Genomic DNA, 66,836 nt, shown 5'->3' on the forward strand with positions numbered 1-66,836 from the left:
GGGCAAACAGCTTTAACACCACTCCTGCCTTGCAGCACAGAGTGCTCCTCCTGCCCACCATTCTACTGCTGCTGTTGATGCTCAACACCATGTGGATTTTGAAAACAAAGCAATTTCCTACAAAGATGTCTTCTACAATCAAATCGGATCACCTTTCGGTGTTGGGATCTCTCCTGCAGTCTACCACATCAATCTTCTGTCAGAGCCCAGATTTTATGTTGCCTTTCATATCCTGTGTTCATTGTGCATATCAAGTTTGGTTGAGCCAATGAGACCCCCTCCTTCCCGTTGTTGTTGTTTAGATCACATTTAAAACCAAACCACTACCTGTATAGTCTAGCCCCTGCCCTCTCTCTCTAGGCCTACTCAGTGTAGCTGGGGGCTCTGTCTCCTAGCACTACCGCTGTGTTCCCTGTTAGATGGATGGGTGAGTGGTAAGCTCCTCGCCCGTGTTTTATTGGTGCTGTAATACATATTGAAAAGGATAGACATTTGTTGCTATAGGAACTGTTTGATACACCATCACTGCTCACTTACAGAATAATCTGCCTGGTAAGGTTTCTGTCCGTCTTTCCTTGTCAATCACAAACAATCGCAAAACTAAACTTTCCCTCTGATTCTATGCATTGGACGGATGACCTCTCTTGTAGTTTAACCTTGTTTGGTTTAGTTGCATCCTACAGTACATGCATTTTTTTAAAGGTTTAAAAGTATTCCAAAAAACAGCCGGAACGCTTCATTGCGAGTTTACACTTCAACGAGTTATTGGTTCAATTTAAATTCTCCCAACGCGTCTTGTTTGGGTTGTTTTCTCCTTTAGGGCCAGCTATTTATTATAACTTGGACTAATCAAGACAACATAAAGCAGACTACTTTGCTTTTGTTGCTGGACGTGTTCCTTTCATCATCTTCCTCATGTCCGAGTCCTTCTCTATCTGCCTCTCCATTTTGTCAATGGACTTATCTGACTTATCTGCCTCTGTCTCTTTGTAAATCCCTCTAGGGTGAATCACTCTGCCAGTGTTCCTCAGTGAAAGGTCATTAATAAAAAAGACGTTGAATTTAGTTATGTTTTATTCATTTTGTAATGTTTGGTGTATGTTGTGTTTTTTTTCTAGAACACCAGGGAATATATTTCTGTTGAAACTGTTCAGGGATGTTCGATGCTATTTCTGTACAGTGTGTGATGACAGTTTGAACTCCTAAATGAATCTAGTGTCATGCTCTTATGGAGCTATGTGCTAGAGGTATTTGTGCTGCGTTTTTCATGGTTTGTAAGCAGGACAAATGGCTTAAAAAGCATGGCATACATTTCTCTTGAAATGTTCTCATGAGTCCGCACTTTATAGGAACTCATGGTTAGTTCCATTGTGCAAAGTGGGGGTTATATCCGTTTGTGTAGGTGCATTAAGCCTCCTTAAGCTTTTTACACATTAGCCTAGTATTGCAATTCCACCGTAAACCTGTGGACGCTGGGGGCCACAGACCACTGGGGACTTCATCAGACCACCGGGGGCTACAGACCACCGGGGGCCATAGACCACAGACCACCGGGGGCCAGAGACCACAGACCACCGGGGGCCTGGTGTGAACAATGAACCTGCTCTTGTTTCCTATTTAGTCTTTTTTTCCTCTGTGTGTGTGTGTGTGTGTGTGTGTGTGCGTGCGCGCGTGTGTGCGCACAGGGCAGACGGACTGCAGGTGTAAGGGGGACAGGCTTTGGGGGGGGCCCAAGGCGGAAAGGGGGGACCATGGGAAATTTGAAAAAAAAGAAAAGAAAATTAAGTATTTTTTGATTGTTGTTCAAATAGTTTAATAACATAACAAAATGTCATGCCGCAATATGTCACAGCCACAGTTAAATAAATTGTCTGGCTCTCAGAAGAGAAAGGTGAAGAAAGACAGGGAGAGAAGACTTCTAAGCTGTTATTAGGCTACATGATAAATAATAACCTATGGCATATAGGCTAGTTAGCTGCAGATGTCATTGCATTACAAAATGGCTATATCATCCTAGCTGCCTGCTAGTAGAACTTAATATATATTTTTTTTTTTTGGGGGGGGGGCGGGCATCAGGAATTCTTGTATATAGGGCCCAGAATTTGGTGCTATGCCCCTGTGTGTGTGCGCGTGTGTGTGGCTTTTCGTTGTACACCTCTTAATATTTGATGGCTAATACCTGCTGGCAAAATGTCAGACTCACCAACAAAGTGGTCATAGGACACCAAGGGTATGGGCTACTGACTTGTTACAATGAGGTGAGTGGGGGGGGGGGGGGGGGTGGCAAACATAAACACTGAACTCCTGTTGGGGCTTTGATGGATATTTGTCATCTGCGCATGCCTCACTGAGTAAGTCAAGACAGAGCTGCTTTATATATAGACTGGAAGGGTCAGTGGAATGAAAGCTGACACTGTGTGTGTGTGTGTGTGTGGGGGGGGGTTAATGAAGTACATTTGTGCAACTCTGACAGCCACAATATCAAGTCATGAGGGAAACTTCTATGTAGCACAGAACGTTTAAACATGCATCATTGTGTGTGTGTGTGTGTGTGTGTGTGTGTGTGTGTGTGTGTGTGTGTGTGTGTGTGTGTGTGTGTGTGTGTGTGTGTGTGGTAGAGAGATAAGGATGAAAGGGAAGAGATGAAGGGAGAGAGAGAGAGAGAGAGAGAGAGAGAGAGAGAGAGAGAGAGAGAGAGAGAGAGAGAGAGAGAGCCCATGTCATATTTACACAGAAATTGTTTGTTCACCTGTGAAAATGATTGTCACCTCAAGCACCTAATGACCAACCCCCTAAATGAACAAGTCTGTATTATTATGATATGCTGAATTGTATAATACTTTGATACTTGATAATGATTGGCGTGACGAGGAAACTTTTAATTGGACGTGTATGGTGCGGGCGTGTCTCTTCTGGACGTCAAGCCGCGGAGGAACGTAGAACCGGTGTCAACTTCTGTTACACCGTGGCCGGGAAGGGATGGAAAGAAAACTGAACTACGGCGGCATGCTATATGATGGACAAGAAGGAAGCGTTGACGTCACAGTTTGAGACCTAAGAGGCTGTTTACAGTGAGCCGAGCAACGATATGAACTTGAATCGCTGCGCGTTCTGGTCGCACCTCAACGCATTTAAGGATTTATTGGATTTATTTTAGGTTGCACTGATCTTTTTTTTGGTGACCTTTCGTATGGATTTAACGCTGGGCAGGAATGACTATAATCTGGAAATGGACTACCCGCCCCCGAGCCATTTTACGCACAGCTCTTCAGGGAGTCGTCTGACCACAACACCTCGACAGTTGTGCCCAGGCCAGACATAAGTATTATATACACGAGTTACCAAATCGTCTTCGAATGTCGTCGGCTGCCCGTTTTTCTTAAGAAGACTTGGTAAAACACCAAAATAATCTCGTCGCTGGTTATCTAAAGTTTATCATTGGTAACCTATCGAGTGTCCGTTTTGGAGATGCTGTTAATAGCAACACAGATCGCTTAACGCTTGCGGGCACAGACGCTACGTGCTACATTTTGTGTCACTGCTGCACATTTGTTGGTTTGGCTTTTATTCCCAGGGCTTTCTCGGCCTGTATTCTCTGCGATGTTGCTACTTTCCCCGCTGCTCTTCTTTTTTCTGCGCTCTGCGCTCTTGATCGCCACGCGTGGGGTGGACGTCGGCGGCGCGCACAATGAAGACCACCGCGGGTTCGTCTTCCCCGGGGGGAGCGGGGGCGCGGGTTACGAGCCCATAGGTAGGCCCGATGACTGATGTGCTCCCTGACAGGTGAAAGGGTTGCACGAGGACACACTTGAGTCTGAGAAGGTGTTTCTCGTGTTTGTCATTAACTGTCTTGACTAGATTAGCATCCATCTCACTTGATTATAGTATAGATCTGGAAAATGCATTTTTATTTAGGACAACAAATTTAAATTAACTTAAAACGCTACTATTAACGTTTTCCCATTGGCAAGCTCTGGTGGCTTGAGTTGAAGTGGCTTGAGTCGTCCCATGATAGTGAGATTGTCCCATGATGGGATGGGAAAAGGTCGACCCGAATAAAACCATTCATAGAGAAATAGTCGCTGGCTGGAGTGACTCCTGAATGGTTTTGTTTTTGAGAAACTTGCTTCTGAGGGTATTTCAAACGGGGCACACAAACCAACCGTCTCAGTGTTTGAACGTTGATCTTATACTGAATGCAGCAATGAAACCAATTATACATCAATTAGACTAACATCTGCAGTCATCCAAAAAAAATATATAGGGCCTAAAGTTATAGGGCCCAATTATTGTATTTATTCCATTTATCTTCTCCCAACCATCTTAAAGTGCTCAATCATCATACATGAAAAGTGTGTGCCTACGGTTAATCTATGTAATACTATGTAGGGATACTAAATGTAATCCATATTATGACATAGATTGACCATGCAGGATCCTTACTAGTGAGCTTTGGTAAAGAAACTAAACTGCTGACCCCTGACCCCGGACTGCGTGCTTCTTCTAGTTTACCAATAGTCAGACATGACGCATCTCATGATTGCATGATGCATGACACACCCGGGGAATGTGCCACGTCATTTCCTCCTTGTTGTTTGTTATTTCTAGACCTCTTCCTGTCCTGTAGGAACTAGGGTTACCCTTTTTGCATCTATCCATAGTCCTGGACTGAAGCCTCAAATCCCTGTCAATGTGTTCAATGCATTATACCCACAAACATTTTCAAATAGTTCAAGTAAACATATTTTTCAACGCTGGCTATGTGTGTGTCCTGTTTGAACTGTCAGATGAATGTGAATCAGCAGTTTTAGGACAAGGCTAGGTGGGGCTTAGGATGGCAGAGTGATGAATATATCCATTACTTAATCATACATTCATTACAGTTAGTTGAAATTAATGAAGTTAAATTATAATTGTAACTTTTTTTTGTAGAGAGTTGGACAGATTTATTTATTGATTGAGTGAATCATTGACATTCTCTTTAGTTGCATAGCTATGCAATCTTGAATTTGTAAATGGCTGGATATATACATATCAAACATTGTATATATGCTGGGCAATAAAGATAGAAAGAACAGAAACAGAAAGAAATTATATGCTTTACCACGTTAACTCTAACCTCGTCCTTTTGTTGATTTCATTATTGTTTAGTGTGTAGTGATTCCTTTCTGAGGACATTTCTGTCGCTTGTTGAAGGAACCACCACAACTTTGACATCTATAGAGCTGCTTGAGGGACTGAATGTTTGCTTGAGGGACTGAATTGTTCCTGGTCTTTGCAGACCTGTGCATGATGGTCTCCCCGCCCTGCGTGAGTGAGGCAGACCGCTACAGCCTGGAGGCCCTGCGCAACATCCACCAGATGATGGATGACGACCACGATGGAGGCATCGAAGTCGAGGAGAGTGTGGAGGTAAAAAGTCAATCTCAGTGCTGCATATTTGTGGGTTCAGGAAAAAAAACAGGTGCTTCTTTTAAAATGCTTATTGGGCATTAGTTGGACAATGGAAGGTGGTTTAAAGATATCTCCTCATCATTAGCACATGGTGCGGAGGTGAATTCTGATTCTCTGACTGAGGAGACACATGTAATAGGGTCTTTCTTGACTGATATCAGAGTAGGAAAATTAATATTTCAAGTATAATTCTCACAGCTATTGTTACATATATTGTCATATATTTAAAGCACATTTATTTTTGTAGTTCTTGCAAAGATTGTAAAATATTAAACCTGCGCTATTGGTCATTTGTATTGCAGCTTTTTACTCCATTAAAAAATATCTGAACTAGAAAGGTTAGAACTGAACACAGCCATCCACGAGTCAATCCATCCAAGGAGTCGTTCTCTTTAAACTGTTTTATTCTGGTCAGAATTATAAAGCTATAACTGTTGCAAGAACTGAAGCCTATATGGGAATAATTGCAAGTTTAAATACAGCAATGCCTAGTGTGCTCATACTTGGTTCCTATTGGTGTGTTCCTTCATTTGCAGTTTATTTTGAAATGCGTCATTGACTAGCAAGCTAACTGTTTAATTAATTTGAGTCGTTTGTTATCATGACAAACCAAGCAGAGCAGATCAGCATCAAGGCCTAGCATTACAAGACCATGTTAAAGTCAAGTTAGCTTTTTAATACTGCAAACTGACAAGGAGCCAAAACTAAACATAAACCCATGGCATAGATGAACGCCTCCACATTTAGTCCAACAGACCTTCAGCTGTTTTGAAGCTACAGCATAAACATCAGAGTGTACATACATTGTATACCAGTGCATATCTATTAAACTCTTCAGTCCTGGTTATAATAAAGTGTAATGGAATATCTCCCAGTGGCCCATGAAGGGGTTTCTTGCTGAGATAATGCTTGGCATGTAGGGACATGTAGGATTGGCAGTAAAGCCAGAATTCCAGTTTGGTGCAAAGTTTTAGAATGTAGTCCCTGGACACAGTATCCCAGGGCTCGGGTTGCGGTTGCTATGGCGATGGCAGCGGGAGGGGCCAGGCCTCTTCAAAAGATCCACCTAGTCATCACACGAAGCCTCAATTTACAGCCAAGGACACATTCCAAGACAGCAGCAACACCAAAAACATAGACACACACAACTGTGCACACACACAGTCATAATTACACACACAATCACAAGGAAATACACACGTGCATATACACACACACACACACACACACACACACACACGTGCACACACACACACACACACACACACACACACACACACACACACACACACACACACACACACACACACACACACACACATTTAGATTTGGAATACAAACTGACCCTCAAGTCCATTCTAAATAAATACGTTCCATTATCATACTCCAGGCCCTATTCCCCGACTGAAACCTAAGTTGCTAACACATTGCAGCCCGCTCTTGCAACACAACCATTTTAGAGCGCTTGATTGAGCTCGTGCCCGACCACTGCCCTTTGCCCCCTAGCCCTTATAGTTGCACGTTAAGATCCTTCTGAGAAGCTTATTTTTAGCATTTGCTGCCTTTCTTTTTCCCCCCAAAGTTCATCATCGAGGACATGAAAGAGCAGCCGACCAACAAGCACAGCCACCTGCACCGCGAGGACCAGCACATCACCGTGGAGGAGCTCTGGAGGGGCTGGAAGTCCTCCGAGGGTGTGTGTGTCTGTGTGTGTGTGTGTGTGCGTGTGTGAGTTTGTTTGTGTGTGTGTGTGTGTGTGTGTGTGTGTGTGCACGTGTGCATGTGTGTGCGTGTGGGTGAGTCTGTGTTTGTTTGTGTGTGTGTTTGTTTGTGTGTGTGTGTGTGGGTGGGTGAAGAGGGGTGTGTCTGTGTGCGTGAGTGAGTGGGTAAGGTGGGCTTTGTTTGTGTGTGTGTGTGTGTGTGTTAGTGTGTCTGTCTGACAATATACACGCATGACTTGTGTGAACATCTTGGTCTTCTGCATGCTATTGTGATATATATGTAGTTGTTTATGTATCACCCGTTGTGTCTGCCAGTTCACAACTGGACTCAGGACGCTGTACTGCGCTGGCTCAAGGGCTTCGTCGAGCTGCCGCAGTACGAGAGGAACTTCATGGACTTCAAAGTGAACGGCAACACACTCCCCCGGTGAGATCCACTGCTGGAACCCATCTCGATGTCACGGTTACCGGTCACGGCATCCCCTCCCCTTAATGTTAATTAAGCTCATGACCCCATTAACCTGTAACCACAGGAAACGGTGCCTTGTGCTGAACAGATTCTAACTGAATCGAGACAGGGTTTGCGCTGTTGCAACTTTCAATCTAGGCGTCATTCACACTTTTTATTGGTAATATCAAGTCTGGTAGCAAACATCCTCAGTTCTGGGTGATACCTCAGCCCTAGTAAACCTTTCCTGGTAGAACAGCTCAAACATCCTGTCTGCACACCGACAAGTCTCTATAATCTTTCCAATCAACGTCTTGTAATCACTTTCTGACAGCTTCATCCACTCGCATGAAGGAGTTTCTCTCTGTTACAATATCTCTTCGGTGCAATCAAACCGGAAACCAGGCTTGACCCCTTGTTGTTTCTGGTTTCCGAACCAGGCTCTGTGCCGTCCTCCCATATAAGTTATTTTATAACGTAGTCTGAATGCTGGACCAGGGATTAACATCACGTCAATAATGGTCTTATGTTCAGTTGTGAATCCTACCATATCCAATGAACATGTTATGAGATTAACAGATTTTGCCGTATGATTATACAGTATGACACTAAATTCAATGAATACCATTTTATTTATTTACAAAGACAGACTTTTGTTTTGTATCTGCTACCATACCAGCACAGTATTATAGACTTCCTTCCAGTTACTGATTGGCTTCTTCTGTAATAGGATCGCAGCCAATGAACCAGCCTTCCTCAGCGGCCACCTCAGAATCCAGGACCAAAGAGACAAGCAGAAACTTAACATCAAGGCTCTGGATGTAGTGCTGTTTGGACCACCCACACGTAAGCTTACCCCTACATTCACCACCAACATTTCTTTGCTCTTTGGTTTTGTTGATTTGGTCTGGGTTCTGGTCCGGCAGCCTGCTCCTACACCCTAGGCTCTGGGTACATATCCAGCACACTTCGACCCATGACTATCCGCAAAGCCAAACACTTTGGTTTTCGGATGCAGACAAACTTTTGAGTGCCTTTCGGTGGCCACAACCAAACCCTGTCCTATCAGACACTTGACTCTACGCTGTGCTTCTCAAGTGGTGTGAGGCCCAATTGAACCCGATGCACATAGAGTAGAAAGAACCATACCCTCCCTATGGAAACCCTAACCCTCTCCCTGAAACACACACACACACACACACACACACACACACACGCGATTGATGTGCTATTGTGCTTGGAGGTGACACAGCACAGCCACACCAGCACACATTCAAGTCTGTCCCTGTAGTGGGTGAGAGAGATGATTGAATTGCCTTTCTCGATGGGCAGGACACACACTGATGACTATCATGCCATCTAGGTCCTCCTCACAATTACATGAAGGACCTGCTGCTGATTGTTTCCGTGGTGATGGGGATCGGGGGCTGCTGGTTCGCACAGACCCAGAACAAAGTGAGCAAGATCCACATCTCCAAGATGATGAAGGACCTGGACAGTCTGCAGCGCGCGGAGCTCAGCCTCCAGGAGCTGCAGGAGCAGTGAGTAGAGCGTCTGTGTGTGTGTGTGTGTGTGTGTGTGTGCGCGTGTGTGTGCGTCTGTGTGTGTGTGTGCGTGTGCGTGTGCGTGTGTGTGTGTGTGTGTGTGTGTGTGTGTGTAATGTGCATTTTGTAATGGATGTGTCGTTAGTGTGCAATGTATGAAGAGTATTGTATATCTATATATATAGATAGATATATATTGATATATTACTTACATATTACATTTTAATTAAAATATATATTCATATATAACATAATAAGAAGTGAAGTGTGTATGAGTGTGTAATGTGTGCATGTGTGTCTCTGCGTGTGTGCGCGCGCGTGTGTGTGTGTGTGTGTGTGTGTGTGTGTGTGTGTGTGTGTGTGTGTGTGTGTGTGTGTGTGTGTGTGTGTGTGTGTGTGTGTGTGTGTGTGTGTGTGTGTGTGTGTGTGTGCACATGCTCACGTCTGTGTGTGTGTATCAAGTCAAGTCAAGTCACTTTTATTTATATAGCACATTTAAATACAACAGGAGTTGACCCAAAGCGCTTTACGTTGACAGAAGTCAGGGTTTGGGCAGGGCAGTTGATAAAAGGGGCCCAGGGATACACAGGTCTTGACTAAAAAAGAAATGCATAAAAAAATAAGTTAAAAATAAGTAGAAAGAAAGCAATATATATAGAAAGAACAACATAGGATAAAACAGGTTAAAATAGAGTAAAATCACAGAAAGAAAAGGTAGTAAAAGAAAAGTAAGAACAAGGTTAAGGGTTGTTAAAAGCAAGAGTGAAAAGGTATGTCTTTAAATTAGACTTAAAACTGGCAAGGGTGGTAGAGGACTTTATATGGGGTGGAAGGGGATTCCATAGGTTTGGGCCAGCAGCGGAGAAGGCCCGGTCACCTTTCGCTTTAAGACGTGTACGGGGGACAGATAGGAGCTGTTTTGTGGATGACCGGGTCGACCTGGAGGTGGAGTGTGGGGAAAGCATTTCAGCAATATAAGGGGGGGCTAAGCCATTTAGGGCTTTAAAAACAAAGAGTAAAATCTTATAATCAATTCTGAATTTGACCGGGAGCCAATGCCGCTGAGCCAGGACTGGTGTGATGTGGTCTCTCTTTTTTGTGCCAGTGAGCATTCTGGCTGCTGCATTCTGGACCATCTGTAGTTTATGGATGTTGGATTGTGTAAGACCTGTGTATAAAACATTGCAGTAATCAAGTCTTGAGGAAATAAAAGCATGTGTATCCCTCAGGCTGGAGCGAGCGCAGGAGGAGAAGCGCAACGTAGCGGAGGAGAAGCACCACCTGGAGGAGAAGATGAGGGACGAGATCATGGGCGCTCAGCAGGAGGCCCACCGGCTCCACCGGCTGAGGCAGGGCGCCGTCACCGAGCTCAGCCGCCTGCGCTACGCCGAGGAGGAGCTGGAGCAGGTAGCCTGCACGCACCACCACCACCCCCCAGGAGCCGCTCATCTACCAGGGCCCTACCCCATCTGCGCCCCCTGTCCCTCCGGTTCTCTGCGCATCCGTTGATCCGTTCGTTCGTCCGCCAGCCGTCTCCACGGCCATGTCTTCACTCATCCCTCCATGCTCTATACCAGGGAGAACAATAAGCTCTTTAAAAACACACAAAGCTTTTGGTGGGGGGGGGGGGGGGGGGGCGCAGCTGTTTATTTGTTCTGAGGGGGGGGCTCACTCTCTCACACTTTGAAAACCCCTTCTCTATACCACTCTTCAAATCCTACATCAAGACTTTTCCAGAGATTCCTCTGACTTTTAATGTATGTATGTTTGGTGTATGTTGACCGGAAAGACCCTCGATGGGGTATATAATGCATCATTTGATTTGATTCGATTTGATTTACGTGACAAAACATGTGACAAAACATAACCAGCCAGGAGGTTGAACATGTGGACCTCATCGTTAAGGTTTAGCAGGTTTAGGACAAGGTATCTGTCCTCACCCGTTTCTAGTGGAATTTGTTTGTTGGGCCGGGTATGTTCTGAAAGCGTTATAGCACATATCTACAATGAGGTAACCTAATGAGCTGACTCCCTCTCCGGGACGGTGACGGCAGGTGCGCGGGGCGCTGAAGCAGGCAGAGAAGGACATGCAGGTCAGCTGCTCGGCCTCAGAGGGCCTGCAGCTCTGGCTGCAGCTGACCCATGAGGTGGAGGTCCAATACTACACTGTCAAGAGGCAGGGTGCTGAGCTACAGCTGGTCTCCGCCAAGGAAGAGGTAATGACCAACACATGTCTGTCTGTGTCTGTCCGTCGGTCCTTCTGTCTGCTAAACGCCCTTCTCCCTGAAGGCGGAGAAGATCAAGAAGAAGAGGAGCTCTCTGCTGGGGACTCTTCATGTGGCACACAGCTCCTCCCTGGACCAGGTGGACCACAAGATACTGGAGGCCAAGTGAGTCCCCTTCACTAAGCATAACTTTCATGTGTGTATACATATACACATGTATATATATATATATATATATACACATGTATATATGTTGTGGCAACCCGCCTCGGGGAGTGAACCACCTCGCTTGAATCAGCACGCAAATCGGTTGGGTGTTACGCCACAAAGGCTTGTTTAATCAAACATAAAGTCTCTTTTATAAAAGAACTAAAGATGATCGCATGGCGCAGCCACAACGGCTGGACTCTCCGTCCACCCCAGCCACGAGAGAGCCCCGAATGGATGTGGAAGCCTGCCTTTTAAGCAGGCTTCCTCCCGGCTCCTCAGGTGCTCTGCATCACGTTGATTGTGACGAGGTGCGGTGATCCTGCACGTCGCGTGGCGTAGCTGTTTCTGCTGCCGGCCTGCCTCGTCTCCGCAGCCTCGTCTCCCGCTGCCTCGTCTCCAGCCGCGTCTCTCGCGGCGTCGTCTCCGGCGGCTTCTTCTCCTGCTGCCTCGTCTCCTGCTGCCTCGTCTCCTGCTGCCTCGTCTCCCGCGGCCTCGTCTCCTGCTGCCTCGTCTCCCGCGGCCTCGTCTCCTGCTGCCTCGTCTCCTGCTGCCTCGTCTCCTGCTGCCTCGTCTCCCGCTGCCTCGTCTCCCGCGGCCTCGTCTCCTGCTGCCTCGTCTCTCGCGGCCTCGTCTCCCGCGGCCTCGTCTCCTGCTGCCTCGTCTCCTGCTGCCTCGTCTCTCGCGGCCTCGTCTCCCGCGGCCTCGTCTCCTGCTGCCTCGTCTCCCGCGGCCTCGTCTCCTGCTGCCTCGTCTCTCGCGGCCTCGTCTCCTGCTGCCTCGTCTCCCGCGGCCTCGTCTCCTGCTGCCTCGTCTCTCGCGGCCTCGTCTCTCGCGGCCTCGTCTCCCGCGGCCTCGTCTCCTGCTGCCTCGTCTCCCGCGGCCTCGTCTCCCGCGGCCTCGTCTCCTGCTGCCTCGTCTCCTGCTGCCTCGTCTCCTGCTGCCTCGTCTCCCGCTGCCTCGTCTCTCGCGGCCTCGTCTCCCGCGGCCTCGTCTCCTGCTGCCTCGTCTCCCGCGGCCTCGTCTCCGCGGCCTCGTCTCCTGCTGCCTCGTCTCCCGCGGCCTCGTCTCCTGCTGCCTCGTCTCCTGCTGCCTCGTCTCCCGCGGCCTCGTCTCCGCGGCCTCGTCTCCTGCTGCCTCGTCTCCCGCGGCCTCGTCTCCTGCTGCCTCGTCTCTCGCGGCCTCGTCTCCGCGGCCTCGTCTCCTGCTGCCTCGTCTCCCGCGGCCTCGTCTCCTGCTGCCTCGTCTCTCGCGGCCTCGTCTCCTGCTGCCTCGTCTCCCGCGGCCTCGTCTCCGCGGCCTCGTCTCCTGCTGCCTCGTCTCTCGCGGCCTCGTCTCCTGCTGCCTCGTCTCCCGCGGCCTCGTCTCCGCGGCCTCGTCTCCTGCTGCCTCGTCTCTCGCGGCCTCGTCTCCTGCTGCCTCGTCTCCCGCGGCCTCGTCTCCTGCTGCCTCGTCTCTCGCGGCCTCGTCTCCTGCTGCCTCGTCTCCTGCTGCCTCGTCTCCTGCTGCCTCGTCTCTCGCGGCCTCGTCTCCTGCTGCCTCGTCTCCCGCGGCCTCGTCTCCTGCTGCCTCGTCTCTCGCGGCCTCGTCTCTCGCGGCCTCGTCTCCCGCGGCCTCGTCTCCTGCTGCCTCGTCTCCCGCGGCCTCGTCTCCTGCTGCCTCGTCTCTCGCGGCCTCGTCTCCTGCTGCCTCGTCTCCTGCTGCCTCGTCTCCCGCTGCCTCGTCTCTCGCGGCCTCGTCTCCTGCTGCCTCGTCTCCCGCGGCCTCGTCTCCGCGGCCTCGTCTCCTGCTGCCTCGTCTCCCGCGGCCTCGTCTCCTGCTGCCTCGTCTCTCGCGGCCTCGTCTCCTGCTGCCTCGTCTCCCGCGGCCTCGTCTCCGCGGCCTCGTCTCCTGCTGCCTCGTCTCTCGCGGCCTCGTCTCCTGCTGCCTCGTCTCTCGCGGCCTCGTCTCCGGCGGCTTCTTCTCCCGCGGCCTCGTCTCCTGCTGCCTCGTCTCCCGCGGCTTCGTCTCCAGCCGCGTCTCCCGCGGCCTCGTCTCCTGCTGCCTCGTCTCCTGCTGCCTCGTCTCCCGCGGCCTCGTCTCCTGCTGCCTCGTCTCCTGCTGCCTCGTCTCCCGCGGCCTCGTCTCTGGCGGCTTCGTCTCCTGCTGCCTCGTCTCCTGCTGCCTCGTCTCCTGCTGCCTCGTCTCTCGCGGCCTCGTCTCCCGCGGCCTCGTCTCTCGCGGCCTCGTCTCCTGCTGCCTCGTCTCCCGCGGCTTCGTCTCCTGCGGCCTCGTCTCCTGCTGCCTCGTCTCCCACAGCCTCGTCTCCCGCGGCCTCGTCTCCTGCGGCCTCGTCTCCTGCTGCCTCGTCTCCCACAGCCTCGTCTCCTGCTGCCTCGTCTCCCGCGGCCTCGTCTCCTGCTGCCTCGTCTCCCGCGGCCTCGTCTCCTGCTGCCTCGTCTCCCGCGGCCTCGTCTCCTGCTGCCTCGTCTCTCGCGGCCTCGTCTCCCGCGGCCTCGTCTCCTGCTGCCTCGTCTCCTGCTGCCTCGTCTCCTGCTGCCTCGTCTCCTGCTGCCTCGTCTCTCGCGGCTTCTTCTCCGGCGGCGTCGTCTCCGGCGGCGGCGTCTCTAGCGGCGTTGGCGTTCACTCCCGAAAGTGTCCGTAGCTAGGTCGAGTTGCCCGCATTCTCCACCATATGTGGCAACCCGCCTCGGGGAGTGAACCACCTCGCTTGAATCAGCACGCAAAATCAGTTGGGTGTTACGCCCTTCCCCTAAAATTTCCAAAATTAAATGGTCAAATATATAATGTTGTGTTAACATTTCATTGACTAAAAATGTGTTAGAACACGTCCATCTCGAAGATGAGTTCGTTCAGAATCAGCTGCTTATCGCAGGTCGACTGACTCGATGTCCTTCTCATACATTCCCGTAGTGTCACATTGCATTTGCCTGTTGAAGCTCAGCGTCCATCGACTTCAATGGGGCTGCATAGAACAGCTTTTGTTAGTGCGTCGAAAGTTGACGGTCATTGGATAATGCTGCGATTATGTCCCTCCCACGGACACTCAGCGTCTCTGGGGGTGAATGAAGGAGTGGGCTGGCCTGGACGCTGGGCTTCTGCGTGATGATTGGAGGGTTTGCGAAAGACTGCGTTGCCGTTTGAGTGACAGCGATTTTGAACTATAAAGTCTCTCTTCAGTCCTCAGTACTATCGCGGATTTTGCAAGCGAGTCGAAAGACAAACTGCAACCAATTTCTTGATATTTGCTTGCCGAAATTGCTACACAATTTTCATCTTACATTTCGTACACATTCCCACAATTCCCACATTCTTGTTCAAGTTTAATATTGTTTTGGTAGTTGGCCATCACTTTGATTCAGGGAGCCTGAGGTCTGAACTTCAAGTCCTGTATTCAGATCAGTACTTGCAGGGTGACAGGGGAAAGCTGTGTGATTTATTGGTGTTCCTTAAAGACATGGAGTTGGACAGTGCAATGCTTCAGCTTTACAAACTGTTTTCATTAGTAGCAACAATTGGAGCTACATCTGCAGGAGAAGGAGCTTCTCCTGTTTAAAGCAGCTCAAGTCCTACACCTAACTGTGAAGCTCTGACCCATCATTGTGAATTGTATTCTCGAGTGGGATGGCCTTCTTTGTCCACCAGGAGGCTGGGACACTGGTGCACTTTTATATACAAGGCCATGCTTGGACTACGGCCCTCCTACATCTGTAATCTAATCACACGGAGAAGTGTTGATTCTTATGGTTTGCGTTCAAATGATCAGTTGTTGCTGTCTGTTCCATTTGCCCGCACAGAATTGGGAAAAAGGGCTTTCATGTACTCTGCTCCTTCTACATGGAACATGTAGAAGGACCATTCTACATGGAACATGTAGAAGGAGATGAAAATAACAGAACTGATTTCTTTAAATGCTTTTAAATCCCGGCTGAGAGCACTTGAGACGACCTCCTTTACGTAGCTGTTTTTCTTCATTTTAATTGCGGTCTGTATACTTTTGCTGCCTTTTTTGCTGCCTCTTGGCCAGGACTCCCTTGAAAAATAGGTTTTTAATCTCAATGGGACTTTCCTGGTGAAATAAAGGTTAAATAAAAAATAAAAACACCCGTAACACAATGGACACAATGGACCAAGGCCGTTTAAGCAGCTATGCTGGCCATTGAGAGGACACTGGTCAAGTCACTGGAAAAGACAGCTAGTTGGTATGACAGGGTCACAGAGCATTTCCTTGAAAAGGAACAGAGAGCAGAATTTACATATACATAAATTGACAATTTTTATGATGTAGGCCGAAAATGAGCTTCACCTCTTTGAAAGACCAGCAGCCGCCACTGATATGTATATATATATATCGTTATATATATAGTTATAGATACACTGAATGCTCAATAGGCATATAGGCATCTTGCTGAGGGATGCCTATATGGAGGACATTCGAGTGAAACCCCCCAGACACTGCTCAATCCTGCCTCATGTATCCTCTCTGATTATCACAATGTTATATTAGTCTGGATCCCCAGCCTGAGGGCCTCATGCGGGGGACAACATGCATACAGACACGGTACCACACTGCAGTAACTCCTCCATCCGCCCCCACAGGAACGCCCTCTCTGACGTGACAGCCTGCCTGCGCGAGCGACTCCACCGCTGGCAGCAGGTCGAGCGTCTGTGCGGCTTCCCCATCTTCAGGAACGCCGGCCTGACCCACCTCACCGCCATGCTGTACTCGGAGCCCATCCCTGTCCCCGTGAGCCGCGGCCAGGCCTCGTACTCCTGCCAAAGCTCCCTGCAGGGCTCCATGGAGGACTTGATGGAAGACTCCTCCGCCCCCATCATGTCCCAGATGCCAGGTTGGTAGACTGGGCGGCCAGTGGTAATAACAGAAATGGTTGTTGACTCATGTGGTGTGGACATTTGTGGTGGTGGGGTTAAGGGTTGGTAGGGTTAGGGGTTTTCATTGACACACATTATTTCTATACATAACATTTCTGATTATTATCATTCTGCTTAAAGGCTTTACGTGTCCGATTTTTTACATGCATAAATCTCTTTAAATTGCCAGTATATGTTGTAATATGTTGTACTTAACCTAAAACTGAGACCTGGCAAGATTCTCAACATTCTGTGGAACCGACAACTAAGGCAACAATGGTTGTTCTTTCAAACCTTCAAGGTGTATGTTGCAGGTGTAATGCAGTTCACTTACCGGCCAAAGGGGCCAGTAATGAGGAGTACCTTTTTTTGTTTGTGTGGCATACCTTTTGACAGCCTTAGATTTGAATGATATATTACTTATATTGTTAAATTGCTTTTAATGTTTAGCTTAGTCTAATATGTTTTTAGTGTTTTCTTTTTTTTTTTACCATTTGATGTTGTTTTTACTGCTTTTATCATGTATTGTACAGTGTCTTTGAGTATTTAGAAAAGCGCTTTAAATAAAATGTATTATTATTATATATTACAATATATTATCATTATGATCATTTGTTGAATTTTACCTTTTCCCCCAGGAGCGTCCCTGAAGCGCTCCCCTCGGCCTCGGGGGTCCGTCATCTGTCGAGTGCGTCGGCCCGGTGTCATCGTCCCGCCCCAAGCAACTATGATCTCCTCAGACCCCGACCTCCTCATCCCCATTAGAGCGCCGATGCCCCGTTCAGAAGACGAAGAGGGGCGCTTCAACCCCAACAGACCACCGCACATGAAACAGTATGTCTTCCCAAACCTCCCTTTCTAAATCATTATTTACGTGGTTTTCCTTAGTAATGTACTTTGGTATTCATTTTGAATCTGCTAAAAAAAATATTTCTTGTTTCCTTCCTCATCCCACTGCCTTCCTTCCTCATCTTACTCCCCTTTTTCCTCATCTCATCTCACTTCCTTCCATTCTTCCTCCCTCAACTCACTGCCTTCCTTCCTTAAATCCTAACCTCACTCCTCCTTTCCTATACTCACTAACTTCCTTCCACCACTTCCTTTATTCCTTCCTCATCTCATTTCCAACCTTCCTCATCTCACATTGTCCTTCCTACCCCATCTCACTTCCTCCTTTCTCCCTCAACTCACTTCCTTCCTTATCTCACTCGCTTCCTTCCTTTCATCCTTCTTTCCTTCCTTCCTCATCTCACCTCACCTCCTTCCTTCCTTCCGTTCTCCTTTCACCAACAGAAGTTCCCTTGAGTTGTATCCAGACACCGATTACATGGTTCCGGGAAGCAGAACCTATCCCAGCTCCAGTGACTCCTCCAGGAAGCTTTATAGGGATGAGGCGATGGAGCCATTTGCAGACGGCTCCATCAGGAAGACCAGCACCACAGAACTGGAGTCTTCCATTGAGCCTCCAGTCCACAAGATCTCTGTGGGGGAGGTTGAGGCATCTGTTGAACTTGCTCAAAGAAAAGTGAGAGATAAACCCATGGAGTCTCCTGGGTTGCACATGCCTGAGGAGGCTACTCAGTCTACAATGGACAGTGGCTTCAGGGGGAAATCCAACGAGAGGACCGAAGATTCACTGGAGCGCCATGGCAGAAAGGTACCGTCTAATGACCCAGAAACCCACGTGGAATTTGCACCTCGCAAAACAGACATTTTAGACTCTGCTTCGAGGAACATTTACAGAGATAGAAGTGATTTATCACAGGATGCTCCAAATAGAAAGACACTTTGGAGTCAACCGGATGCATTGGTGGATGTGGCAGCGAGGAGGCTCACAAGAAATATGATGGGATCTTCAATGGATAGCGGCTCGAGAAAACTGCAGAGGGAAGGGGCCGAGAAAACACGTGACTCCAACCCTAGAAAATTAACCAGGGACTCAATGGGAATGTCTATGGACACAGGATGTAGGAGGTTGACTTGGAACAAGGAAGACATGTTTCAGTTTGAGTCTCTTGTGAGAGGCGTGCCGAAAGAGAAAATGCCTGAGAACATCCCCGCCAGAAAGATATCCAGAGAGGAGCTGGAGTATGGTGCAGCGAGGACAGCAAGGGATGAATATGAGATGTGTGTCGGCTCTCTCATGCGAAGGACACCTCGGGAAAAGATGGACATTGCTGTAGATGCACCCACAGGGAAGGTCTGCTGGGATAAAGCTGACGTTGAAATGGCAAAGCAGCGCATGCTTAGGGAGGAGTTTGTGGTGCACCCGGAAGCCAACACATGTCCCAGTAGGATGGGGCAGCCGGACCTGACCATTACGTCTCCATGGAAACAACAACCCTCCGACCCGATGGCCGCCGGCCCTTTGTGCCAGCTTGTGTACGACGGCATCCTGGAGAAGTCCTGCCCCTCGGCGCGGCCCGGCTTGGGGGAACTGTCGGCGTCGACGCCCAACCTTCCCCAGAGCCCACCAGGAGGAGAGGGGGCCGTGCTGACGGCGCCAGCCCCATCAGGACCACCACCCGTTCCACCCAGGGCCTCCCACTCTGCTCTGACCAGGCACGTCCCTGAAGCAGAGGAACAGGGCAAGGACCGAGACAAGGGCAAGAAGTCCTCAAAGCTGATGAACCTGTTTAAGAAGAAAAAGGAATGTGCTTCAGAAAGACTGGAGGGTGGCCTGCAGAAACTATAACTCTCGGTTTTTGTTTAGATTTTGTGAAACTTGACGTCCAGAACTTTATCTGAACAATATAATTTAGCTCTTTCTTTAAGTCCAAAATTATCCAACGGCCGATTGGGCCGGTGCCCCTGAGACAATCTGTTCTTATTAATGTGTGTGTGTGTGTGTTGATACAATACAAACCAATGAATGCAGAGGTCACCTATTTGCAATTAAGAAAAATATCATGATTGTTTTGCAGGTTGTGTCAGTATCACGATGGCGACGAAGCCAGTTGACCGTGACCGTGGGAATTTGGATAAGTGCCAGGGTGGGACGGTTCTACTAATGTTCACTGAGCTGAGAATAGACAACGTTAGCCGTTTCTCAATTCGCGTTCTCGTGTGTCCTCGTGTACTTGCGTTCTCGATAAACGTCATCAGTGGTAGCCCAAGCACTGTTCCAATTCCAAGTACGCGAGAACGCGAGTACTGTCGTAAAACCTGGAAGTGTTCTCGATGCGTTCTCGATGAGGCCGTTCCACCGAGGACGCATCGGAGGTGACTCGTGTGGACTTGGGACCGTTAAATATCCCAGAATGCATCATCGAGTCCGCTGCTGTTCCAATTGCAGGTGCGGACTCGCGTTCTCGGAAGTCTGTACTTGAAAGTCCGGACTTGCCAAGTACGTACTTCCAAGTCCGCGAGAACGTAGTCCGCGTACTTGGTATTGAGAAACGGCTGTTAATTTAAGCTGCATAAAGTTAGGTGAGGCCCAGGGGCCTATGATCATGTATGCCTTGTCAAATAGGAATATCTAATGTTTTCCATGTAAACTTTTCTCAAATGGATTGAAAAAGTGAGATGATTTGCTCATCACAAGTGATGAGCATATATGGACAATCCTAATTTAAGGTACATATTCTTGTCTACAAGGATGTGATGTGCCAGGATGTGAATATGGTGGAAATCCTGTATGATCAGATGTACTTGTTACATAAATAATTGTTTGCTACATGTCTATATGCAGAACAGTATAAATCGATTACTGTGTGTGTGTGTGTGTGTGTGTGTGTGTGTGTGTGTGTGTGTGTGTGTGTGTGTGTGTGTGTGTGTGTGTGTGTGTGTGTGTGTGTGTGTGTGTGTGTGTGTGTGTGTGTGAGAGTGTGAGAGGTGGGAGTATCTGAATCATTGAAATGTATTGCTGGATGTGGGTCAGTATGTGCTTACCTATGCCATGGAGCTACACACTGTAAGCTAATGGGTTGATGGTTGATATTGTTACTGCTGGCACAGGAAAGCATTGTTGTGATCATGTGGTGGGAATCCTGTATGATAGCAGATATCTACTGGGGATGATATTGTCCATTAGGTCAGAGGCTGCAGCTTTACACTGATCACGGTCAGAGTAAATCCTGTATAAGCTACAGGCGTTTCCAACAGATACTATGCTTATTGATCTGTGCTTCAGTTTCTAAAAACAATAATCTAACAATGAAAGCTATGTCCACAGGATATCTTTATTTTAATAGTTATTTTCTTTTTTTTACTAATTCTGTTGCATGGATGAAGCAATGCATTCTTATTATTTTGCATTTGAATACTTTGTCGACAGCAAACCAAGACTTTTGGCTAATAAATCATAGCATGATCCTCAGGTTAAAAAGTGTCAGCAAAGACATCCAATCATTGAATAGAATTTTTTCTTAAATATTTTGTATTGCTATAAATTATTTGCTATACAGGACATAAATAAATTGATCATAAATTCATAATCTAGGGTGTCACTGGAAGTGGATTTTTGTTTAACAGAGGATATAATATATTTTTGTGATAATTTGTACCATTTTAATTTGGAAGTAATTTCAGAAAACAAATATGAAGTATGCTGCTTAATGTAAAGCTTTAGTTTCAGTGACAATAAAATGTATATTACAAAACATTTTTCTATTGGCAATCCTTTGCAAATACACTATGCTTTGGTTTAAGAGGCATCCATGTAGCTGTAAACCACAGATGATCTTTGACTTAAACAATTGAACATGTTTTTTTTAAATGTTTTGTGTATGTTTATTTTGTTATCATTATATGCTCTTTCCTCTTCTTCTGTTCCTTTCTGTGCTTCCACTTCTTCTTTGTGTCCAAAGCTCAAAACACACACACACACACACACACACTGAAAAACCCACAATGATGTTATCTAAGAGATTCTTCAACAAATTTCAGCCCAAAATATATAATTTCGTAAATATTTTTCTCTATAATTGTACCATAATATTACCAATTTGTCCAAAAAAATACAGAACAACCACGTCTTTCTCAAACTTTCCAGATGACAGCACCTTAACATGCATTTGGGTCCTTATGAAACCAATATAACAATTCATATACTATGAATTGGTATATAAGTATCGTTGTGTTGATTTTACATTGTTTTCTTTCTTTTAAAATGCTTGGACGGCTACAAGTGCTGCTTGCAGCTTTATTTCTTTGATTGTTTACAGCTCAATGAACACACTTATGTTATCTTTTATTTGTTGTAATGTATTTCAAGAGTGTTTGGGCCATATGTAGGGAAAAGGTTTTATTCCAGCAGTGTTGGTAGAATGTATGTAACAGAGTTACTCTGGAGTATAAGTATAATGGTACCGTCATATCATTTAATAACCGTGAACACATTAGGGCAGTAATGCTTTATACTATTTTTTTCATAACAGACCTGCTCTTCACTATCTTTCTGGTTTAGTTACCAGTAACTATCAATACCCAGCCATGTCAAATATGTCTCCTTGGAATAAAAGTCCAAAATAAGATTATAAGGTACCTGTTTGATTGTGTTGGGAGTTAAAAAAGCCTTTTTTTCCCTTTTTCTTTACATTTTGACAGAATTATTCTTTGAAATATATGAATTTGTATTTTGCTGTTGTATCACTACATCTTTCCACTGGAGGTCAGGGTATTTTTAGGAGTTCAGTTTGTACATTAGCTTTAAGAAAAATAAGTTTGATGATGAAACCATTACTTAATACTTACTATTTAAATCATATAAAATAGGTTTTCAGTAGAGAAGACTTGTCTTCCTCTGTTCAAACACGTTACACTCTGATTTATGGAAGAATATCATGACTCTCACTGACCAGCACAGTCGAAAGTCATACCTCCAAATATTTTTGTGTATATTTGTGTTAACCCAGAAACCCCACAACCACTAATGCATCAACAGTTATAACACATGCCCTACACAGTCTAACCTGCAATGCTACTTATAGACAGAGGCTGAGGATATAACACCATCAAAACATTCACACAAACACATGCACAAATGCAAGCGTGCACGCAGGAACACACATTGGTACAAACAAAGACAAGTGTATGAACATAACCAGAATATACAACAGAGAATATGTCAAATTCATGAACACCCTCAATTTTACAGAATGTGAGAGATAATAGATAAAACTAACACTGAACATAGGATTTTTTGTGAAAGTATGAAGGCCTTCCCTTTTTTTAATGACAGAAAGGATCCAGGGTTTACTGCAATGGGTCAGCCAGTTGGTGAGCCATAACAATACAATTTCCAGTAATGCAGCTTGCCAAACTGCCATAGGCAGGGATGTCCCTAGGAATTCTGAACCCCCTGACAGAATGCAATATATGGGGGTCCGGGGGCATGGTCCCCCGGAAGAAAATTTTGAATATTCCATATTTTAAAGCATCAATCTGATGCATTTTGAGATTCATTTTTTGCCAACCTGGGGAGAGCTGGAGAAACTTAACTTCCAATATTATGGCCTACTTACCAAGTATTATGCAAGCCATTTCATGCCAGCCTGTCACTGGGTCTAACATTTACAGTATATGAGGAACAATGTGGTAAGGGCTTAATGCATAACCCCCACAAGAGATGGTGGACATGCTGTAACTTAACTTGTCTACTCTTCCATCATGATTGACAGCCAATACAATGTTATGTAATTCATATTTTAATACATTTTATTGGCAAAGATAACCTAAAACACACAATACAGTGGTTTCCAGCATTATCAAAACATTGAACACTTTAAGGGATAGTGATTGTGGAGGGGGACGTGCGACGTCTGGCCTGCGGGGGGAGGTAGAGGACGGTTGGGAGCACACCGGATCGGCTGGGGGGGGATTGGACCTGATTGCGGACAGGTGCCCGCGATCAGGGCCAATCAAGGAGGTGTATTTATGTGTGCTTTGTTTTGCAGTGAAGGGGGAGAAAAAGCAGAGAAGGAAGGTGTTGTGGACGGGAGGACAAGACCAGTTGCAAAGAACATTGTTTTATTTCAGTTTATGTGGTCAGATGTAGTGGAATCCGCAACGTGCTATTTAAGTTGTTATTTAAGCGTCTTGGAGGTGAATAAAGACTTTTTCCTCCCAAACATTGGGTCTCCTCTCGCTCATTACCCGTTACAGTGGAGCCCAAAGTGGGGCGAGTGAGAACAGAATGGACCAGTCCCCGTTGGGAAATGTGCTCGGACACCTGGCCCAGATGTCGGAACGACAGAGTCAGCTCCACCTTGCCCAAAACGAGGTGCTCACAGAGCTGGCCCAGTCTCTGGGCGAGGATCGGGCCCTGCTCCGGGAGCTCCTCACCTCCGGGGGGACACGGCGAGGGACCCCGGCCGGCCACTCCCCACATCCACATCCCAAAGATGGGGGAGACGGACGACGCCGAGGCCTTTCTGGGGACCTTCCAGGGGGTGGCCGAGGTCTCGGGGTGGCCTCGCCAGGAGTGGGCGCACCATCTCCTGCCGCTCCTGACGGGTGAGGCGCAGCTGGCCGCCCACAGTCTGCCGGTCGGGGCCCAGCGGGACTACGAGGCCATCACCCGAGCCATCCGGGATCGGCTGGGCCTGCACCCGGAGGAACATCGGCGGCGGTTCCGGGCGCTGGCCTTCGGCAAGGGGGACCGGCCCTTCGCCTATGCGCAGCAACTACGGGACCAGGCCAGGAGGTGGCTGGTCCCGGATCAGCTGGTCCTCGAACGGTTCATAGAGGGGCTGCCGGCGAGGACATCCGCCTGGGTCCGGTACCACAGGCCCGAGAGCCTCTCCGCTGCGGTCGCCTTGGCGGAGAGCCACCTGCCGCCACCAATAGCGAGCCAGCGACCGCCGGTAGCAGGCCCACGGGTCGGGGCGGCGGCCCCGAGGCGGGACCGACCAACACCGGCACCAAGGGCGAGAGGGGGGGGGGGGGGGGGGGCGGTCCAGAGCGGGCACATGAGTCACTTCCCCCCCCCACTCCACAGACGGGCGCTCAGACGGCAGGGGAGGGCTGCTGGCGGTGCGGGCGGCCTGGCCACTTCCGGCGGGAATGCCCCATGATGGAGGTGGGTCAGGTCGTCCGCGTCACCGGTGCCCCGTCTCCTCCCCACGGTCCCGGTGAGGCGTACCGTATCCCGGTGAGGATACAGCGGGGTACGCACCAGGCGCTGTTGGACTCAGGCTGCATGCAGACCATGATCCACCAGCGTCTGGTGCGGTCCGAGGCATTGGTGGAGGCGTCGAGCGTTTTGGTGAGGTGTATACACGGGGATGTGCACGAGTATCCTTTGGTCCCTATCGAAATTCGTTGGGGGGGGAAAAAGCATAGAGTTAAGGCAGCGGTTAGCTCGAGCCTCACGCATCCCCTGATTCTTGGGTTGGATTGGGGAGGGTTTCCACAGGCTGTTAGGGGGACTATGGGGGTGCAGTCACGACCGGTAGGGACATGTAAGTCGTGTGCGGTGTTCTGCGCCGAGGCGGGGGCGACCGACGCTGCTCAGGGATCGGGGGAGGCGGGGGAACCTCAACCCGAGGTCCCAGCACCGACGTTCCCACCGGTGGAGGATTTCCCCCTCGAGCAGTCTCGTGACGCCACACTGAGCTCAGCCTACGACCAGGTGATAGCTATTGATGGAAGTAAGGTCCGGCCAGACGCAGCACTGACTTACCCACACTTTATAGTGGTTAGGGATAGGCTTTATCGGGTGAGTCGTGACACCCAGAGTGAAGAGGTGATCACCCAGTTGTTGGTACCCAGGAGCCGTCGGGAAATGGTTTTCCAGGCGGCGCATTATAACCCAATGGCGGGCCATTTAGGGTACGAGAAAACACTTAACCGGATAATGGCCCGGTTCTATTGGCCGGGGATTCGGGCGGAGGTGCGCAGGTGGTGTGCATCCTGCCCCGAGTGCCAATTGGTGAATCCCCCGGCCGTCCCCAGGGCTCCCTTACGGCCCCTTCCCCTGGTGGAAACTCCATTCGATCGGGTCGGCATGGACATTATCGGGCCATTAGAACGTTCCGCACACGGGTATCGATTTGTGTTAGTCCTGATCGACTACGCAACCCGATACCCGGAAGCAATTCCGTTGCGCAACATCTCTGCGAAGAGCGTTGCGCAGGCGTTGTTTCATGTCATATCGCGGGTGGGAATCCCAAAGGAGATTCTCACTGACCAGGGCACCAATTTCATGTCACGCACGATTAGGGAACTTTACGGGTTATTGAAGGTCAAAGCCATCCGCACAAGCGTCTACCACCCAGCCACAGACGGCTTGTGTGAGAGGTTTAACCGGACGTTAAAGTCCATGATCCGTAAATTTGTACACGAGGATGCTCGGAATTGGCATCAATGGCTAGACCCTCTGTTGTTTGCAGTGCGGGAAGTGCCCCAGGCTTCCACGGGGTTTTCCCCATTTGAGTTGCTTTACGGGCGTAAGCCCAGGGGCGTCCTGGACCTCATTAAAGAAAACTGGGAGGAGGGGTCCAGTGACAGCAAAAACGAAATCCAGTACGTCATGGACTTGCGTGCAAAGCTTCACTCACTAGGGGTATTGTCACGTGAGCACTTGCACCGCGCCCAGGAGAGTCAGCGACGCCTGTACGACAGAGGGACTAGATTACGCGATCTCACCCCGGGGGATAAGGTCCTTGTGCTGTTGCCCACCTCTAGCACCAAATTACTCGCGAAGTGGCAAGGACCCTTTGTGGTCACACAGCGGGTCGGGGACGTGGATTACGAGGTAGCGCGCTCGGACAGGGGCGAAAACAAACAGATCTACCACATCAACCTCCTGAAGAGGTGGAACGATGTGGTCCCTGTCACATTTGCGTCGCCAGTGCCGGAGAGAGAAGAGCTCGGGCCGGACGTCCCTAGCCCAGGCCCCACCCCCCCGGTCGGTCAGGGCGAGGGTCTTTCAGGGGGTCAGGCGCGGGACGTGGCCGATCTGCAACTCCAGTTCGCCAACGTCTTTTCGCCCCTGCCCGGTCGCACCTCGCTAATTACTCACAACATCGAGACGCAGCCCGGGTTGATGGTGCGGACACACCCCTACAGGCTGCCCGTCCACAAACAAGATGTGGTGCGGCGTGAATTAGCAACCATGTTGGAGTTGGGCGTGGTCGAGGAGTCGCACAGTGACTGGTGCAGTCCCGTCGTGCTGGTGGGGAAGCCGGACGGGTCTGTCCGGTTCTGTGTAGACTACCGGAGGGTGAATGCGGTGTCGAAGTTTGACGCCTACTCAATGCCCCGGATCGACGAGCTTGTGGACCGGCTTGGCATGGCCACCTTTTACACGACTCTGGACTGCACGAAGGGCTACTGGCAGATTCCGCTATCTCCAGCAGCCCGGGAAAAAACGGCCTTCTCCACTCCGCTCGGTCTCTATCAGTTTAAGGTGCTTCCGTTCGGGTTGTTCGGGGCCCCGGCCACGTTTCAGCGGCTGATGGACCGGGTGTTACGGCCCCACGCCGCGTATGCTGCTGCCTACATTGATGACATCGTCATCTATAGTGGAACGTGGGAGCAGCATGTGCGGCAGGTGGCGGCCGTTCTTCAGTCGCTGAGACGGGCGGGGCTCACGGCCAACCCGGCGAAGTGCGTGATCGGGCGGAGGGAGATCCAATATCTGGGGTTCCACCTGGGGGAGGGGAAGGTCCGACCACAGGTCGCAAAGACTGCAGCGGTCGACGCCTCCCCTCGGCCCAGAACCAAAAAGGAGGTGAGACGGTTCTTGGGGCTGGCCGGGTACTACAGGCAGTTTGTACCACACTTCTCTGACCTGGCTAGCCCCTCGACCGACCTCACCCGTAAGAGGGCCCCAGATACAGTCAAGTGGTCGGAGTCATGTCAGGTGTCGTTTGAGGCTATTAAAACAGCCCTCTGTGGAAAGTCGGTCCTATGTGCTCCTAACTTTGATCTCCCGTTTTCCCTGCAGACGGACGCGTCGGATAGGGGGTTGGGCGCAGTCCTGACCCAGCAGGTGGAGGGGGTCGACCGGCCGGTGCTGTACCTGAGCAGGAAACTATCAGACCGGGAGGGTCGGTACAGCACCGTGGAGAAGGAGTGTCTCGCCATCCGATGGGCGGTCGGCGCCCTTCGCTACTACCTGCTGGGGCACCCTCTACTCCGACCACGCCCCCCTCCAGTGGCTCCACCGCATGAAGGACGCCAACGCGAGGATCACCCGGTGGTATCTCGCGTTGCAGCCCTTCAACTTTCGGGTCGTGCACAGGCCTGGGGCGCAGATGGCCGTGGCGGACTTCCTCTCCCGTTCCGGGGGGGGGAGTAAGTTGGCGGCCGGATGTAACCCCGGCCTGTGTCGGGCGGTGGGGGTATGTGGAGGGGGACGTGCGACGTCTGGCCTGCGGGGGGAGGTAGAGGACGGTTGGGAGCACACCGGATCGGCTGGGGGGGGATTGGACCTGATTGCGGACAGGTGCCCGCGATCAGGGCCAATGAAGGAGGTGTATTTATGTGTGCTTTGTTTTTCAGTGAAGGGGGAGAAAAAGCAGAGAAGGAAGGTGTTGCGGACGGGAGGACACGACCAGTTGCAAAGAACATCATTTTATTTCAGTTTATGTGGTCAGATGTAGTAGAATCCGCAACGTGCCATTTAAGTTGTTATTTAAGCGTCTTGGAGGCGAATAAAGACTTCTTCCTCCCAAACATTGGGTCTCCTCTCGCTCCTTACCCGTTACAGATATATTATTTTAAATCTGTTAGGGTCAACTTAGAAAAGGAACACAATCAATCTTGTTTTGTACAAAATACTGAATAAAAGGGAGAGTAAAGGGATGTCCTTGTGATACTGTAGTAACAGCTGCAACACTCCCTCCTGAGACTTAAGGACAGTTTGTAATACTCTCAGAACCAGATCTAATTTTTTCTTCTTTGCCTGGACCACCAGTGTCTCCATGGCCCGCTTTCGCTGTTTTGCCACATGTCTCAGCCTCGCCCTTTTCTCTTCTTCAGCAGTCTGTTTCTTGAGCACTGCCAGATGCATACTTCCTCTGCTGCTGCTGCTTTTCTTTCTGATTCATCTTCTGCTGGCGTTTGTATGTGGCTGCTGCAGAGTTGATGTTCTTGCATAGTGTTCTGTCCACCTCCCTGAACTTCACATCCTAACCCTAACCCTTCTGAAGAGCTGCACGGCTGTCTTCCCCCTGGACTGCAGGGTGTACTTGACCATCTGGATTTCATTAAATGTTGGTACATTCATGTTGCCACTCCTTTGGTCAATTACATCATTCATCAAACTAAAAGAAGACCCAACCCTTTGTCCGTGAAAGATGGAGAGGCAACATTTAACCATCGCACTCAGGGAGGGGTACTTATCTGGCTTGTCAAAGACATGACCCCACCACTCCACGATGCTCTCTCCCTCCTTGAAACTGGGGACGGTCAGGTCAACATTGAACTGCACAAGTTCTCTCTGGATGTCCTGGTCTGCTGGCAAGAGGTGCCTCAGCATACCACTCAGCCTGCCAAGAAATGGATGAGAATTTGAAATCAGTTTAAGGACATGAGGTAACAAAAATCCCAAAGTACCTGGTAATATGGCAGTTATTCTTACCTCTTCAACTGGATGGTTGCCCGTGAGTGGCCTCTCAGAAGAGGGTCCAGAACAGACAGGGCTGTCAGAGTCGGAGTCTGGCCAAGGGGAGCTTCTTCTGGAGGTACACTGCAGTGGTGATGTAGGCTTTCCTGACGTCTGCTAGGAATGGCGCCAACAGCTGACACAAAACACCAAAAACTGACCATTATTTTAAGTCTCAAAAACAATTGAGAAAAAAGGTGATGCAGGTGATGCAGGGTACTTACAGCATGATTGGGATTCTGGCTCCTGAACATGTCAGCCTCCTGTCCCACATAGACCTCCTTGGAGGGCAGCAGCATATGATCCTCCAGGACCATCTCCCTCAGAGCCCTGGGAGACAGCTGTGTAAGGGAAGTAATTAATGGGGGTAATACCTTAAGTGCCTTTCAAAAGACCCCAGGTTGCTTAATAAAAAAGGAAACACTCAACTGATAGCACAGACAACAGAAAAGTAAAAATAGGGATAAAATCAATATACTAATGTAGGCAGAGTGGGTGTAAGGAGGAGTTAATTACCTGAGTAATGTGTTCAGCCTTCACGAAGCAAACCATGAAGGCCAGGAACAGCTCAAGCTGCTGATCAAGAAGTTTGTGAACCAATGTCTGGCTACCCTGTGTATGTAAAACAAATTATTATGAAATTGATTGATTGCCAACATTGGATGTGCGTGCATGCACGTGCAGTCAAGTTGCAGTAATTCCAAGCATAACTAACACCCACCTGAAAAACCATGACATACTCCTTGAAAATAGCCAGCAAACATGCTGAGCCGTAAGACTGTTGTCGTCTCCTCATGCCACAGCTTTTGACATACCCTCTTTTTTCTCTCACAGCCTTGCGGAGTCATGCCTGTCAAAGATGAATTAATGTAAGTGTAAAACACAATACATATTCCTCCTCATTAGTAACTTCAAAACAAGTGGGGATTGAACATCAAGTCTCATCACCTTTCCTGTTGAGTTCCTCCTGAACCACCTTGATATGGGCTCTTGCCGCCTGGTTGACGTGGTACTTGGTGTACATCAGTTCCAAAGGCTCCCTATACAGCTCCTTATCTGCAGTGGAGAGGTAGCCATAATAGAGGACTCTGTATGCAGGCATCATGGCATGGGTTGCCATGCTGGCATCGTATGCAGACAGCCAGCGATGAGGAACAAAAACCCTCTGTGGGCTGGAGGCAGGGAGATTTAGAATCATAGCTATCTCCTTGAGGTACATCACCTGACAAAAGACAGAAAAAAGATTTTGAAAGAAACACATAGACATTCTACACATTTGTGAGAAGGTGAAACCCTCCCCCTTCTCACAGTCTCGCATAAGATAAACTATTATTATTATTATTACTATTATTATTATTATTATTACAATTATATTGTGTATATACATTATAATTGGGATGGTGTGAAATTGGACTTCCGCCACGGTAGGGGGCAGTGTGGTAATGAAATCTCAGGATCATGCCATCAGGGAATAGCCCAGGGGGTGTTGATATAAACAGCTGTTTTGTAAATATCTATAGGTTGTGCACAAGGTGTGGGTATGTATATATTTGGTGATTGTTTATTTAGTGTCATGTTTATTTTGTATTCACACAATGTACTTTCTGGTCAGTTATGTAGAATTGGTAGCTTTAGCTACAGAATGTTCCCCCAAATAGTGGTATGGCCCATACAGCCTTGATTGGTCCAATGCATTTCCCTATTTAAGGGCTGCCTCATTTGGTGTTTGGAGGCTGAAGGTGGTGCTGGCTTGATGGGAGGCCAGTGCGAGAGCGGTATGTTTTGGTTAAGCTATGTTATGCTATCTAGCTTATGCTTGCTGATTTATGCAGTCATTTTCTTTTCTTTTGGAACTTTGCTTTATTTTTTTTGTGAATGTTTTGGAAGAAAATAAAGCTTCACTTTTTTTTTGCCCTGAGACAATTGCCCTCATTTTTGCCCACACTCTCTGAATCTGGTTGGCCAAATCCCAGATACGTGGGGTGACCACGCCGGTCCCTCACAACATTCCATAGTTTTACCACAGTACAGTAGGGCCAGCAGCCATGGTCTAGACTAGAGCTGACAAATTCAGGTTATACCAAATTCACATGGGTGGAGTCTGCTACTGTGAGTGCTCAACAGAGGGCGGTGAAGCACTGTTGTGTCAAATGTGCTTAGCATTTTTTTTTACCTGGTCTGGACTCCACTGATGGTCAACCTGGAGATCACTGAACAGCTTCTCCAAGTAGCTGTCAAAGGGCTCTGAGAACTTCTTTGCCGCATTGTGTATATGATGATAGGAGTCCCCATCAACATTGAGCAGGTTGGGACAGTATTGGTGCATCCTGATCTCGAGGCCAGTCTTGCTGCCCCTCATCACAGCACACAAGTCCATCAGCATACTCATAAGGTTATTCCACGGGATGTTGTTTTTCTCAAAGAACTCACAGAGCACCTTCTCTAAAGAAGCAGCATTCACCTTCACGATCTCCAAGGACCCCAAATGCTCCACTATCACCTTCCTCAAGTCTGCATGATAGTAGCAAACGAGCATGGAGAGGACCTTCAACATGGTTTATAAGCCATGCAACATTTTACAGGGCATACACTGAAGCAAAAACAGAAGGACTTTGATGGCAATAGTTTAATATGAGACCAACCTTTTTGTTGTTGTTGGAGGTACTCTCATCTAAATTTAACGAAAAGGGAAATATCTTCATATTGGAAAAGGTCCTCTCAGAGTAGGTCCGCCCTACACAAAGTCGGACTGATTTGTCACATCACATGCATAATCTAATTGGTACAATATAAATAATACAACAGGTAATTCTGGCAACATAGCAGTATATATAGCAACATGGTAGTTTAAGGAAAATGGAAATGAAAACACTTGGTAAGAAAGAAAATGGAAATACCTAGACCATGGATCATCTTGTATGATGCCTGTGCTGACTAACAGGCATACACCACCTACCTCTGCATTTGCTATGCGGTTTATAACTGGTACGGGGATCTTTCCCTGGCACTTCTGCCTGATTGTTTCTGGCCCTTGGCTGGCTTGACTCTGGCTTGCTGGACTCACCCTAGCTGATGCTGGAAGGAAGCTGCTGGCAACACTATGAGTGGAAGCTATCATCACCTTCTTCTTGTGAACTTCAGTCTGGCAGTGAACCTGCAGAGCATGGCTGCCTTTGTTAGCATAATTGATATCTTTGTGGCAGAGAATGCATCTGGCAAATCCCTGCCTGTTGATTTTGTTGAATACATCTAGATGAAAGGACACCTCTTGCTCTTTTACTGAGACCTTGCCTTCCAGTTTTAGCCAAGAGCAGTTCCAGCTGCATTTCAATCCAGCATCCAGCTGTTTAACAATGGCTGAATCCTTCTCCCCTAAGACACTCATTCTGCAAAAATAATGTTTGTATTAGTGTTAACTTCTAGTTTAGCCTTATTGATAGAACGATGGACCACTTTACCCTTCAGCCTTGTCAGTCCCCTCACCTCAAAATCATCCACACATCCTGGAAAAACGAGTTGTAGAGATTTTAGAAAGTAGCACTAACATTAACCAGTTTTTCTTTTTTTGTGATTTACCGTTAGCTATACAAGCTAGCATCTAACTTTAGTAACAATATGTAGCTAATGTTAGGCTAACGTTAACGGTAGCGTTAGCTAATAATTTTCCACCGGAGCTTTAGCTGTCTAACGTTGTGTTCTCTCCTGCTGTGTTCAATGACTCAATTCATCAAGCTGTAGCTAACATTAGCTAAGCCTATATCAACAGAGCTCCTGGGTAACTTAGATATACCAGAAAATATTAAAATTATTCAGTCGCCAAATTAAATCGCCGAGGTCAGGCGTGCTTTCAGCTTCTGATGGTGGTCTGCATCCCTTGATGTGCACACTCTGGTCAGCACGAGCGAAGCGAGCTGCTTGTAAACCAATCAGGTCCCTTTTGGCACGCGCACCTGTTCACAGTTCACTGGGCTGGTTCAGAGGCCATAACGGTACGCACCGTTGGATGACGAGTGGAAGACGAGACCCAATCACTGCCACTGAGAGACTCTCTCAGCACTAGTGATTGGGTCTCGTCTTCCACTCATCACCCAACGGAACTGGGCATTTGATTTAGATGCATTAAATGTGGCAATGTGGTAGCAGCATAGAGGGGCGTGACTCCAGGACGCTGGTTTCATTATGTCTTCTGTATGAGCAGTAACTGTTTCCCTGGTCTGGTTTTGTGGCGTATTAATGACTGTTGTGTTTCTTTAAGATGAAGACCTCCATGTTGCTCAAGAAACACCCAGCAGTAGAGATGTAACATCAATCAGCAACCAGGTAACGTATAGTTCATATACTTATGTACATTTGTGATGTATTGGTAGAGGACAGTGTGGATTATTATAACCTTGTTATGATGGAGCGCTGTACAAAGATGTTGACATCAATGGACCCAATGTTCAGCGATAGTCAGGTGTTATAAGACGCAGGAAGAGAAGTACATTCAGCAGAACTTCATGTGGTTCTTTAAGAGTCAAGAGTAGCTGCTTCCTGTAGAGTTGCCTCATAAGGCTGTATCAAGGGACACACACTTAAGCAGTGTTCAACGCTGTTTCTATGGACAACATTACGTGTTAAGATCACCAGTGGTTTGTGTTCAGCTACAGGATGCTGCCGTGGTTTCCTGTGTACTTCTCTTCAGTTTACAAGCGCTGCTTGCAGCTTAAATGTATGACTGTTTACAGGTTCAATGCTGACTACATTTAAATACAACTCAATTATGTTTCATTTTCAGCTTTTGATTTTTTTTTTGTAATGTATTTATTAAGTATGTTTGGCAATATTTTTTATAATATTCAACATGTAAGAGAAGGTTTTCTTTGGGCCGAGTTGGTGCAAAGAATGAACAAGGTTACTAAATGGAACCATCATATTATTTAGGAACCTTGAACACATTGCACAGTAATGTAAAAAAGTAAAAAGGGAAAAACTGTCTGTCTAGTTACTTGACCAGATAAAATGAGACGGAGAGGTAATAAAGTCTGTCAGCACGAGGGCCTTGGATTTATTGAGTAAAGTAGCAAAGGTGATACAGATTCATAAAGCGTGAGAGATCACGCTGTCCCTAACAGCGCTGAGGTCGTCTGGAGCTTCGCCTCCGTGGAAGTTCTGCTTCAGAAGAGCATGAGGTGTTTCTGTGTGATACAGTCTTATGCTGTATTTTCCCTCCCAACGAGGTGTGTGCGTTTTCGAGGTGTGTGCGTTTAGGCTGGTGTGTGTGTTTCTGGATGTTTAGCTTGACTTTGAGCCTCCGGGCTCTGATGTCTTTATGAGTGTCTCCTGTGTTTCTCCTAACCAGCTGCGAGGGCTTCTCGAGGGGTATCTTGACCTAGCCTGGTCGCGCCCACACTAGTGACGTCACGCCTCGCAAAAGCGCTGCTGACTTCTAGTCTGGCCAACCGTGCTATTAACTCGATTTCTGTCTCCCGAATTTTCGGGAACTCCACCCTCTTTTTCGAGAGCCAATCAACGTCGAGCCTCTCCAACGGCTCTGGGTAGAGGCGTGTTCAAGTAAGTGACGCTGTAGAGCAGCGACCGGAACCTCATTGTAAACAGCAGCATGGAGCAGCGGACAGCGTTCAACACAGCAGTCGATGCTGTGTTGAAAGATTTCAACCGGACATTTGTATTGAAAACCGAGCAGAGAGCAGCCCTGGAGGCATTTATAGAAAAGAAAGATGTATTTGCCTTGCTCCCGACCGGCTTTGGTAAGAGTTTAATCTAAAGCTTCGACACCGCCTATTCTGGCTTCGACCAATAGCAGACTGAGGCATTTGAGGGGGGCGGGTAAACCAGGTTTGAAGGATGCGCTTTGAGAAATGGATTCTCTTAACGTCTTGGCCAGACCCAATGCTGAGTATCAACATTGGAAAGTCGTGCCAACCAGGCTAATCTTGACCCTGAGTTGTGGCCGAATGTTATCAGCAGACTGACTCCTGTTCTTGCGAATGTGTGGTGCATTGTATGAATCTCCAACATCTCCCATAGTTGGGATGTGCAGCCTCCGGCTCAGGCCTTGACCTGAAAAAATAGCTGACTATATTCGGTTAGAGCAAGAGTTAACTATATTCTATATTCGTAATGTACATGTCATGTCCCAAGCGAAAAAAAAAAGTACTTTATTGTATTTCAAGTATATTTATATTTCCGATAGTATGTTGAAAATGTACTTACACAAATTGTACTTTTTGTAAATATAAAAAAAGTATACTAGCATCACAATTTCACGCTAACACTTTTAACACACTTTAAAATAATTATACTATATTATACTTTATAGAAATATATTATACTAAAATATACTTTAAGTGAAATTTATGTGTACTTTCTAAAGTGTACTTATTTGAAATTTGTTTTTACACATTTTTGATCAATTGTATGCTCAAAATTGTCATTGTAACATACACTGAAAGCATATTTTAAAAGTACACATTTTAATATCAACACTGTAATATTAAGTTTGAGTGTATTTTAAGTTACATTTGAGTCTAATTATGAAGTGAAGTTATTCACGCTAGTACTTCAGGACATTCTTTTAGAAAGTGTTCAATAGTATTACTATGAAAATGCACTTAACCCATTTATGAAATTTTGTGCTGTGTGTAAAGTACACAGATAGCAATTATTGCAGCTGTTCTGTAATGTTTAATCAGTTTGGTGAAAAAAATATGATACAATACATCTTACACACAAAATGACATTAAACAAAACATTAAATGCACACTTCAAAAGTACATGTGCACAAAAAATGTGTGTTCTGCTGAAAAGCAAGTGGTTTAAAGTTGGTGCAGTGCTACATTATGATTTAACAGATAGCATCACCCATATTGCAACAGACAATACTGGCTAAATTATAAGCAAAAAAATGAAGTTCACTCACACTGTGTTAACTTAACATTGTCACAAGTGTTAAAAAAAAGAACATTTCATTGGTATTGTTTAATGGAGAAAAAGCAGGGCTACTGCAAACAAGACCAATTGGAGAGTGTACAGATCAAAAAGTCACTGACAGTATTCATGCGTATAGGAGTGATATGTAGAGGTCGTTTTGGCGTTGATGTCTGTAAAGTAGTAGCTCCCCAAGAATTTTAGTCTCTTTCAACATTGTTGGGAAGTGGAATGACATACATTTTGTCCTTGGACTTAACCATTACACATTTACGCTTGAGTGATTGGGGATGCACGGCAAATACATTATGGGTGTGAGACACCTCATTTATAAATGTGGAAGATATATTTAACTGAGCATCTCTACACACCTTTCCTCCACTCTTGGCAAGCTCTTTTACTAAAATACAGAAGTTGGTGGATGTGGATGAGGCCCCATCATCAGATGTAAAAGCCACCAGGGTCATAACTTTGCAGAATGTTCCATCATTTAACTGTACAACTGAATTATTTCTTTTTTTAAGAGTTGTGTTATTATATGAATGATAAACCACACTGCTACAAATGAAACGGTCATAAAATAAACCTGAATGAACGGTCACTCCTATTAAACTTTCAATAGCCATCCTCTGCAACACAGATGTGCTAACTTTCTTTGGGCAGCCAAAACCTCTGACATTATGTTGAAACTCCTTTGATTTCTTTCTTAAGCTAGAGGTACTTTGAAGTTTGTCAAATAATGTCTTTATGCTGTCATTAGCATTTGCCATTGTAGTGCCTGCTTTTTTTGAGAGACCCCTCCACCGAAGGAATCTATTCACTATTTGTGTTGGCACATGTGTTGTTCCAATGAAAAACCTAAGCAAAGTCCCATTAAATGATTCAAATGGAAATGTGGATGTTGCCCACAGTGGTCCCCAGTTACGCACGCCTGCTGCCAAGTGCATTAATAAATGCACATTAAAAGAAGCATTAGCAGCACCATACAGTTTCTCAAAGTTGAGCACAAATTTTCGCAGAGCTTGTTCTGCCACATCCACATGTCTCACTTTGATGGCATCCTGAAGAAGAGTGTCTATCGCAAAAACGAATAAAAAAAGATGATTCCAATACTTCTTTTTCAGAATGCCATTCAAAACAGGCAATGCATAAAACAACAAAAATGACCTCCACTCAGATGCTTTCCAGAATTTTCTGTCCTTCACTGATCTTGGTGCCCTTGTGACCTCCACAGGTGGTTTAATGGCCAGCAATTCCTGGTCTATATCACTGACCTTGCTGCCCAAGTACCAGTCTTCATTATGGTGCTTACTGTCTAGCCACAGAGATGTAATCTGTTTAGTGACACCCAGGCAGACACTGTGTTGGTACTCAGGAATGAATCCAGTGATCATCTTGAAGCTCTCAAGTTCCATCAAAGGGGATGGGCCTTTCACACCCATTACTGGATTAGCAGGTGTTGCCAGCATAGCATGCTGAAAATGATCCATCTCTGTCCGTAAAGGTGGTTCTGGGGTTTCCCAGACATATGGACCACCACCAGTGTGAAGGCAGAAGTCACACCCATATTTGCCATTGAACTGTTTTGTGTTTCTCAGGAGGGGGCGAGCAATTGAATCTGAGGAGCACAGGAGTAAATGAACTTTGCTTGTATGCTCTACATTTTCAGAGTCCATCCATTTAATTCCAGTCTGTTCCAGTTCCTTGAGCTCTGCCACAAAAGCAGTTAAAAATGTGATCATATTTGGCTTGCTTTTACCAAACCATAAGCATGGTATACATATGTTGGCTTGGCGATCTTTTGGTGACAGCTCTATGATTTGACACTGAATTGGCCATATCTGAAAATTATTGCTGTTGAAAACTGGAATTCCATCACAATTCCACATTAGTGATATGTCATCAGCCCCTATTTGTCCACTCTTCTTGAGTTTTTCATATTCAGCCCCACACTGAATATCTGAAATAATGCCTGGAATTGATTGTCTTTCATTTAAATGCATCCCAGATTTTTCCAGAATGTCCACTATTTGGGTTGATAGACTAAGTACAAGAAAGTAAGACCCAACCCTTAAGTTTCTCTCAATGTCAAATTCAGCATTACAAGAAGAACAATCTTTTGGAGCTGTCTCACTGGGTCCCATATAGCTTTCACAGTTGATACAATAGAAATGGGGCACATAGTGGCCAAACTGTCCATACGCTTTATGAAAAAGATATGAGGTTGCTGGCACCAAGCCAGGGAAATGTTCATTAAACATTGTAAGAAGATCCTGAAGAGCTACTCCTGTCAAATTGTGCCTCAGTACATATGACATGAGTAAGAGCAGACTCTGTCCTTTTGTGAGGGGAGCACCTGGGTATACAGGATCGTCATCATGGTGTTTCTGTAATACAAGACAAGATTGCTCACATTCATACCTAAAACACAATAAGAAAACATAAGCCAAACTGACAGTGTTGTCCTATTAAGAGAGATGTCGCTTACATGTAATGTAAAATAACCAATATACAGATCATCTGTAATTAAATGGTAGTACCTTCCATTGGTTTGAATCTTGATTTCCGGCTTGGCTCCTCTCTTCCTCTCTGTGTTCTTGTCCACTTCTGTCATCTTCCTCTCTGTGTTCTTGTCCACTTCTGTCATCTTCCTCTCTGTGTTCTTGTCCACTTCCATCATCTTCCTCTCTGTCCTCTTGTCCACTTCCGTCATCTTCCTCTCTGTGTTCTTGTCCACTTCCATCATCTTCCTCTCTGTCCTCTTGTCCACTTCCATCATCTTCCTCTCTGTGTTCTTGTCCACTTCCGTCATCTTCCTCTCTGTGTTCTTGTCCACTTCCATCATCTTCCTCTCTGTCCTCTTGTCCACTTCCGTCATCTTCCTCTCTGTGTTCTTGTCCACTTCCATCATCTTCCTCTCTGTCCTCTTGTCCACTTCCGTCATCTTCCTCTCTGTGTTCTTGTCCACTTCCGTCATCTTCCTCTCTGTCCTCCTGTCTCTCTCTATCCACTTCTTGGTAAGTATCTGCATTACTATGATCTGTAAGACAATTCTGAGACAAATATAGAGGAATTAAATGCAGCTTCAGTGTGGTTGAACATTGGAATATAAATATACATTTACTACTGTAGCATTTATTTCTCCTGAACTTACCTTTTCAGTAACTTTTCTTCTGTAAAGGGATGTTCTTGGAACTGAAGATGTACTGAGAAATCTCTTGTAGAACAATTTACTCTTTTTCTGTGGATACAGTAAAAACAAAGATAATAGGAAACCTGAACACGACTAGTGCTTTATCCACTAGCTAGCAGTAGTGTTGATGCATTACCCTTGATGACTTACAGTGGATTTGGGCAAACATTTTAGGATGAAGATACTGGAAGGAATATTGTCTTTTAGAAATATGTTAACCATCAGATAGGCTGATCTTATAGCTAGGATATTATGATATAGGCTACCAAAGATAAATATTGTTGTTTTTGAAAAGATGATGACAAGTTTATATCCTATTTTTTCTGCAGATGTCACAGACATAAGATATAGCCTATATATTTTTTTTAAGTGTATGGGGTCTGCAGTGCGGAAGTCTTTGACGTGAAGTCAATAACAAGATGATTTTGACGTATTTTTACCTCATTGCTAATAACACTTTAACAATAATGTTTTGATGGGGTAGGCCTACTATTTATCTTGAAACGTTTCACTTCATAATGTCATACAGAATACAGAATTAGGCGGGAGAGTAAAATTTAAATTTTCGTTGTAGCCCACAGCATTTCACCATTTTTTTTTTCTTTACCTGGTTCGGTTGAAGTCTTCTGTATTTTGTTGTTCTTGGCGTCCCTGGTTGAGTCTCATCAGAATTCAAATGTCTCTTCAAGTTTCGTTTTTCTGGCATGATGATTTTGTAACTGTATTATGACAGTGTCTGACCATCAACTGCATCAGTTTCGTTTTTCACTTTCAGCCAATCAGAGCTGCGGACGTTCTCAACCGACGTCCGTTGCATCTGAGCTAGGTCAGATGCAACAGGTTGCAGGTTAGGTCAGTCGCGTGAAAGCAGGTTTGCAGGTGTTACAATGTTCAAATTCGCCGTCTACTACTTGTTTGATAAAACACTTAAAGTGGAAAGTACGTCGCTCATTCTTGGTAGCGACCAGTTCACCCAAGTGGCATCCCAGCCGGACTTAAATGACGATGCGAACTGGATTGAAATAAAATGGCCCACGAGAAAAGAACCAAACAGGACGGTGCCTGCTAAGGTGCTGTTATTTGGAGGCAAGTATGGAGAATACGGTAATGGGTAATAAGTATTCTGAATACCTATTATTATTTTTCCAACTCGGTCAGCTAGCTAGCAGTTAACTGTTTAATTTGGTCGTTGTTAGGAAAACTGTCTAGGCTGAACTTATTTTTTGTACGCTTCTCGTTATATCAGATTCCTACAAAGAACTTGTGTCGAAGAAGAATTTATTCCTTCTCGGTAATGATATCTGGGCCAAGGAAGAAAGCAGGGGTGTGCGCATGAAAAAGAAGATGTGTGAGACCGACGTAGTGAAGCCTAAAACGTCCAAACAGGTGAGTGCACGCAACGTTCCTTAATGCTGCGCTAGCTGACATGCTGTCTCCAATACTTTGGCTAGCTACACATCCAGGTGCATTTTCGTAGAGGTCTTGACAAAATTCAAATCATTTACCTAAGTAAAAAAAAAAAACAGTTAAGCAATGCTAAAATTCTCCATTACAAATCATGCATGAACAATCCCACTCAAGTTAAAGTGCATAATTATGTGCAGTAAAATGTAGGTAAACTATCAAAGTAAATGCACTGATTTGCTCCCTCTGACTGATTTATTGTTATATATGACAACATTAGATGAATAATACTGAAACATCTCGATGTAGCAGTATTTTGTTGTTGTGGCTGCCAGAGGTCTACAGATTCAACTACTACGTGCATTTTTATGTACAGAGACACCAAATATGCTATATCTGAGGGGTGGTGAGATAATTAAGGGAACTTTAAATAAGAAGACATCTAAAATGTGAACTTGATTACACAAAGCTTTCTGTAGGAAGCCAACATTTTTACATCATAAACATTTTTGACAGGCAGAGCAAACCAGGATTAAAGAGGCAGCCAGGGACCAGGTGTTACAAAACCTGAAGACTTGCCTGTCTCAGAAGAGGGCCCTGGACACACAAGATCACCTCTACAGTTCTGAGAATGAATCTCCACAACGTGTTCATGGGGTAAGGCATGCTTCTTTCTTGAGCAGGGGGCTACAAAGTTTACAACAGCTGTGGTGTCCCTCAGACACTTCACTAAAAGGTCTTGATTTGAGGAATATTGGACAGAATCTTTTAGTCCTGCGAAACACCTATTCTATATATTCTATTATAACAACTCAAATTTCACGATATAACTAATCATTTTCCTACTTTTACCATATAAACGTTTATCTTCAGGGAAAGCGAGCAAAGAAGGCAGCAAGACGTGTGCTTTTACCCCTGGCATCCAGTCCAACTTCTGATGACACATGCATAGGAAGTCCACAACGGCATGACATTGTAAGTCATACTTCTTTCCCAGCTGTTGTGTACTCTCACACAAAAATTCTTTCTCTGTTGTATTGCTTTTCACCGCTATTTTCTCTTTTCACTTTTTAAAGTTTCAAGACCATGCCTCAGATGATGAGTTGGGTTTCTCCCCAGCCCAGAGAATGGCAAGTACATTTACATTGAATATTATATTATTATGGTAAAATTATATTATATTGAATGAATAGGTCAGGCAAAGGACAGAGATCTTACACCCAACTGCATGGAAAACTTAATCTCACAATTGTTACATATCTTATTTTCACATATAAACTCCTTTTGGCTGTCATGTGCATGCCAACTAAGCATAATGAATTTAATTTACTTTTATTTAATATATTCAACAATATAATCATTTTCAAACAACTTTCATTAATGTTTGTCCCACACGGTAGTGTGGATTAGAAGAGTGTCTTTTAAACATACTGTATTTCCTGTTGTGTTTATTGGGATCCAGAAAAACATAAAATAATCACAATTTCTAACATACAAAATGAACACAACATTTTATCTGCTGCTATTTCCTCCCATGATTCCGCACATCAGGTTCTGTAAAAGTCTATTGTACCTTAATGAAGTTTAATGTGATTCTAATCTCTCATTCTCTCTTGAAGAAGCTGACGGATGATAATGGTATGGCACCTGGAATTAATGAAATCATGTCATGCCTTCATGGTGGGTGTTCAGATTGGAATTAGAGGGGTTGACATGTCAGAACACAGTATGTTTATTAAACAATGGTGTTTCCACATTATTTATTGTCCTGTACTGAGTTTAAGTACCATTATTTTTACTAACTAACAAACCAAATGTTTTCCCACTTATTATTACATTCATCTAGACCTGCCAGAAATGATTAAATTAATGAGGGAGTGTGTGGAGTGTGTCCGGGCATTGATGTCCTCTAGAGAGACCCCTTCATTTGCAGCGTCATCATCTTCTGTGGACAGTGAAATTGAAATGGTATGTTATAATTGAGGGTTGAACGTATGTATTCATTACTTGACAGTTCATTCATAAAGAATTCTATATTTGCACTATGGACCTTTTGTCTTTGGCAGCCTCATCTTGTTGGTAATTGGATCAGCAATAAAGTGATGGGATTAATAAATTATATGTTTCACAAGTCTTATGAATTATCTTGCTGTCAGTGGGAACATCAACACCACTGGTCATAGCACTCCCTCCCTAGTGGTCTATATATACTAGCAGTGTTTCCAAGTAAAGATTGAATTAACATTTTTTAATGTTTGGATAATGTCTGTTCATTCCTCATAAGTAGGGAGAGATAATCTGTCCAATTTATCCTCTCTTTCTCTCCCATGCAGCACCCCTTGGCAGGCAGCACAGTGACCGTTTCAAAGAGGGCTTTCCTGCGGCTGAATAGATCTCGCATGACCATTTTTGCCCAGGAGCTGGCTGTCCTGGTATTCACAAAGGAGGGCCTTGCACAGTCCACCCTAACTGGAAAGTCTGGGAAGGGGGGGCCGCCAAAAACACAGCTTGATATTGAGAAAGTGCAGGCTATTACAGGTATGTAATTGTTTTGAGTTACATGTAGTCTATTTAAAAGCTTCTGTGATTTCTATAGCAGCGAGATCACACGGAAACTGACCACCACTAATTACTAAATACATGTTGGACTATTTACTGGTAGCAGTATTGGTATACCATACTGATAAAATTTCTCAAGAGTTTCCAGTGGTATGTGGTATGAGTGGTATTCCAGAAAGCAGGTTATGTGAAAACATAAGTGAACCCTGAGATGAGGGAAACTCTCTGTTTTTTTTTTTCCTGAATGAGAGGTATCTTGAACTCTGTCAGTCACCATGGTAGCTGACTCTGGGAACCTAACCTGCTCGCTGGCAGGTTTACTTGAAGAAACCCTGAGTCTGGCGGGGAATAATTCACATAGTTTTACAACAGGGGGATTATTTAGATTTGTTTAGATGAGCTCTCATTCCCTGAGCCGAACGGTACCACTTCTCATCAGTCCGTCATTTATCGGAACAATATTCTCAGTCTGGCTGCACATCGAATATCAGGCTACACGTCACCGCTGACGTGCTCTCAGATCTGGACCTCTTAATTTTTATCACTTTGCAGGTTAATCAATCACCTTCCAGCAGTCAGAAAAAGAGGAATTATTCACATTTCATTTGGCTTTCTTTATTTCCCACAGATAGCTACAAAAGTAGGAAAACCATCATCACACCATTGCCTCCAACAACGCAATTTCAAAGTACATGTTTCTAATTTGCCGCTGCATTTAGGATAATATTAAATAACTTCTAGTACTATCTGTAGATAAAAGTGTGTGTCTGCCTCTTGGGTCCTGGGGGTGAGTGACGCCCTCAGCCTCTGGTCACCCAGCGACCTGACCCAGGACCACCTCCTCTGCCTCTGTCAGACGTGGTGGAGGTGACCACCACCTCTGCCTTCTTCCACATGTTCATTTACTCAGCAGGATGTTAAGAGACAGGATGTGTGTTAATCAGGAGGTATCTGTTTGTGGTAAAAGCTGCTACAAGCTGAAATATCCACTGAATAAACTTTTACCTTGTTTAATATGCAGAATATGACTAAAACCAGAGTGAGGAGTAATCACGAGACTGTTTTTATAGCCTATATTAGGTTACGAGTTTGTTGAACCTCCTTTCTGGAATACCCCTTTGATGTACTGTTCAAAATACTATGAATATGCTGCGTGACTTACATTATCCCTTGTCTATTTGGTCAACAGATGCTGTTCTTCTGGAATTCCGACAGACAACTGTCTCTGATGTGCGCGCGGCCATCAGACGAAAATGTAACAATGAGCAGTTCAGCCAAAAAAAGGGAACATAATGTGTGGTGTGTGTTTCTGTATGGTGGGAGGGGTTAGGCAGGAATGTTAAGGAATTAAGGAATGTTGTCTTTCATTGTTATTTTTGTTGTGTTCTGTTAAGTTTATGTGAAATGTTTAGGTCTGCTGAAATGTTTAGGTCTGGTCTGCTGCCATAATGTAAGTGTTCATACATTCGTTGTATGTTTTTTGTATGTACTATATGGTACAAATACATAAAAATATATTTTTTCACCTGGAAGTAGTCCCACAAGTCTTTCAGCCTTTAGTACCCTGGTAATACATTTGCAAGTATGTGCAAGGTAAAAAGTAATATAGCAAAGTAATGATAAAGTATATTGACTATTAACTGCAAAGTATGCTTTTTTAGTAATTGGAATAAGCCAAAAGTATAATTAAGCATACTATTAGCACAGTAAGAATATATTGAAAGTATAAAGCTTATATATTTTTAAGACACTAACAAATAATTTTTTATGTACTTATAATACAAACAAAGTACACTTTAATTTTAATAATTAAGCATATATTAGTACATATAAAGCCATATGCTTAAAGTATACAAAATATACTTTAAGTTGTTCCACTTTAGCACATAAAAGTACACTAAATACACTTCAAGTTGAGCTTTTCTACAATTTAATTACAATTAAAATATATTTAGTACAAAATTAGTTGTTCCAAAATAGCATGCTTCAAGTTAACTAATCATGAAAACACTTGAAGTATAATGATGATTAGTGTGGCTTCAAGTATACAAAAGTATGCTAAATTTTAGTACACTTAGCACATTTATTTTTCAGCTGGGGTGATGTGCTCGTTAGGCTATTTTTCCCATCAAATGCATCATACTAATTTCTTCATAACAGACCTAAACACATTGAAATAATGTATTCATGGAATAAAAAGCTGAAAAAATACAAAAATCCTAGGAGCCACAGCACAGAGGCCCTGGTTGTGTCAGTGTCTATGTTGCATCACTGCATCTTTCCACTAGAGGTCAGGCTTTTCTTAACGAGGCCAGTTTAGGCACGTTCATGATCCTGGTGATAACGAGACGGCTTGCTAGTGATGACGCTCACGCTTACGCGTGTTCCCGACAGCGACCGTTCACGTGCACTGCGTTGGGAATCTAAAAGTTATTCACAGCAGGGTTTTTTAATCCAATAAAAAACAGTCAGAACTAAACAGAACGTATGATCAGTTTCAAGTTTGCACTCCTTTATTTCCTTGTAGCTGTACTACTATCCTTTTGCTTTTATTTATGAGAAGCACATTGTATTGCCACTGTATGGAAGGCTACACTTGCCCTTATCTAGAGCTGGTTTACCAGTACACAACATTTAAAACTGAGCAAAGTCGATGCCAACAGATGGTTACAACGTCAATCAATAGTAAAATATGTGATATGATGGTTGATTCTTCTATATTGAGTAAAACTTTCATGTTCACGCGTCACTAGTAAACCATACGTCACCAACTGGGCAACTCTGTTAACAAAATCTGGCCCCAGTTGCCGAATGGAAGTAGAATCATCAGAGCGTGTCGTTCACGAGAACTTTCCAACGTCGCGAAAATGTTTTCCCCATAATTCCCAGCGATGTGAATGCACCATTTGTATACTATACAAGACGTTCAAAATAAACCCGCCCTGTGACGCTGGCATCTTTACACAGCTGGCAGAAGTGGGCAAAATCACATTGAATCTGATCTTCTCAATTCAGGATTTTTCTATTCCATTTTTTTAATTTCATATGTGGTCCCAAATCAGATTCAAGTCAGTTTTCTTGCAACGGAACTGATTGACATTCATGCAAGTTTGATGTGAACGGATTGTGGCCAGTTCAGACTTGAATCCGATATTGACCACATGTTAAACATAATTTCAACATCCAAAACAAAAAATCGGATCTGAGCTATCAACCCGAATTGGGCAGAATGTGTGACTGAAGCCTTAGTGACAAGTGGGAGTGTGAACCTTGACATATGATGGACAGATAAGCCTACCAGTTGCTACAGTCCAGTGGGTAGGCTGGTAGACTGAGTGGACAGTCCAAATTGTGACAGTCCCACTTCAAAATCTGACCTGTCCCACAAGTCAGATTTTGAAACGGCTTGTAATAGCTAAACACACCACACCTGGTGGTTAAATAGGGGCCCTTAAAATAAAAGCAAAACTAAGGGCCCGTCCACACGGAGCCGTTTTTTGGTTAAAACGCAGATGTTTTGCATCGTTTTGGCCGATCGTCCAAACGAATCCTGTAAACGCATCGCATGAAAACGGAGTTTTCTGAAACCAGGTCCCAGGGTGAATAAATTCACAAACGCAGCCCTTGAGTGTTCGTCTGGACGGCCAAAACGCATACTTGCGTTTCGATGATGTCATCGCCACACCCCTCGAGCGTAACCTCTTGTAACCTGTGACGATGTCTCATAACAACAACTATGGCCGACTACATGCTCGTGTTCCTGCTGGAGAAGATATTGTGCCTATTAGGGTTACTATCGCAAAATTAGTGGTGGGCATAGATTAATTTTTTTAATCTAGATTAATCTTGGAATTAATCTAGAGGGCGGCGGCGTTGACGGCAGATGGCTGGTACGCGTCCGCCTACCGCCGTACCAAGGCGGGCAGCTTGGAGGAAGATTTGGATTATTACAACAACAACAACACCAACTATTTCGACGCTCTGATGTTACGATCAACCCAAAACGTGTCATAGCTCACCCAAGTTGTTTCTATTATCATTGCTACATTGTCTCCAGCATATGGCGCGATTATGGACAGTATATTTTATTAAACACTCAGCTTCTGGTTAGTTCAACTTTGAGAATAGATTAACGGCGATATTTTTTTTATCGCCCGATAAGAGTCTCGCGTTAACGCAGCACGTTAACGCCGATAACGGCCCACCACTACGCAAAATATTATGCTCCTGTGCCACCACGCTGAGCAAAAAAGACTGATGGACAACCACATAAGCCACATTTTACAAACAAACAACAGCCATGCGTGCGCCAATTGAGACGATCAAAAGGGTTGCGTTAACGCTTTATTACTTGAGTGACCGTTTCCGGTGAATTTCTAAAACTAAAACAGCGCCACCTATACGCCTGGAACATGAAGTAGCGTGTTGAGTCGTATTGAGATGGATCCGTGTGGACGCAAATGTTCTTGAAACGATGCCAGGGAAAACGGAGAAAAAAAAGATCGTTTTGGTACGTGTGGACTTGGCCTAAAATATGTTCTTTGTATCTTAGATATAGGATGCCTGATTTTAAAGGCGTTTAAGTGGCCAACTGACATAAACAGGATTTCAGCTCAATCACATTACAAATGGGTCAGCCAGTAGTTGGTGAGCCACCATTAATTCCAGTTTTGCACCCGGCCAAAACTGCCATAGGGTAGGGGTTTGATTCCCTCTGGAGCTGCCCATGCTAAGAACATATGAAAACACAGTATTGGAAGACGGTTTGGATAAAAGGTTGAATTGAATAGTATTGAGTAGAAAATAAGACAATATTTCTGTATTATTGGTGGTTTGGAAAGACCTGAATGGAGAACAACTATTTAAATATTTACCAAACAATCCTTTTTAGATCGCATTTTACGTTTCATACAATAATAGTTGCGAAAAAAAGAGAAGCATTTATTAAAGCAGAAGGTAGTCTGAATAATTTTGTTCAATCAATAGATGAAATCTATTAAAATTGTAATTAAATGTAATCCAATCCACAAACAGAATAAAACTCAGGTCACCTCAGCCCATGAGAATGTCTATGATGTTCTGATAATCAAACCTCCCCTAATACGCAGAGCGTAATAACCTCAACATTTTCCACATAGCCAGCCAATCGCAAGGCTTCATTTTTTACGTGTGTGTGCTTGTGTGTGTGTGTTTCTGTGTCTGTGTGTGTAGTTTCAAATGTCTTACTCCTCAACAGATCATCACCATGAGCTGAATGTATATCTTTCTACCCATCACCTGGGGTAAAATATGAATATTAGAATTTCCACTTCAATAATACGTACAGAGTTTCATATGTTAAACAGTAGGCCTATTGTGATGTTCGACAAAAAAGGTGATTGATTAGCAGAAGGTCTTTTAACCTTTTTAACCTCACATTGATACAGTCTCCATAGATCCATATGTAGGTCCATGCGTATTTCTTCTTACTGACTCATATATGTCATATTTTTGATTCAAGGTGCGGTTGTGTCCTCTTACACAGTAGTGGAGCGGACTGTGAGACCAGGAGAAAACATTACTGTACCTTGTGATGAGTGATGAGTGTGTGATGTGAGTGTGTGATGAGTGAAAATATTGTTTGGTACAGGAACTGTTCTCATGAAAATCAGCCCACACTTATTCTGAGATCATGGAAGGAAAGAGAATTACGACTCCCATTCACTCCATCTAAATGTGATGTGGAATAATTCTTTACAATCATACACTTTACTGATTACAAACATCATTGAATCTCACCTTGGTCTCTACTACTGTGGAACTGAAAAACAGGTTGTGATAGATGGAGAGATTGTTCAAAAGTATAAACACAGATATGGAAATGTTGCCAAAAGGATTTCATTTGGTAAGTTGACTTTGCATAGATTTTTATAACAATGTCCAATTGCTACATGCTAAATGCTACATGCTACAACCATTTTCTCTCTTGAAATTAATAAGGAAGTTATCATAAGTAGGGACAATATGTAACTGTGCTGCATGTCAAGCAAATAGGCCTACTTTGCTCAAATGTATTATTGTTATTATTATTATTTTAACGCATGGCATAGCCTACTATACTTCATTCATGTTCATTCATGCAGCCCTATGGCCCTATGTTTCCACAATCCACACGCTATTTCTATGCAGTTTCACACGTATGAATAATCTTTGACATCATAATATTCAACATGCAAGTGTAGTGGTGCCTGGTTGCTGCGGGGGAAAATCAGCTTTGCGCCGGGTGCAAACTAGCAACGACACATGCGTCGGTGTAGAAAGTCAATTGCGCCGGTCGCAAGATAGGGCCCTTCTTCTGTTTGGCGCACATGGCTAATTTGCATACGCGCACAGGACTGTTGGAATGGGAACATGTCGTACTGGCAGCATCACGGGGGCGCGATTACGGGCTGGCGGAGTTACATTTAAAAATCGCGTTCAAGTAAAAATAAATAAGAAAAGCGGAATCAATTTGTGGCGGTTGTTGTTCAATCTGTGGCGCAGCGCCACACATTGGCCTATGTGTGGGAAACACTGCAATCAATTCGTTTTTTTTATTTGTTTGTCCATGCATTGTGTAACAGGCAATAAATGTCTTCTTTATGAATTGGGTGTGACTGTACGGATATTTGATGTATGACTATAATGTCATCGCCTTGTTTTTGTTTGTATAAAATATGTACAGATATAGATTTAATACATGTAAATGTTTGACTAATATATTGGAACACTGTTCAAATATACAATATAAGAATATTAAAGTAACAATATAATGTATTCTTTTATTAATGTCATTTGAAACATTTAGTGTCATTTGGATTTCTGTACGTTTTGATAACTTCATCACTTTGACAATAAATATCTGAGCTGATTGATTTTATTATTTTTTATGCCGTTATAGCATTTCTATTTTGTGAATAAACAAACGCAACTATAAAGACTTTCATAGTTGCATAATTCGCCCAAATGTTGTAATTTGCATATTTAAGTTAAGTAAGTTGTGTTCTATTTTTTTATGTTCTATAATAGTAATTGTATCAATACAGTTATAGTTAATTAGTTATGTTACACATTAGGCATTTATTTTTTTATTATTTGTATTACTTTCATCAAAAGGAAATACACCATCATACGGTGTAATTTCATACTTCAATCAGCATACAATTCCTGGTAGTAACAGTATTCCTCTACTCCATATGGTTTTAAGCCACACTCACACATCCACATAATATATACCATTTATTCCCACTCATCCACATATCGTTCACCTTTTAAACACACAAACCCAAACACACACCCAGTTTGTAACCCAAACCCACCCACCCACTCCCACCCCCGCTCAACACACACACACACACACACACACACACACACACACACACACACACACACACACACACACACACACACACACACACACACACACACACACACACACACACACACACACACACACATATATATCTATGGCGGCGCACACCTGCATGTAGTTCCGCTGATTATTCGCTGATTATTTCGCGGGTCTCGGTGCGGTTCGCGCTGCGTCTCCATTGAGCCTCACTGTGCTGCTGCTGCTCGCGCTCCGTCAGCTGTTGGCTCCACCACAGGTTAGATTGAAAAAGACGCTGAGCCGTCTCCATTACACGGTTAATATTGACGTTATTTTAGTAGTTTAACCGAAACATGGTTAGAAACATCCGGTTGAAGTTATAAAAGTAACTAATGATCCGTCTGGTCCTTTTGTTTTCCAGGTTGACCGTCGGGTTAATTAACGAACACTTTTTGAAGTAAAACGGCCCGCTACATCCGGACCTGCTGTGAGTAGGACACTTATTTATAATTTATCTTAATTGTTTTTTACTCTAGGCCTACTTGATAAGTTGAATAATAGTAGTTCTGGATGTATGTCGTCGTAAGCTGTTTTTAATTGAGTTAATTGATATTTTTCGCCGGGTGACGCGGCTGCAGATATTTATCAATGACTCGATGACTGAGTTGGCGGCTGAAGACGTAGGGGGGCGGGGCCATGACGTCACACAATGACTGCACTCGGTTACCGTCGTAGTTAGATGGGAAAAATAACTTATTTTAATAATTTATTTGGATTTATTGGATTAATCACTAATTAAACACACACACACACACACACACACACACACACACACACACACACACACACACACACACACACACACACACACACACACACAGCCACACACACACAAGCCGTAAAACTAATCTCGTTGCTCTCCTTCACAGCTCAAGAAGAAGAAACAGATTCTGTGAGTATCACGATCGAACCACGAAGAAGAAGAAACTGCGAACTGTAAGTCACAACATTTTCTTTTAATGCTGTGGGCTGACAGTGTTTAGTTTGAACCGGTTCTCAGGCCCCGCCCCACGTAGGCCCCGCCCCACATAGGCCATGCCCCGCCCCCTCTCTGGCCCCGCCTCCTCTCTGGCCTCTCTCTCTCTCTCTCTCTCTCTCTCTCTCTCTCTCTCTCTCTCTCTCTCTCTCTCTCTCTCTCTCTCTCTCTCTCTCTCTCTCTGTGTCTCTGTGTCTCTCTGTGTCTCTGTGTCTCTCTGTCTCTCTCTCTGTGTCTCTCTCTCTCTCTCTCTCTCTCTCTCTCTCTCTCTCTCTCTCTCTCTCTCTCTCTCTCTCTTCCCCCCCCCCGTTCTCATGCCTCTCATTCGTCCCTAGAAGATACTATATCCGTCCACTTTCCTACTACATTCCTCATCATTGCATCACATCCCATGTGTGTTGTCCTACTGATAAGGGTGTGTGACTGACTGACCAGAGATGCATGCGAGGGTTCTGCGCTGTTTGAGGCCTTCAGTTGTGTAGACGTTCCCCCTCAGGGGAACCTAGTGTTTAAGAGGCCGTCGTCACGTCAGTTACATGAACTGGAACGTCCTTCAGGGTGGAGACAGGGACTCCTCAAGGAGACACACCAGGGGGCGAGATGTGAGGGCTGTCTTTCTCAGCAACTAGAACCCAACCTGGTTCCTGCACCTGAGAACCACGGAGCACGTTCCAACGTTTCCCTCCGTACGCTTTGAAGCCCTAGCCCCCCCACCACTGGTCTCTCCGTCAAACCCTCCACTGGTCTCTCCTCTCTCAAAGACCTACAAACCCAGCGCTGGTCTCTCCGTCAAACCCACCACTGGTCTTTCCGCTCTCAAGTACCTACAAACCCACCACTGGTCTCTTCTTAAAGACCTACAAACCCACCACTGGTCTCTTCTTAAAGACCTACAAACCCACCACTGGTCTCTCCGTCAAACCCACCACTGGTTTCTCCTCTCAAAGACCTACAAACCCACCACTGGTTTCTCCTCTCAAAGACCTACAAACCCTCCACTGGTCTCTCGTCTCTGCGGGGCGATGGCCTCCGTCGCCCCCGGTCGATCGAAAGGGAGTCGGGTTCAGATCCCCGAATCTGGAGAGGCGGAGATAGGCGCCGCGAGGCGTCCAGTGCGGTAACAACCCCGGAGAAGCTGGCGGGAGCCCCGGGAAGAGTTCTCTTTTCTTTGTGAAGGGCAGGGCGCAAAGACCTACAAACCCAGCACTGGTATCTCGTCTCTCAAAGACCTACAAACCCAGCACTGGTCTCTCCGTCAAACCCTCCACTGGTCTCGTCTCTCAAAGACCTACAGACCCTCCACTGGTCTCTCCTCTCTCAAAGACCTACAAACCCTCCACTGGTCTCTCCTCTCGTTTGGCTTTGTATTCCTTTGAGTATTGTCATTGTTTGTGTAAATACACAATCTAATAACTGAAAATAAAGAGGTGTGATCTTTAACCTGGTACTGGTCAATCTTTGCATGTCATGGGGCACTACTTCATGTGAGGGGCAATCATTGCCCTGGCATGGGGCACTAAGTGTGAGGGGCAATCTTTAACCTGGTACTAGGCATCACATGTGTGAGGGGAAATTTTTCTACTTCTACTTGGCTTGTATTACCTGAACATTTTAATTTTCAGCTATAGGAGGATGCTACTCTTCCTGAAACACCCTTGAGTGTCATTTGGTCGGATGTTTCTGATGACTCAAGTCTGTGGCCTAAATCAAAGAGGATAACAAAGTGGGTGTTCAATACAGCAAGAGCCTGGAGCGATCTAGCATCTGGATCTCAATTCGACCTTCTACACACTGGACAGGATGACTTGAGTGTCATGCAGCTTGGACTGTAGTGTGACTGAATCATGCAAACAATGGGAAGCGACAATGGCTACTTGGTACAATGGATGATGGACTAATGGCATTCCGAATGGACAGAATCGGATGAGAAACCAACCAACTAACTGAAGATGGAAGATGACACATTCTGCAACGTGGCTTCCCTACCTAACCTCAACATGATGGACTGCTGGCAAGCCCTCTGGATCTCCTGTACTCCTGCCCTGAGATCCAAGTATTTCTTGGGCTGAATCGGAAACCATCTTGGAAACATCCCAACGAGCGTCCCTGTCGAGCTGCAGTTGTGCTCTTCTTCAGAAGAGGTGAAGAAAGCCTCACTGGGGCTTCAAGGTCTATGAAGAGGAACGTTGAAATGTGCGCCATGATTCTCTCCTGTAAGAGCTGTTGTATTCTAGTCGCCGAGAGGGGGAGCCTCACAGCCTACCCTTTAGCGTTTCTCCTTGGGGAGTCCCTGTCACGGTCTTGACGGACGTTCCAGGTCATGTAACTGATGTCACGACAGCCTTTTTGAAAACTTGGTTTCTCCTGAGGGGGAACCTCTACAGAACTGTAGGCGTCAGATGGCACAGTATCCCAGCATGCATCTCTGGTCACTCAGATCACACCCTGATCAGTAAGGCAACACTCATGCGATGTGCATGCGATGTTTTAGAGTAGTAAGGAAGTAGACAAAAGGCATGAGAACAGTTTGTTATTTTGTACTGTTGTCAGCCTTGTTTATGGGTGGGAATTACTTGCTAAATGGGGGGGATATGAAATGTATAGTCAATTATTTGTACATGAACCAACAGCAACAAACTACTAGATCTGCTCAAGGTAAGTCTGTTGGCTGTATTTTGCAACAAGACGACCAAAGCACCCCAAGATCTCCATCGTCGTTCCAGTTCAAGGTAAGGGGCTCCTGCGGGGGGGTTGGTAGTTAGATTCGAGACTGTGATGTGCACGGGTCTATAAAGATGCTGTCTGACTTCACAGGATCTCCTGGACCAGGGTGGACCAGAGGCTGAGGACCAGCAGGTGACCAGATCCCACTGGACCAGGTATGGGTCACCAGGGTGGATAATAATTATCATTATCAATAATTATCATTCTTTATTACCTAATAATAATCATTATCATTATTATTAGGATGTGTCTAGTGCTTTTCTCGCACTTAATTATAATGTAGGGTAACTAGATCCCCCTAGACCAGGCATGGCGTACCAGGCTGGACCAGAGGGTGTCCAGATCCCCCTGGACCAGGAATGGGGCACCCGGCTGGACCAGAGGGTATCCAGATCCCCCTGGACCAGGAATGGGGCACCAGGCTGGACCAGAGGGTATCCAGATCCCCCTGGACCAGGAATGGGGCACCAGGCTGGACCGGAGGCTGTGGACCAGAGGGTAACCATAACCAAACACTTGACACCTGGAGGTTCTTTTTAATTATTTCAAACGATCGTAGAGGGTCTTCATTAGTTTTTCCTTCAGATTTTTCATTGTGAATTTTAGCCAAAGCTGTGATTTGAAGTAATTAAGGTCACATCAGCTGCTACTACTACTATAGTTTATCCAGCGTACATCAAGGTGGATACTAAAACGTAACAGCTGGTCACACTTGGTAACGTTACATCACCCTTTTAATGTGTGTTTGTATTGTGAACAGGTGAAGCTGCCGACCCACCAGGAGCGAGACGAGGACTACGATGGGACTGCTCAAGTCTTTGGAAGGTTAATACCAACAGGTTTTTTTTACATCGTTTCACCACCAAAGCTATGCTGTTAAATTCACAGAATGTTGTACTATATTCCTGAATTACAAATTCCCAAGTGTGTGCATGTTTCATGTTGAAGTTTAAAATTTGATTTGATTCAGAATTATTTAAACAAGGTGTCCAAAGAATAATAAACTACTACCACTGTTTCTAGTGTAGAATTCTCAAAACAAAAGTATTTTCTTCAACACAAATTATATAAACTAAAAAAATCATGGACAAATTATGGAGGAGGAGCCACCTATCTGGAGGGAGACCCGGAATCTGGTTAGCCGCCTAGCTGGACATCGTTAGCCTCCTAGCATAATGGATATAGTTAGCTTCATAGCATAATGGATATCGTTAGCTTCATAGCGTAATCGACATGGGTAGCCTCATAGTGTAATCGACATTGGTAGCCTCATTGACATTGTTGGCCTATGGCTAGCAACATAGATTATGCTACGAGGCTAACGATTTGTGTTTTTCCTCTTGCAACTTTTCAGTGACCCACTGACGGCGCCTCGTCGGAGCTGGACGGTGGAGACTTCAGATGCAACTTCTACCTCGCAGGACGTGACTTAAGTCATGGGTTGTCAAGGGTTCCTTGTTTCTCAAGGGTTCCTTTGCGGGTTCCTCAAGGGTTCCTTTGCGGGTTCCTCATGGTTCAGTGTTAGGGACAGAGTTAGGGTCAGATGGTCTCAAGATGGACCATTGTTGTTGTTTTTTAATCACATCCCAGAATTGTTTCACTGTGTGCACAGATGTTGAAATGCATACTGATGTTTTATGATATAAAATCATTTAAAATGACCTGGTTGTGTGGCTTGTTGTATGGTAATTTTTATTATACACATGCATGTTACCCTAATGAGGTAAGTTTACCTCTCCCCTCCCCCCCCCCCCCCTCCCATATCCTCTCCCAACCTCCCTCCCCTATACCCTAACCTCCCCCTCTATACCCTGACCTCTGTCCTCCCCCATACACCCTTACCTCCCCCTCCCCTGTCCTCCCCCCTCCTTTACTCATACCCCCCCCCCCCCCCCCCTCTAACCCTAACCTCTCCCCTGCCCTATACCCTAACCGCCCGCCTCCCTTACCTTCCCCAACCTTACCCTAATCCTCACCCTTATCCCTAACCCTAAACCTAACCTTAACCATAGCAGCGAATATCAAGCCAGTAAAAGTAGACAATCCGATGGACAGTGGCTATACAGTATAGCTAGTCTAGCTTTCCAACCCAATTTTGATCTATTGGAGAGAGAGACATTTTGTTGTGATAAAGTTATATGGTATATTTATATATATACCATATATATCCCTCATCCACACTGTGGATGAGGGGCCACAGTGAGTCTAGGGGCCACAATGCGGAGGAGGGGCCACACTGTGGAGGAGGGGCCACAGTGAGTCTAGGGGCCACAGTGAGGAGGAGGGGCCACAGTGAGTCTAGGGGCCACAGTGAGTCTAGGGGCCACAGTGAGTCGAGGGGCCACAATGAGGAGGAGGGCCCACACTGTGGAGGAGGGGCCACAGTGAAGAGGAGGGGCCACAGTGAGTCTAGGGGCCACACTGTGGAGGAGGGGCCACAGTGAGTCGAGGGGCCACAGTGAGTCTAGGGGCCACAGTGAAGAGGAGGGGCCACAGTGAGTCGAGGGGCCACAGTGAGTCTAGGGGCCACAGTGAGTCGAGGGCCCACAGAGTGGAGGAGGGGCCACAGTGAAGAGGAGGGGCCACAGTGAGTCGAGGGGCCACATTGAGTCGAGGGGCCACAGTGAAGAGGAGGGCCCACACTGTGGAGGAGGGGCCACAGTGAGTCTAGGGGCCACAATGCGGAGGAGGGGCCACAGTGAGCCGAGGGGCCACAGTGAAGAGGAGGGCCCACACTGTGGAGGAGGGGCCACAGTGAGTCTAGGGGCCACAGTGAAGAGGAGGGCCCACACTGTGGAGGAGGGGCCACAGTGAGTCTAGGGGCCACGCTCTTCTCTCTCTTTCTTCTCCTCTTCATGTCTCTTCTTCACGTTCTTTTCCTCCAATCTTTTCTGTTCTTTATTTTCCTTTTCAATCTGCTTGGCCACTTCCTTCTCTCTCTTCTCTCTTTCTTTCTTCTCCTTTTCATACCTTTTCTTCACACTCTTTTCTTCCAGTTTTGCCAATCCTTCTTGTTCTTTCTTTTCCTTGCTCTGCCATCTCTTTCTCTCTCTGCTTTCTCTCTTTGACCTCCTCCAGAGGAGGAGGAGGAGGTGGCAGTGGTCTACGACGGCGGACAGCCTGGCTGAGCTGGTGGTTGGGGAGGGCGTTGTGAGCAGGAGGAGGAGAGGGGTTGGGCGGAATGGGGAGGAGGAGAGGGGCATTCGACCAATCGATTTCTTCTTCTGGAGTAAGGACCTCAACCTTTGGGAGGGAAAGCACAACAGTGTCAGAACAGTACAGCTTTTTAACAGAACTGTCATTCAGTTCACATCAACGTTTGACTGTCAGACATACCACAAATAATTCCAGTTTTCACCCAATCACTAAATTGTGCGGCAATAAGTGTGTTTACATACACACCTACATACATGCATGCATCCACACCCAAACACAAACAGGCGTTGATTTCAGGGGGACTCAGGGGATACGGTCCTTTGTAGGAACTTTTTAGAACACATGCATTTGTCCCCCCAAATATAAACATGAAAAAAGTAGGGGACTTTTATTTTCTAAACCCATTATTACGTCACTCGCAAGAACCGACAGCAATAGTTTTTTTTAACCCTCCAAAAACGCATCATTTCCCAAACGAGGGGCACAAAAGAGGACATGAGAGTAAATCATGCCTCTATGTTTGATGACTCAGCAGGGATAATATTAAATGACTAAACGTGATTTTTTCAATTGAGTTTAATTTGGTGATGTTCTTTGACTTCAGAAGGGGGGGATGTGCAGATAGTACAGTGCACCCTCTAGTTATGTATACGTCACAACCACAAATGCGACTAAGGGTAAATGCTGTGTATAATGGATACTCCCATTTTTAGTTTAGTTAGTCAGTTGAACTGCTTGTGACTTATCGGGGGTTTTGAGGAACTATAATCGGGGAAGGCTATATTCTGTTTAAGAAATAACCAAAATTACATATTTTATACCAAATATGTTTTTCCATTTGAAGCAATGAGATACATTTTGTTCAGAATCCCCCCGCCCCCCAGTATGTATCCATATGCGCTTGTTTACGACCTATGGCCATTATTTCATCTTCTGTAACATGTACGCATATATCCTGTATTTAATAAATTATATGAAGGAATCATCAAGAATCAAACATCATATACAATCACTGAATCAAGAGACAATAATAAAAAACTTCACTCATTTTTAGGGCCTTTATGCAAAACTACTATGTTTTCCGCTGTGGAATAACGTAGTTATCCTACACTTCTGTATGAGACTGGTTTGAAAGGACGTGGTTAGTTTAAATTTTTTGAGGAGGTCTGAATGGAGTATCCATAATAGACGGCATCTACCCTTAGTTGCATTTGTGGTTGTGACGTATACATAACTAGAGGGTGCACTGTACTATCTGCACATCCCCCCCTTCTGAAGTCAAAGAACATCACCAAATTGAAATGCAAGGGATTAAATATCCTTCCAGCAGGAAAATAGTCTGAGAAACTGAGAAGAAAACTCTGATTCAAAATGCGTGGGTTTACAGTAACACGTTCTGAGTAGCACGAAAAACATCTGACAATCGTGCTCTGGGAGACGATTCAATAGAATCATTTTCGTGACTATGAGCATGAGATGGTGTGATACCGGGTTGAAAATAGTATGACCACACAGTGAGTGACAGGGAGCGTTGGCCCACCAGTGTTTCCTGCTGGCTCAGACGCAGCTTCAAGCGCATGGAGGCCAGTGTCAGGTGGTGCAGCCTATCCAGCCTCTCCATCTGTTGACGCATATCTGTCCGCTGGCGTTCCAGTATGGAGAAGATCCTTGCGAACGCCTCGTTGGAGGCCTCCCTGTGACTGCTCCTGGTCTCCGGGAGGTGAGCGTCCAGCTGTGGTGATGGCACAGAACACAACGCTTTGACCATTCCAATTCATTTACTTTTTTATGATATATTACATTCATAATTGCTTGATCTGGTAAAATTCTAAACTGTTCTACGGGAGAGTACACATGTGAAAGCCAAGGAACGCCGGAGAGGCTTAATATAATATAAGAGGCATACTCCGTTATATTGTGAATGGTCACCTGGTGACCAACGCTTGTTTTTCCTTTACACAAATAAATACAATTCAAGCATGAATTGATTCAGAAAATGCACACTACAATTCAGAGAATGAGGTGTTTGATTCAGGTTCACGACTGTGTCAAAGCGTCTGCTTGGTCCTTGCGTTGCGTTGACGTGGAACCATAGTCAGCCCTTTAAGGCACCTTAAGGGCTGATTATGGTCCCACGTTCACGCAACGCAACTTTCCGTTGAGGCGACGCAGTCGCAAAGGCTGTGATTGGTCCGCTCACTAAAACGCAGAACGCAGAACGACGCAGAAACAACGCAGAACCATAAAGGTTCACAACTGCGTCGAAGCGTCTGCGGGGTCGTTGCGTTGCGTCAACGTGGAACCATAACCAGTCCTTTAGCAACGCAACGCGCAAACAGCACGGGGAGAGTGAGAGTTATCACCAAACTAAGAACAGCTCTCTTAAGGAAAATGCATAATGACAATATTCAGCTGTGTTTCAAATGTATACATATATATATATATATATATATATATATATATATATATATATATGTATATGTATATATGTATATATATATATATATATAATGAATGAATACATCATAATGAACCATTAGCATTGATATTAGGTTAACCCAACAACACAAAAAAAGGAAAATACTATGTATGTTTAAATTAACTTATACTTACAGGTTCCACATGAATCTTATTTTTTTTGGGCAACATGGTCACGCGGCAAAAGTAATCTTGATTAACTCAACAAACTGCAGAAGTTATCTCAAGAAGATCTCTGACGAAGCTTGGCTCGCGGCGTTTATAGCGACATCTAGTGGCGGCCTTGGTTACGCCAAACATTGCAACCAATCAACGTTGTCATGGCTGCGGTCGATCCAATCATTGTTTACTAATTGGCTGCCGTGAACGCTCAATATGTATCCGTGTCTTTATGTATTTATATATATATATATACATATATAATCCTTCTGATAAATAATAGCATCATCACACAAGCTGCGTGTGTGAGTGTGCTTATTTTGCATTTTCTCCACAGGATTCATTCACGTGACATCATAATGAATCATTAGCATTGATATTAGGTTAACCCAACAGCACAAAAATTGGAAAATACTATGTATATTTAAATTGACTTATACTTACAGGTTCCACATGAATCTTATTTTTTTTGGGCAACATGGTCACGCGGCAAAAGTAATCTTGATTAACTCAACAAACTGCAGAAGTTATCTCAAGAAGATCTCTGACGAAGCTTGGCTCGCGGCGTTTAGAGCGACATCTAGTGGCGGCCTTGGTTACACCAAACATTGCAACCAGCATTGTTGTCATGGCTGCGGTCGATCCAATCATAGTTTACTATTTGGCTGCCGGGAACGCTCAATTTGTATCCGTGTCTTTATGTATTTATATATATACATAGTACGCATAGTATATAGGCCTACATATAAAAATCAATAAATAAATATATATATATATATATATATATATATATATATAATATACATTATATTATATACAAATTGATATAATTATATATATATATATATATATATATATATATATTATAAAACGGGTGGCTTAAATCAAGCGATGTGATTTTGCAACGTGCGTGGATGATCAGCTGGTCTGACGAGCAAGTGATGTAGTTCCCGCCCAGACGCGATTGGCTGATACGTTTTGCAAAACGATTTGCAAAGTGTTTTGCGGATTGAAATGTAATTTGAATTTTGCAACACACGGAGCGTGGCGAAATGCATTGCAATCACGGGGACGCTATAGCTTTTCAATTTGAATAAAGGAACTCAAAAAATTTGACAAAATGTTATTCTATTTTTATTGTTATAACTATTGCAAATTTTATTGAGGATTTCATTGTCACTTTGCATATTAAAATACACTTTGAATAACATATTTACAAATTACATTATTAAATTGCATAATGAATTGTCAATTGCACAATGTAATGACTTATTGAATTGCAAATTGTAAATTGCATTGCTATTTGAATTTTACTACATATATGCTTCCATATAAAACGTTTACGAGATATGCTTGTTCAAAATGTGCATTTTTGGACTGTTGCTATAGCGCCACCTTTAGGCCAATTTAGATAAAATTTGGACAGTTTCATCTTGACCAATGTGCCTTTGACTATCCCAAGGTTTATGATGATTGGGTTAAGTTAACCCTGTTAACTTAAGTTAAGTTAAATTTTAACGATTTTTGATGATTTTTTGCCTCTGGCGGCCATGTTGTTTTGTCAATCAACTTCATTTCACTTGAGCAGTTGAAACTTTGGTCCCCAACAGCCACTAAGTCAGTCCCGCTCAAATCAAACATTGTGTCTATGAACTGTGGCGATTTTAGTGACAGGCCACGCCCATTTCGATGCCATGCCCTATTTGAAAAAAAAGAAGAAGTGTTTTCTCGGTTTAAACCACACCCCTTTTAGAAGTCAATGGCTCATGGGTGCTTTAAAATTTATTGTACAGACTATTACAATAGGTTGCCTTCGCACTTTGTGCTTGGCACCTAATAATAAAAACACTAACAATTAAAGCTGCAAGCAGCATTTGACGGGTGCTAAGCCTAAATCCAACCAATAAGACCCTGTTTGACCATTAAGACCCTGACAGGCCATTAAAACCCTGACGCAGACCATGAAGACCCTGATAGACCATTAAGACCGTGACGCAGACCATAAGACCCTGACGAATAAGTACACAAGTTTGGTGATGATTGACCGCTCGGACTTCACATGGAACCGTCGCAACGCAGTCGTTGTTATGTTAAGCCCGAGTTGCTAGACGACCCTGGCTGCAAATTCAATTTGCTGCCGCCAGGGGCGTCTAGATTTCTAGGCTGGCAGAATGGTTCTCTGCTCACTAAAAGCAACCAACCTGTCCATCAGGAAGTTCTAAACGTAGCAAAAGCAATCATATTTGTGCATTGTGCATTGTTCATGCACAACCATGGTGTTGCCGTAACCTAATTATTACTAACTATGACCTCATGTGGTATACAAGGAAACTCTCATCTATCTCTCACACACACGCACGCACACCTCACAAGGTCTGTGTAAAGAACACAGACTGACAGCAGCAGAAAATGTGTCTTACACCAATGAGCTGACATTAATACATAGCACACAAAATAGGCATGTAAAAGGCCAAGGCGTGAGCAAAATAAACACCTGAATGCAACTAAATTAACGTAATAACTATTAAGTTAGGTGGTTGTACACAAGGCACTTCGCTATATCTCACTAACACCTTTTTTCAAAACCAGCCCCAACTTTATGTACCCGCCCAATGCTAACTGTTCCAGCCTAAAGTGATGAAAAGTAGCCCAATTGGGAGGGGAACAGCCCAATCTTGCAACACTGGTTAGTGTGTTTGGGGAAAACGGATCCAAAGTTGATCAGGATGATCAGCGTATTCTGGAGTTTCTAACGGTATAGATTTGCACAGCTGTTTCGATTAGTGATAGTTGTAACACATTGGGTTGGAGAGTTCGAAGTTTAAAATATCCTACCAGGTAGAGAACAAGCGAAAAACATATCATTGTGGGCTAAATTGGCAATGGCTGGGGCAGAATGTTTTTCTGCCTACTAAGAGCAACCAACCTGTCCATCAGGAATCCTGAAGTAATACCTTTGGCTGAAATGAAATCATAGGTGGAATGTAAAGGTACTTCTTTGGAAGCTACCATCAACCGTCCCTTGGAACCATTTCCTTGACACACCTTAAAAATAACATAACTGACAGCTATGGAATAGCCTCAGCTTGGATCTGGTGATAGGCGAACAAACTTTCATGACCGTACAACAAAAGGCTGAGGAGTTATGCGTTTTTAAAGTTTTCAATTAATTGCCGCCCCCTATGGTCCTATTTGGATGAACTTTAGCCAGGTTAACCTTGACCTATGCTTCTTTAAGTACTTATTTTGTGCGATGATTGACTCAAGTTAACCACGCCTTTAGTCACCTAACATTGGTTGGGCTAATTTGGACGTCCAGCCGCCATTTTGTTACAGGTTCTTGGTTTCCTAGGAACATGTGCTCAACATTAGGAGAGACAAATGTCTACAGGATTTCATGACTGTAGAAGAAAGGGGTCAGAAAATATGGCCGTCCAAAGTCTGCATTTTCAGTTTGATGATGATTGGGTTAAGTTAACCCCGCCTTTTGGTATTAAGTTAAATTTGGACGACTTTGAGCCTCTGCCGGCCATGTTTTTTTATCAATTGACTTCATCTTACTTGAGCAGTTGGAACTTTGGTCCCCAACAGCCACTAAGTCGGTCCCGCGCAAATCAAACATTCCGTCTATGAACTGTGGTGATTTTAGTTACAGGCCACGCCCATCTCGATGCCACGTCTTAATTGAAATTATGTGGAGTTTTTCTTGTTCAGAATTTTATTCTGAACAGCTTTTGTATTGGAGTCAAGATCATAGGAGTCAATTTTGACATTGATATGAGCATTTAAGTCTTTTCGCGGTTTAAACCACACCCCTTTTAGAAGTCAATGGCTCATGGGTGCTTTAATATTGATTGTACAGACTAATCTTTATGTCAGATTGAATAGATTGGTGCATAGATGATATGGGATAAAGGATTTTTGTCAAAGTTAAAAAACCTGGGATCCTTAGGGAATTTAGTGTTTTTAAAAAATTCAAGATGGCCGCAAATCTGTTCGCCGGAAGTCATAGTTTCGTCATAGATGACATGTTTATTAAATAGAGTTACTGCCTTAGTTGTGATGAATGAAACAGGTGTACAAATAATATCCACAACAATTTGAGATTGTAGTGATGGGCAGCAGGTAATGGAGAGGATTCATTTAAAAAGATAAGCACAGAATACTCACTCCAACAGTTTTTCTAAGGTTTCTAAAAAAAACTGTTAATGAACTGAACATGAACTAGTTCAAAACTGAATTGGTGAACTATGAACGTGAATTTATTAATTTTCTTTTGTATGAACTGAACTTTGAACTAGTTCATGTGAAGTGTGAACGTGCACAACACTGCATATGATTCATATTCATAATTCACCCCCCCCCCCCCCCTCCTCAACAATCCTGTCTGCCCGCAATCCAACACCCTCCTCTGAGGGAGAGAGAGACTTTCCTGATCTCCACACACACACACACCCTCGAGTCCCGCCGGTTCAGACGTTCAGGAGACCAGACCACCATCCTCCGCACTCAGCATGGGGGCGGTGGGACTGCTGCTGCTGCTGGGGCTCCTCTCCGGGGGGTCTGCAGGTAGGACCCTCACACCCCCTCTCTCGGTCCCAACTAGATCTAGAACCACGACTAGAACTATAGTGGTCCCGAAGCAGCGCTTAGTTTCGCTGTCTTTCCTTTTGATCTGAAACTGCGTTTGTGTACAAACTCAAATTCGACCAAGTAATCCACAGGATGATTAATCATTCACTTGTTCCGATATTTAAACCCATTTTTCAGAAACCAGTTTGCGTTTTGTTTCGACTGCGTTTTCATTTTGGGTCCGGACTGAGAAAACGAAAGTTAGTCTGAGACTGAACCAGATTGAGGATCGGGTTCTGAATCTGTTCTTAAAGTCAACAGATGTGTTGGATAATCAGAACCACTTTCATACTGTTCGATCCTACTCACTTTAATTATATATCAATTCATATCATCATATTTATATTACAATTAAACACGAGCCACCGAGTGAAAGAGGAAATATTGCCTCCAGGTCAGTGAAGTGTTGCGCATTAGGTGGACATTCATGCACATTAACATTACGTTAATAATGGTATAATAATGTTCATTTAAGTTATTCATATCTCATAAAACTGAAGGAAACTGTCATTAAAATGTTCACTTGATCAACAGAAGACGTTTAATCTCACTATAAATCATTCCTCAGACATCCTTGAGAATGTAAAAATGTATTTAATAAAATGGTGGATAAAGGAATATACAGTTATAAGAATGAAACAGTTAGTAACATTAACATTTACATTGAGGGCGTTTATCAGACGCTTTTATCCAGAGAGACTTACAGGAAGTGCATTAGTCAGAAGAAAGAGAAACAACAATATATCTCTGTGGGTACAGTGAGGATGTTCATAGAACCAAGAGCCAGCACTAACCATCACTAGGTTAACCCATTCCCCGTATACACCAACCATCACTAGGTTAACCCATTCCCCGTATACACTAACCATCACTAGGTTAACCCATTCCCCGTACACACCAACCATCACTAGGTTAACCCGTTCCCCGTATACACCAACCATCACTAGGTTAACCCGTTCCCCGTACACACTAACCATCACTAGGTTAACCCATTCCCCGTACACACTAACCATCACTAGGTTAACCCATTCCCCGTATACACTAACCATCACTAGGTTAACCCATTCCTAGTTGAGTGGAGGATTCAAATGAAGCTGTTTGTGTTTTAGACAAAGCGTTGTTCTGTAACCTGAAGAGATGTCGATAAAGTTAAAACAAATCCTCCATAAATGACCTGTAGACAGGGGGCGGAGCCAACTGCTGGGGGGGGAGGGGGCGGAGCCAACTGCTGGGGGGAGGGGGCGGAGCCAACTGCTGTCTACAGTGATGTAAAGTAACCTGTCTGTCTGTCTGTCTGTCTGTCCACAGTGATTCACTCTCTGAGGTATTTCCCACTGCGTCCTCTGGACTCTCATCCTTCCAGAGTTTGTTGCTGTAGCGATGGTGGATGAGGTTCAGTTTCATCACTATGACAGCGTCAGTAAGAGAGCCGTACCCAAACAGGACTGGATGGACCAGCTCACCACAGAGGACCCAGACTACTGGGACAGGGTGACTGGATACAATCAGGGTTACCAGCAGGTCATCAAGGTCAACGTAGAGATCGCTAAGAAGCTCTTCAATCAGACTGGAGGTATGTTCATACATTATATATGTATTGTACACACACACACACATACACATGCACACGCACACGCATACGCACGCACACACACAGGCACGCACACACACAGGCACGCACACACACACAGACACACACACACACACACAGACAGACAGTTAACCTACAGACAGACAGTTCTGTACCTCTCTCTCTCTCTCTCTCTCTCTCTCTCTCTCTCTCTCTCTCTCTCTCTCTCTCTCTCTCTCTCTCTCTCTCTCTCTCTCTCTCTCTCTCTCTCAGGTGCCCACATATATCAGAGGATGGTTGGCTGTGAGTGGGATGATGAGGATGGTTCTATTGATGGTCATAACCAGTATGCTTATGATGGGGAGGGACTTCATAGCGTTTGACCTGAAGACCCTGACCTGGGTCGCTCCGGTTCGGGCCTTCAGCAGCAAACTGAGGTGGGATCAGAATAGAGTTCAGAAAGAATACAATAAATACTACCTCACCAAGGAGTGTGTTGATGACCTGAAGAAGTACCTGGCCTATGGGAAGAGCACTCTGCAGAGAACAGGTAGAGTCACATGACCTGGTGGGCGTGACCGACTCATGTCTGGTGGATTAACTGATACACCACAGCAGCAGAC

The 66,836-nt window shown here is 45.0% G+C and overlaps 2 protein-coding genes, 1 long non-coding RNA gene and 1 pseudogene across 8 annotated transcripts; 3 read left to right on the forward strand and 1 right to left on the reverse strand.

Moving 5' to 3' along the window:
- The first annotated feature begins 2,974 nt into the window (after window positions 1-2,974).
- Window positions 2,975-21,933, forward strand: LOC311340839 (uncharacterized protein). 5 transcript variants are annotated; one of them, XM_084465731.1, is made up of 13 exons: window positions 2,975-3,392; window positions 3,695-3,751; window positions 5,282-5,412; window positions 7,037-7,148; window positions 7,491-7,602; window positions 8,354-8,469; window positions 8,987-9,164; window positions 10,397-10,574; window positions 11,222-11,383; window positions 11,457-11,557; window positions 16,199-16,449; window positions 17,110-17,305; window positions 17,765-21,933. In XM_084465731.1, exons 3-13 carry the CDS (start codon window positions 5,290-5,292, stop codon window positions 19,164-19,166), a joined length of 2,931 nt encoding a protein of 976 aa, XP_084321857.1. In that variant the 5' UTR covers window positions 2,975-3,392; window positions 3,695-3,751; window positions 5,282-5,289; the 3' UTR covers window positions 19,167-21,933. The 5 variants fall into 5 exon arrangements, with proteins under 5 accessions (XP_084321857.1, XP_084321856.1, XP_084321855.1 ...); XM_084465730.1 differs by having other exon boundaries at window positions 2,975-3,322; window positions 3,575-3,751; XM_084465729.1 differs by having other exon boundaries at window positions 2,975-3,751.
- Window positions 21,934-28,137: 6,204 nt separating this feature from the next.
- Window positions 28,138-32,409, reverse strand: LOC311341148 (annotated as a pseudogene). The gene is made up of 10 exons: window positions 31,922-32,409; window positions 31,667-31,758; window positions 31,198-31,569; window positions 29,973-30,246; window positions 29,746-29,874; window positions 29,541-29,636; window positions 29,249-29,365; window positions 29,001-29,160; window positions 28,290-28,908; window positions 28,138-28,143 (listed from the first exon to the last, which is right to left on the reverse strand). The product of its transcript is annotated as an uncharacterized misc_RNA (transcript).
- An 18,173-nt stretch (window positions 32,410-50,582) lies between these two features.
- Window positions 50,583-51,514, forward strand: LOC311340850. Its single transcript, XR_014633285.1, has 3 exons — window positions 50,583-50,735; window positions 50,880-50,945; window positions 51,388-51,514. It is a non-coding gene; the product is annotated as an uncharacterized lncRNA (long non-coding RNA).
- Window positions 51,515-64,471: 12,957 nt separating this feature from the next.
- LOC311341149 (major histocompatibility complex class I-related gene protein-like) lies at window positions 64,472-66,777 on the forward strand (the record flags this gene model as incomplete). Its single annotated transcript, XM_084466042.1, is given in 6 exon segments — window positions 64,472-64,580; window positions 65,952-65,972; window positions 65,975-65,998; window positions 66,001-66,216; window positions 66,487-66,578; window positions 66,580-66,777. Coding segments are annotated over 6 exon segments (606 nt in total). The 5' UTR covers window positions 64,472-64,525.
- Window positions 66,778-66,836: the final 59 nt, after the last annotated feature.

Source organism: Micromesistius poutassou, assembly GCF_964030765.1.
Source record: "Micromesistius poutassou genome assembly, chromosome: 3".
Taxonomy (NCBI): Eukaryota; Metazoa; Chordata; class Actinopteri; order Gadiformes; family Gadidae; genus Micromesistius; species Micromesistius poutassou.

Excerpts from the sequence above, each read along its gene's own strand:
- LOC311340839 (XM_084465729.1), top strand. The coding sequence starts at position 3,601 with ATGTTGCTACTTTCCCCGCTGCTCTTCTTTTTTCTGCGCTCTGCGCTC. Across the intron at positions 3,752-5,281 it reads CGCGGGTTACGAGCCCATAG|ACCTGTGCATGATGGTCTCC; the intron begins GTAGGCCCGATG and ends TGGTCTTTGCAG. Across the intron at positions 8,470-8,986 it reads GCTGTTTGGACCACCCACAC|GTCCTCCTCACAATTACATG; the intron begins GTAAGCTTACCC and ends CATGCCATCTAG.